Here is a 52,146-nt window from a genome sequence, read left to right on the forward strand (position 1 = left end):
TCCTCCCGCGGCCAGGGCGAGGCTGGCGTCGGGCCAGCGCGGGCCGGGCGGGGCGTCGGGCCGGCCCAGGGGCGGACCCGGGCGCGGGGCGCGGGGCACGCTGCGGGGGGCGCCCTCCGCGGCCGGGGCGCCCGGGCTGCGCTTTCCCTCCGGCCCCCCCGGTTTCCTCCGCGCGGCGGCGGCGGCTTCCTCTCGGGGAAACTACGCGGCTCCTTCCCGGGGCTCCTCGCCCCGCCCCGGTCTCCGCCCCCTCCCGTGGCCGGGGAGCCGGTGCCGGCCGCGCGCGGAGGTGCCAGGGGGCCGCCGAGCCGCGGGCACCCCTCGTGGGCCATGTGACGCGCCCCCGCGCCCGCCGCGCGCCATGCTCCTGCCGGGCCCCGCGCGCCCGCCGCCCGCGCAGCATCCCGGGCCCCGCGCGCAGGTGGAGCGGCCGGCGCGGCTCCTGCGCCTGCTGTGCGCGGTGCTCGTCTGCTCCCGGGAGGTCGCCGCGCTCTCGGACTTCTCGGGTAAGAAGCGCCCGCCCTCGCCGTGCGCCCCGCGCCCCGGCGCCGCCAGGTGAGCCCTCGGCCGGGGCGGCCGCCCGAGGGGTTCGGCAGGGTTGGCGGAAGGGGGTGCGCTCGCTCCCAGTGCTGTTAGCATGTAGGTGGCTGCGTGTGCGGGGTGGCGGGGGCGCCCCCCCCGAGATGGAAAGGGGGTAACAGACTTGGAGTTTGTCGCCTCGCTGTTGACTTCAGTTTCCCGGCATCAGCGACTCCGCTGGTGGACGCGCGTGGGCCCCAGGCTCCTTGAGCTGAGCCACCCCAGCCGCCCAGCGCAGTGAAATCCACGTGCTGTTGGCCCAGGGGGTGCCCTTGGTTTCCACCCACACCCTCCAGGCGTGCCCCGGCCAGTCTCCAGGGGCGCAGGTATGGAGACTAGCCCCGGGACACCCGACCTGAAGTCTGGGAAGCCTGGGGGGAGGGCAGGTCGGGTGGAGAGGTGAGAAGCTTACAGAACAGAGGAGACTTGGGGGGGGGGCGCATGACTGCCTCCAAAAGGCACCAGCACCCCCCCTCCAGTCCCAGCCTACTTAAAAAATAAGGACTCCCTCCAAAGGTGAGGCTTTTCCTTTGGGGGACTGGGACCGGGGCTCCTGCAGCCGCTCTCAGGTGTCCTGGCTCGTAGGTGGGGCAACGGGCAGTGAGAGCAGTTTCCCTGGGTGGACGAGGGCTACCCAGCCGCCTGCCTACGGCCGCCGGCTGCCCTTGCCTGGAGCAACCGGCCTCCTCCCGGTTGTCACCCCCGACCGGGTCTCCCTCTGGGAGCCTCCACCCTCTCCCAGCTCAGGAAGCAGCTCCGAGCCCCTCTCCCCCTTCCCAGCATCTCCTGCGAGCCCAGGTCCTGCGTGTCCCCAGAGGGCCCTGGCCACAGGGTCTTTTGCAATAAAACCGCAGTCCCCGGGACTTCTACGCAGGAGACCAGAACGTGGCAGGGAGCGCTCGGAAACCAGAAGCGGAGCTGGGTTTCTGGTTTACTTACAGAGCAGGTCATTGTTAGCCGGGAGCCTCAGGTCAGAGGTTCTTTTCTCTGCATATTTAATATCAAGGCAGTGTTTCCACCTAGCAGAGGAAGCCAAGATATGCCTATTTGGCAAGCAAACCGCAGCCCTTAAAACCGAGCGCCGCGGGGTCAGGGCGCTGAGGCAAATGTGCTAGGGAAATGCTTTTCGAGCGCTATTGACTTTTTTCGGAGGAATAGAACTTTCTCGGCTGCTGGAAAAGTTCTGTATTTGCTGATCTGAGCTCTGGAGAGCAGGCTCTGACTTCAGCCACCTCCGAGCTCTGAATATTGTAAGGAAAGAACTGAAAGCTGACATCGCTGCAACTGAACAAATACCGCTTTAGGTAAACTGCAGCGCAACCAATGGGTTGAGCAGACCTGTGGCCGTCTGTGGTCACCACCCAAGCGTGGAGGGGTCCGTGTGCAGCCACGGTTACGGGCGGTGAACCCGCGCGGGGAACAGGGAGGCCGTATCCCGAGGGAAAGGCAGGCTTTGACACACCTCTTTCTGGACGACCTATGTGAGAGGAGGAATTTCCTTCTGCTTTGGGTGGGAACCTGACGTCCAGGGTTTGACGCTCCTGGAGCCAGCAGTGGGTGGTATTTCCAGATTCATCCATCGGCCTTGCTCTCTAGGGATCTGAGGTCCAGGGAGAAAGTGTCAGGTGTCAGGGGCCCTTTTGTGGAGAAAAAAAGAAAATTAACATCCTCCCAAACCACAGACACACTCCGCTTTAAGTCTCAATCCTACAGGGCGTGGCAAAACGTTAGGAAAGGCTGAGGGAGCCGGCGCCCCGGCTCAGCGGCCGAGCCTTGACCTCGAGCCAGGAGGCCGGGGTTGCAGGCTCCGTCCCCAGCAGGGGGCGTGCAGGAGGCAGCCCCTCGATGTCCCTCTCTCTCCCTCCCCCTTACTCTCTCTCTAAAAATCTATTTTAAAAAAGCTTTTAAAAGGAAAGGCTTAGGGAGAACGTGAAGTCTTCCAGAGTAGATTCACGGGACTTGAAACCTAACGAATCTTCAGAGACCTCCTAAGCTGCACGTGATATTCAGCGTTGAGGAAGATCCCTGAGCTCCAGCGATGACAGTGAGCGTTCAGATGAACGTTTTAATCAGAGCAGTGGGTCCGGATCACGGAAGCCCACCCCCCACTCCAGTGGCCTCAGAGCCCGATGCCTGCTCCCCTGGGGACAGGCCGTCCTGTTCCTTTTTGCGAACTTGGAGAGATGAGTAGAAAGCAGAAGCCTGTAAGGAAACAGCGACCCCTCCCCCCGGGAGACGCAGCTATGGGCCGGCGCCGGGGAGCCGCACCGGGCAATGCAGACAGTAGTTTTTCTTTTTTTAAAAATATATCTTTATTGATTTCAGAGAGAGGAAAGGAGAGGGAGAGAGAGAGATAGAAACATCAATGATGAGAGTCATTGATTGAGCCCGCAACCCGGGCATGTGCCCTGACCAGGAATCGAACCCGATCGCCTGGATCCCAGGTCCACGCTCCACCGCTGAGCCACGCCCGGCCGGGCGGACGGTAGTTTTTCTAAACACAGGAATATAAAAACTGAAATTGGGGGAGCCTGGGACCCCTTTCACCCTGCAAAGAAGGGGCTGGGGGAAGGATGGTGTATCCGCGTGGAAGAAGGTGCCAGATGTCGGGTCCCAGCCGTTGTCCACACAGGGGACCAAGCAGAGAGTTTGGGGAAGTCACTTAAGCCTTTCTCTTCTTTGTGACTCACCCTGCAGCCTTGTCCTGCGGCTGTCAGCTGGTGCAGGTTTCCTGGGTCATTGATTTTTATTTTTTTGCCCTGGGGATTCCAGCATCAGATCTCACCCTTAATTAGCCAGAGGCTGCATCGAGGGCCCCCCCCCCCCCCCCCCCCCGTGTGCTCGTGACTCCGGCTAATCACCTCCGAGCTCGCTGGGAAACAGCCCCCCCAGGCGCCTTCTCCCTCAGCCCTGAAGATACGGAGGCGCTGCCAGCGGCCGCTGGAAGGCTGTCCATCATCACCCATTAAAGCCATATCCCAGGGAGGCCCGAGCTGTGCCTGCAGAAGGAACGCCTCTGGTCCCTAATTCCACACTCGGACGCGCTTGGCATTCACCCATCTTCCTCTGCGGGATGGATTTCTGTTCTTTCTGACGGCATCCCAAAATCGGGGATTTGGCCTGAGAGACCCAAATTGATCATTGATTAAAAAAAAAGAAAAAATACAGAAGTCGTTCCAGCTGGTGTGGCCCAATGGTTAGAGCATCCGCCTGAGGACCGAAGGGTGGAGGGTTTTCAATTCCCAGTCAAGGGCATGGACCTGGGGTGCGGGTTCAGTCCCCGGTCGGGGCGCCTACGGGAGGCAACCGATCAATGTGCCTCTCACATCGATGTCTCCCCCCCCCCTTTCCCTCCCTTCCACTCTCTGAAAATCAAGGGGAAAATATCCTCTGGTAGGATTAACAACAGCAGAAAGTAATACAGAAGCATAGTGTCAGCAGCATCTTCGCTCAGAGGACAAGGCTGGGGTAGGGCTGAGGGGAGGAAGGTCCCATTTAGGTTTTAGCCGTAAAAAGCAAGGGCCCTCTATGTTTTGCCAGCGCTAAGGGCAGTGCTCCGGCTGCCCTTGTTTTACATCCATCGTCTCTGCTGAGGCAGGCGGGGTCCCCTCTCCCCGCTCCCCCTTCTTTCTTCTCACAGAAGTCCTAGGTGATGGATGGGCTGTGCCGAGGGTGGGGGTGGGAAGGAAAGGGTGGGAAGTTGTTCTAGTTCCCACGTGGATGCCTCAAAAACTCCTGACTTCGGACAAAGCAGTCAGGCGGTGTGTTTACACATTTGGCTTTTTCCTGGGGTGCAGGCCGTGAGTGTGGGAAGAAGAGGGGAGGAGATGATGGGAACCTTCCCTGGACCCCACGTCCCCAGACCTCTCAGAAGGGTCACCGCGTGGTGGCAGGGGGTCTCTCAGCTGGTGCCCCCTCCCTGCCGTCAGCGGCCCCTGCAGGAAGTGATCAGATCACTCACAGTCCAGCAAATAAACCCGACCCCAGCTCCTTGTTTCCTTGGCTGAGAATTTCAGAATGTAGACAAATGGCAATTCAGCCGATCTTTGGGGCTGAGGGGTGGGAACTAGGTCCTGATGGAGGGGACAGAATTGCCCGTTTAAGCAGCAGGTCTCAGCCCTGGGTGCACATTAGAATCACCAGTGTCTAAACCAGAGTGTGGGGGCTCAAGCAGCACCCCAGGGCTTCTGATGCAATTGGTCTGGGGAAAGCCAGGCACTGATCTCTTTTTCAAAGCTCCCCAGGTGCCCTCGCTGGCCCTGCTCAGTGGTTAGAGCATTGGCCCATGCATTGAAGGGTTGCAGGTTCGATTACCGGTCAAGGGCACATACCTGGGTTGCAGGTTGGATCCCCGGCCCCAGTGGGGGCACACATGGGAGGCAACCAATCAATCAATCAATCATCAATCTCTCTCTCTCTCTCTCTCTTCCCCTCTCTCTAAAATCAATTTAAAAAAATCTATACTCTTATCATTCAAGCTAAGTAATGGACCTGGGGGGTAGGGGTGAGGGGACTCTGAAATTTTATACCAGGTCACTATTTTAATGATGCTGATGTGTTTGTACCTTTCTGGAAGGAAATAGCTTTCCTTAATAACGTAAATCCTAGACTCACTGAGATTTTAGTACTTGAAGGAGAACCTCAGATGGGAAGGGTGGCCAACCACGTGGCTCAGTCTGTGCTTTCTGAGCATCTCCTGTCCCCTGGAGGTCCCTGATTCGGCTCCCGTGTCTGCACCATCTCAGTTAAAACTCTGGTCTGGCATAGACAGGAACCTCTCTACTTGGCCTCTCTCAGCACAAGTAGGAGAAGTTGGTGAGTTAAAAACACTATCAGTGTATGAAACACGTAAAACATTCTGTACCAGACACTGTTCCAAGAACTTCCTGTTACTAGCTCATTTAATCCTCACGACCCTACGAAGGGGATACTATTGTGATACTTTGAAGAAACTGAGGCAAAGAGAGGTTAAGTAACTTTTGGAGATTTGAACCCAGGCAGATTCTCTAATGCTAACATGAATAAATTACAAGTAGTTTAAAGCAGTGCCAGTTCTGTAATGTTTATGTCGTAATCTGCTAGACCCACTTTTACCCCCAGGACTTTCTGGTATTGTCCACGCCACATCTTGTCTACAGACAGCACCGTGTAGCCCCAAAGAACTGATTACAGAGCAGGATCTGTGGTCTATTCTGGAAATTTGGTGGAACTTATTTCTGAAATTACTTCTCCAACGAAACACCTACAGCTACTGAGTAAAATATAACAAACGCCCTTTAAATGCATAAATGAGTTACTACACATAAGGACCATCCAAGGAACACACATGAAGAGGGATCGGAGAACTGGAGAAGTCAGCAGCACCGACCCTGTGGCTACACTGGGGCCTTTTGTTGGTCTTGACAACCAGGATTCAACAGGTGCATGAGGGCAGAGACAAGGCATTAGACCAGGGTAAGGGGAGGCGTTGGGATAAAGATCTCCACATAAAGCCGGGACCTGCAGGGATGAAACATTCATAAGAAGCTGGATGAGAAACAAGTCAGCCTTCTTGCAAAGAAAGATGACAAGGAAACTTCTCAGCCTGGGCTCAGGGTTGGAGGAAAAAATAACCTCCCTTGAGAATATGTAACCACAGGCCTGCCTTTGCAATAGTCTGGGTTTTGAATTCACATTACCTTCACCAGGAAACCCAAGCTGAGAAACTAACCAAGTTATCCCAGGATGGTTGTGCCGCAGGGTACTTGGCAAAGCCAAAGCCAAACACACAAATACTCCCTGCATAGAAACATCACCAACACAAACCCACAAGATTCTTAGAGATGAAATCCTATTGATAGAATCACACAATCCAGTACAACATTATATGAGCAATAGTCCTCAGTAAAAACAACGGAGTTCTTAAATAATGGAGGAAATTAAAAACATGAAAAAGGAATGAAAGGCTATAGAGTGGGCATATTTGTAAAACAACCAAATATATCTACTAACTATACTAATACTACTGCATTAATGAAAACTATATTCATTGAAGTTAAAAGCTTAATGGATAGATTAGACTTAGCTGAAGAGAGAAATGGTGAACTGGAAAATAAAGCTGGAGAAATTATCCAGAATGCAGCAAAGGAGGTAAAGACATGAAAAAAAGAGTTTATAAGACATGGGGGATGGAGTGAAGGTTCAGCATACATCAGAATCATAGAAAAAGAGATTAGGGACCGGCCAGGCGTGGCTCAACGGTTGAGCATTGACCTAGGATCCAGGCAATCAGGGTTCGATTCCCGGTCAGGGCACATGCCCGGGTTGTGGGCTCAATCAATGACTCTCTCATCATTGATGTTTCTATCTCTCTCTCTGCCTCTCCTTTCCTCTCTCTGAAATCAATAAATATATATTAAAAAAAAAAAAAGAAAGAAAGATTAGGGAAAATAAAGGAGAGACAACACTCAAAGCAATAATATCTTGGAATCAGTTTTCAAGAATTAATGAAATATTTAGACTCAAGCATCCCAAGCAAGTAAAATAAAAATAAATTTACACCTATAATATTGAAACTGTAAAATACTAAAAACAAAGTGATAGTCTTCAAACAATTAAAGAGAGAAAAAAATATTATTTATAAAGTCTTTGCAACAGCTATGAGAGCCAGAAGCCAATGAAATGTTTTCCAGGTTCTGGAAAACAACAACTATCAATGCAGAACTGTATACCTAACTAAACTATCTTCGAGAGTGTGGAATAGATGTGTTCACCACTGATAAATCCTTCCTGAAAGAACTACTAGAGGATGTACTTCATGAGGAAGGACACTGAGATACAAAGTAAAGAAATGGTACAACTTCTAATGTACTTCACCCACATCCTTGGTTTCTGCCTACGGAGAGTGTGCCTTCTCCCCGTCTTGAGACATGTCGCTAAGATATCTAGTTTCTTTGGCAGCTAAAGTCAAGAGATAGTTTGTTGACTCTGTTGAGCTCTTCTGCTGACTGATGAGCTCCAGCCAGAGGTACCCAAGTCCCTTCCCCAGGTGGGCACCAGTTCCAAGGTGATTACACAGTGGGGATTCTGTATGAAAGAACAGGAAATGTTAAGCCTTTTAGGCATCAGAGGCTGTGCTACATATGATCCAAGGCTACTCAAAGAGCCAGTCCTGTCCCGGGAAGACTTCCTTCTCAGTGGGTTTGTGGCCACATAGATAACAAGAGTTGGAGGGATGACTGAAAGACTTGGCAGGTCACATTCTCCGAATAGTATCCAAACCACAGAGCTTGGAATCGAGGGATTGGGAGTGTGTCTGTAGACCCACCAGTCACCCTGCCCATGCCTGGACTTTACATTTCCATACCTGCATTTCTGGATACCCGAATCATCACGTGCACACTCAGGACCCTGACAGTGAATTTATCTAGGGAATGAAACAGTGCTTGAGATTTGTTTTATGCCGAGAGCCAAGTTTTCTTTCTTTTTTTAATCCTCACTGGAGGATACCCTCTCCATTGCTCTTCAGAGAGTGGAAGGGGGAGAGAGAAAGAAACATCAATGTGAGAGAGACACATCAATTGGGGCCAGGGATCGAGCCTGAACTGGGGCACGTGCCCTTGACCAGAATCGAACCTCGGACCCTTCAGTCTGCAGGCCGATGCTGTAACCACTGAGCAGACAGGCCAGGGCTGAGAGCCAAGTTCTCCACACACGGAGGACCAGGCAACATTGAGATTCAAAACGCAGGCCACTGAATCTGAAATGTATGTTTGCAAACCGTCTGATTTCACGTCGGCCTCAGATGTCCCCTGAATACAAATCGCCTCATTTGGGGCTGGAAGCGCAGGGAGGAAGAAACCTAAGAGTGATCTCCAGAGCCAATCTTTAATTCGGATGACTATAATAGAATGAAATCCCGTTTCAAGTCTGTCAGCATTCCTTTGATGATTACAAATGAGTCCCTCCCCCCGGCAATGTGGGGGCATAATCGGGATAAAATAACCCTTTTTGTCTGCCGGGGCCTGTGAGATGCGTGCTCGGGGCAGCCTTCGGAGTAGCGTTTCAGTCTGAGTCGAGCATGACGCTCCCCGGCCCTTCTTTCTTCCTCTCGACTCGGAAGATTTTTCTCTCTTTTCATGTTAAGCGGCTTCCGACGCTCTCAGGCTTAGGAATCATAAATCATCATGCTGTAGAGTCTGGAACAAGAGAGACCGCGGCCCCCGAGGTCCCCCCACCCCGTCCGGCAGGAGACAGGTGGGGATGAGAAAGCAGGATCTTATCTGGAGGCCAATTTGTACAGCTTTTGAGGGCTACGCTTCAAGGAATCACACAGTTCTCTTTTTCTATTAAAAAAAAACAAAACAACAAAAAACACTGGACCCAAGTTCAGGCCGACACACCTCTTTTTGTCAATACGACTGTGAAGTTAAGGGACGGTCATTTTAAAACACCTGCCGCTATTCTCTGAGGCCCGAAGGACTAGACACGCCCTCGAGAGCCAACAAGGCCAGGTGCTCTGTGGGCAGGGAGGCAGGGCGCCCACAGCCGGGGCAGAAGGGGGCCTGCGGCCGGGGCCGGGGGACCCGCTGTGGGAAGGGCTGGAGCACACTGCAGAGCCCCAGAGCACACCTGGCGTCAGTTTTACCTCTTTCAAGTCCGGGTTCAAGTGGGGAGATCCCTCTCTTCTGATTTACTTTTTTTTTTTTGAGGTAGGTGCCCCAGGAATTTTTCCCCAGGATTATTTTTAAAATAGTTTTATGGCTCCCTAAAGCCATAAAGCTAGGTTTTGAGGTAAAAGGTCTGCCTTTGTCAGACTTCTGCGTCTCCCTCTGGCTGTTCAAGGCAGGGGAAGGTGGCCGACTTGCCCCCCAAATGCCACATGGTCCTTACGGTACACGGCTGCCTTCACCCGATGAAAACTGAGCTTGTCCACATTTAGCCTGAACCACTGACTCTCAGTCCGGGGAGATTTGTTACCCCAAGGATGTTTGGCAATGTCTGCAGGCAGTTTTATTTGTCACAACTAAGGGGTGCTGCTGGCCCCCAGGGATGCCGCTCAACGCCCCACGATGCCCAGGACAGTGCCCACAACGAGGAGTGATCCGCCGTCCCCCTGGGGTCCAGAAAACCAGTCTAGACGGGCCAGCTGGGCGTATTTCATTTTCTCCACATTTGGAATCTGAAGTAGGTGGGAAACTTTTTTAGAAACCAAAGTTGAGTTTGGCAAACCCTGGAGATGTCTCCACGGCTCTTCTCCAGGCCAGCTTGGCTCCTGCGGCCACAGGGAAGGTCCCATCCTTCAGACCGCGGCAGCGGGAATCCAGCCGCGAAGCGGGAACCCAGCCACGGTTCCCCTGCACAGTCTCGCCCGGGGCTCTGACCCAGACCCTCCCCCCGGGAACGGGCCCGTGTCTGGGGCCCGTTGCCCTCCTCACGTCAGACTCAGATCTTTGCCATCAGGAACGTCAAACTAGAACACCCCTGCGGAGAGGCACTCGGGCTTGAAGTCGGTGTGAGGACGGACCCGTTTCCAACGCCTCTGGTTATCTCACAGCCTCCGCAGAACAATCGCGGGTGGGGGGCAGTTATTTTGAGTCTTACAAGGGAGAGGGGAAGTCAGTGCCTCCCACAGCCTCAGCCCACTTTCCTGCTCTGCCCCTGCTCCCATCCCTCCTGCACCCCCTTTCTGCCACCCCCCACCTCTGCGCACAGTGTGTGGGCGGCTCACACACACACACACTGACATTTTTGTGAAACATGCTCACCTCTCTGTGCTCACGTGACACCCTCTACAGAGACGTGTTCAAAGAGAGCTAATTGGCCCGGTTGGCGTGGCTCAGCGGTTGAGCGTCGACCTGTGAACCAAGAGGCCACCTGTTCGATTCCCGGTCAGGGCACGTGCGCGGGGTTGTGGGCTCGATCTCCAGTAGGGGGCGTGCAGGAGGCAGCCGATCGATGTTTCTCTCTCATTAATGTTTCTGTCTCCCTCTCTCTAAAATCAATTAATATATATTTAAAAAGAGAGCGAGAGAGCGAATTGTGGGGATGAATCTGCATCGCGTGTTTTCCACGTGGCCCTGTCCACCTCTCTGTGCTGAATGTCACACACCTACCAGGGCACATCTGCAGCTTCTGTGGTTGTAGGGCCAAGCACCTCTGGAAGGGGACTCACCTGTCTGAAATGACGCCTGCCGCCGCTGCTCAGAGGCCACGAGGCCAAAGGACAGCTGCTCGCTGGCAGAGCCTGCCGTCCCGTCACCCCTTTCACACAGGTCACAACTCTAATGAAAATAGTTCTCTACTCTGCCGGGCACGGAGAAGACGTGGGATTGTTTCCCAGAGCGCGCAGGGCTCCGGCAGGAATGGGCGTGTGGTGTTTGCTCAGTTCCGTGACTCAGTCCGTCTGAATCCGAGCATTTGAAGGGCTTTGTCCAAAAAAAGAGGTCCATTGTGTGGCTGTTGGCGCAGAAGGAAGCAGCAGGCCTGTCAGAGCCGTGGTTCAGATGTACCGCTAAAGTGGGTGCTGGGGGAATGCTCTCGGGGCGGGAGCGGGGGGGGGGGGGTTGGCTCCTCCTCTCTTGCCTGCCCGTTTTGGTCGATGGAACTTGAGTTTTCAGGATCTGTTCATATTAAGAAATCAGAACATCTTCCCTTTGTGCCTTTTTATAAGCATTATGTTTCTAAGCAAAGACCAGTATGTTGGTTTTTTTAAGAAAATATGTTTTTATTGATTTCAGAGAGAGGAAGGGAGAGGGAGAGAGTTAGAAACACCAATGATGAGAGAGTCATTGATCGGCTGCCTCCTGCACGCCCCCGACTGGAGGTCGAGCCCACAACCTGGGCAAGTGCCCTGACCGGGAATCGAACTGTGGCCTCCTGGTTCATAGGTTGACACTCAACCACTGAGCCACGCCGGCCGGGTGATCAGACCATGGACGAGAAGATCCGTCTCTGGAAACAGAACACAGATTGACCCCCCTGGGCTCTCCAGGACCTCAGGTTACTGTGAGGAAGGCCTGACCAAAGGGAATGTCTTAATTAAGTTGCTCTTGCGTGTGTAGCTCTCACACACACACAGCAAGCGCCCCTTCATCTTTAGAAGGCAGTCAGATGGTGACATGCAAATCGAACCCAAACTGCAGACTTCTGTGGGAATTGGGGAGCCTTCCAGAATGTGATGTGCCACTCACTGCCTTGGGGTCTTTGATGAGCATCTCCTCTGTACCATTTGTCTCCATCACCCATATGTTCTTTTTCCCTGGGAAGGCAAATGATCAGGTGGAATATACAGAGGATGATATGTTCACTGAGAGTTTTACTTAAGAATATCAAATGGCCTGGCCGGCGTGGCTCAGTGGGTGAGTGTCAGCCTATGAACCAGGAGATCGTGGTTCGATTCCCAGTCAGGGCACAGGCCCGGGTTGTGGGCTCAACCCCAGCAGGGGGCGTGCAGGAGGCAGCTGATCAGTGACTCTCATCACTGATGTTTCTCTCTCTCTCCCCTGTCCTCTCTCTGAAATCAATAAAAACACACACACACACACATATATATATATATCTTTAAAGAATATCAGATGTTTGTGATTCAGCCTCACGGATTGGGTTAAAATGCCAGCATTGAGCCCTGGCCAGTTTAGCTCAGTGGTTAGAGCGTCGGCCTGTGTACTGAAGGGCCCGGGTTCATGTCTGGTCAAGGGCACGTGACTCGGTTGCAGGATTAATCCCTGGCCCCCGGTCGAGGCATGTGTGGGAGGCGACCAATTGATGTCTCTCTCTCCCCCCGCCCCCCACGCGCTCAGAAAAAGCAATGGAAAAATATTCTCTGGTGAAGATTAAAAAAAAAAAAGTAAAAAAATAAGTAAGTGGCAGTGTTGAGTGTGAGGATGTAAATTAATATAATTGCAATTATTTGAGCAAGCCGTGAGGAATGGACGTTCCCAGCAGCAGCTGCCCTCCCGTGGGCTGCGGGGATGGAGGGTTTGCTGGGATCGCGGAAGCCTGAGGACCCCAGGGGGAAGCTGAGCAGTTCCCATCGCGGGCATTCGGGGCCCAGCCTGGTGCCACCGAGCACTAAATTCTTCCCTGATTGGATCCTAATGTAGTTATCACCAGGGAAGCGAGTCACAGAAGGACAGCATGCAGACTGCAGAACGGAGCTGTCGGTCGGAATATAGTGCAGCCCACGTGAATTTCCACAGTAAATGTTACTTAACCCAAAGTACGAACATGGCAACGTTGGCCAGTCTTTTTTAAAATTAATGAGATGGTTTATGTTCTTTTTTGCTTATGGATACTTGGAAATCGGTGTGCAGTTTACACCTACGGCACATCCCAGTGTAGACGGGCCACGTCTCAGGTGCCCAGTGGCCACCTGCGGGCGGGGCGGCCGTTCTGAGCAGCGCAGTTTCAGAAGGCCGGGCAGGGTCTAGAAGTCTGGAGCTGGACAGGGGTTGGGGTCTGGGACCCGGGCGGGGCCTCAGATGAGGGCACCTTCTTCCCACAGATCCCTGACAAGCCTGTCTCATGAAGGGACCAGTGGCAGGTGCCTCGGTTTCCCTCGGGAGCGTGGGCAGCCTGCCTCCCTGCTCCTTGGATTGGTGTCCTCCTGCCCCCTCCAGCCCCTGTGCCGAGGACCCTCCTGGACTTCAGTCCTCGCGAAGGGAGAGGGCTGCAGGGAGCCACCCAGCCTGTGACAGAACCTGCCGCTGGGGCACGGAGAGGATTTCAGGTTGCCATCCTGCGCAGACCCGCCGCAGGGCACTGGGGCCCAGGGAGGCAAGCCGCTGAGCCGGCGCCCACGTCCTGGGCTTGTTCTGCCTCAGGGGCAGCTCTTGGTGAGCCTGTCCGACAGCCGAGAGAGCCCAGGCTGCCCCCAGCTTGTTGGTGACGGGGCCAAGACTGGGCGCAGAGCAGTGCTCCTCGTGAGTGGCTGTGCTGCCCGGGATCAGCTCTGGAAGGGAGGAGGCAGGCCCGTCCGGTGTGGCTCAGTGGTTGAGTGTTGACCTATGAACCGGGAGGTCGCGGTTTGATTCCGGGTTTCAGGCTCAGTCCCCAGTAGGGGGCCTGCAGGAGGCACCCAGTCAATGAGTCTCTCTCGTCACTGTTGTTTTTCTCTCTCTCTCTGAAACCAATAAAAACGTGTCTATATACGAAGAGGAGAGGGAAGGGCCCGGAAAGCCCTCAGCCCCAAGCTTCCCTTCTCCCGACAAAACCAGGGCGGCCCCGGCTGTTCTTATCCCGCTGGGCTCGCGCCGTGATCTCCCCGGGACGCTGTCCTGATACAAGAGGCCTGAGCCCCGCCCGGCTGATAGACTTGGAATCTGGGTGGCGCCCGGGTGCTGACACCTGACAGTGTCCGAGGAGACTCTCCCGGGAAGCAGGCGGAGATCTGCTGGGAAAACCGCACCCTTCAAAATCCATCTGCGTACTTAGTAAATATCTGTCGTTATTTTTCCAGACACAGAACATTTGCAAGAATGGTACAAAGACTTCTTTTACACCCTCTCCCGGATTCCCCAAATGTTTGTTTTATTGCCTCAGCTCCATTTTTCTCTGAGTTGCAGACAAACTGTCCTTCCCTCCCGAACATGAAGAAACAACAGTCTGACAGCCGAGAACAGCGGCCACAGTCCGCACAGGACCCGGCTCCGAGCTGTTCTCCGACCCACAGGCCACGTTGGGCTCAGTGACACCCCACGGAGCCCAAGAAAATCCGGGCTCCTGCCTTGTTTTCTTTTAACCCTCACCGGAGGATATTTTTCCATTGTTTTTCAGAGAGAGAGGAAGGGGGTGGAGAGAGAGAGAGACATTGATTGGTTGCCTCCCACACGCACCCAGACTCGGGCTGGGGACAAGCCGGGAACCGACACACGGGCCCTTGACCAGGAATCAAACCCAAGACCCTTCAGTCCGAAGGCGGACACTCTAGCCACGGAGCCAAACCGGCCAGGGCCCCCGCCTTGTTTTCAGTGGGCCCGTCTCTAGTCCCCGCCAGACCCAGACCAGCTCCCAGTGTCTGTCTCCGCGACACGGGCCTTTTGAGATGACCCGACGGTTGCTGTGCAGACCGTCCCGCAGCTCGGGTTTGCCTGGTGTTTCTTCATGGTTCTGTTCGCACACGTTTGCCCAGGGGCGGCCCGGGCAGGATGCTCTGCGCCCCGGGCATCACTCCAGGAGCCGGGGGGACTGTGAGGTCGCTTCACCCCATGACTCTGAAGCGAGCGATGTTTGGGGAAGGGGGGCCCCCGCAGGCCTCTTAGATTACAGATGCCACTGTGAGCCACAGGCGCGCAGATGCATCGGTCATTTTATTATTACTACTCTGTTGTTCCTCACCTGAGGATATTTCCCCCCATTGATTTTTAGAGAGAGTGGAAGAGAGAGAGAGACATCCGTTGGTTTTCTCTTGCACGTGCCCCAACCAGGGGTGGGATCAAACCCGCAACCCAGGTACATGCCCTTGACGGGGACTTGAACCCAAGACCCTCCGGCGTGCAGGCCGACGCTCTAAGCACTGAGCCACACGTGCCGGACTAATTGGTAATTTTAGTTAGCAACTTACCTAGAGAAGTCGTAAGGGTCTTGAACTCAGGATGCGCAAGTCTTCAGGCAGAAGAGGGAAGCAGGGGCAGGTTCCGGAACCTGGAGCTTGGCCAGGGGACCCAGCCTGGAGGAGGCACGGCCTGTGCGGCTCCCGGAATCCAGGTGAGCGTTTGGGCCGGAAGGAGCCGCAGGTTAGGGAGCCGCGTGGGCAGGAAGCAGGGTCACCTGCGGCTCCCTGCGGGCTCCCAGCTGCCTGCAGGGTGGGGTGCTCACAAGTTTGCTCTTCAGTCCTCCATCCGGAACGAGCAACGCGCCCCTTCTAGGCTCTGGCCCACCTGCAGCCCGTCTGCCTTTATTGGGGGGAGATTGCTGACTCTCAGACGAGCCCCAGAACAGTGTCCGTTAAGATGTAACTCAGGCCTGGCCGGCGTGGCTCAGCAATTGAGCGTCGACCTATGAACCAGGAGGTCAGGGTTCGATTCCCGGTCAGGGCACAGGCCCGGGTTGTGGGTTCGATCCCCAGTGGGGGGCGTGCAGGAGGCAGCCGATCAGTGACTCTCTCATCATTGATGTTTCTCTCTCTCCCTCTCCCTTCCTCTCTCTGAAATCAATAAAAACATTTTTTTAAGAAAGATGTAACTCAGCCTGTTGTTCCCTGTTGTTTATCTCAGATCGGATGAGAGTCTGACCATTTCAAAAACACTAGGACTTCGCTGGGCTGCCGGCTCAGAAGACCTTTTGGCTCCGCAGATTAAACCTATTAGGTGTTTTTATAAGTTATCAGAACTTGGTTTTCTTCCTGTGTGTCGGGAGCCGTGTGCTGGTTGAGGCCGAGAGGGGCCGGTGTTCGTCTCTGCCCACCTGGCGTGCGGGCCTCCCAAGGCCCCTGAGCGGCGCAGGGCGGAGAGCAGTTTCCGATCCCTCTGCCGGCAGGATCCCCGCCCACGGTTGTCTTTGGCTTGTTCTCAGAACGTGTCATTTTCTGTTCTTTGTCCCTTCCCCCGACTTCACCTGTTTCCCTTCACCTGGGCTCCTGGAGAAATGTCACCTTGTCGTGGAGATTGTGGCCACAACAAACTTAAGTTCCCCAAACTCAGGATGTCTCTCGTCGGTCTCTTCCTCACACCATTGAATGAAACAACCTCCCTGTGCCCAGGGACCCCCCACCCAGCCTCGCTGTGCCCAGGGACCCCCCACCCAGTCTCCTTGTGCCCAGGGACCCCCCACCCAGTCTCCTTGTGCCCAGAGACTCCCTACCGAGCCTCCTTGTGCCCAGGGGCCCCCCACCCAGTCTCCTTGTGCCCAGGGACCCCCCACCCAGTCTCCTTGTGCCCAGGGACCCCCACCCAGCCTCCCTGTGCCCAGGGACCCCCCACCCAGCCTCCTTGTGCCCAGGGACCCAGACAGTGCCTCAGCACCGGACATTGAGCACAACAAAATCACCAACACAAAGCACAGAAATGTGAAAAACATGGTGCCATGAAACCGACCACAGAAAGGACACATGGCAGCGTGAGCCGGGGCAAGAGGCAGCTGTCACCCCGCTCACCCCAGCGGGGACCCCGGGCACCCTGGCGGCTCCGGTGTTCCGGCTCCGTGCACCTGCGGGAATGGCCAGGCGAGCCCGGCTCAGCTTCATGTCGGGGGTTACAAATAAACATTAGCAAGTAGGCAAATTTGCAAATACGGGCTCTTTGAATAATGACTTTCGGCCCTAGGTACCCACACACCAGGGCCCGACTGTCCTCACTTAACCTCCCAGAAGAGGGCCCGGAGCCAGGAGCCCGAAGAGGCCCCTGGGCGGTGGGGAATCAAGGAGCCGTAACTGGGCTCGGAGTGAGAGACGGAAGCACTCAGTTGTCACCAGGTGGTGTCTGTAAAATTAGGCAGCAGATGGAGAAGAAGCGGAGGGGAGGGCAGTCGGAGGCACAGCTGTGGCAGGAGGGGGCCGTGGGAGAGTAAACGGGAGCCCACGGGAGGCGTGGGCCCTGCGCCATCGGTGAGGCCGAGCCTGCGGGAGGTTCCCCCAGGCCCCGGGGCGAGCGTGCGGGGCTCAGTTAAGGAGGAATACGAGCTGGGGGCCGGCGGCCTAATTGCCCTGTGGGGGCCCGTATTTCTTACCTTTGCCCAGCCCCCCTGCTCCTGGGAAGCACAAAGGAAGAAATGCTGTCAGTTTCCTGAATTTAAGGCGAAACCAAAGCCGGGGTTCGCTCAGATCCTCCCGTCCTGAGCCCTCCACGGACCGCGAGGCGGTGGTAACAGGTGCCGCCCGAGCCCAGCTTGTTTCCAAGCGCGGCCTCCCCGGGATTCACTGTTTGCACTTGTTTCAAGTTTTAGAAATTTCCCTGCTCCTGGTTTTGTTAGCTGCTCAGGGAATCCAGTCATGGTGACAGCTTTTTTGTTGTTGGTAATCCTCACCTGAGGATATTTTCCCATTGATTTTTAGAGAGAATGGAAGGGCAGGAGGGAGGTGGGAAGAGAGAAACATGGATGTGAGAGAGACGCATCGATGGGTTGCCTGACGGAGGCCAGGGATCCAACCTGCCACCCAGATACGTGCCCTTGACCGGAAATCGAACCCTTGACCCTTTGGCGTGCAGGCCGATGCTCTAACCACTGAACCACACTGGCCAGGGTCCAAATATCTCGTTGAGGTTTGGAGTGCTATTCTCCAAACATCACCCCTAAAGTTAAAAAAAAAAAATAGTTTCGCTATTATGAGCAGAGAAACCACTATGTAATTTTCCAAATTACCGAATAACGTGCCCGGAGTCTTCATTCCTGCCGGGAACGTATCGCGTGGACCTCAGGCGGCCCACACACCTCAGAGGGGGCAGGTGCGGACCGGCCGCCTGGCGTTGAGAAGCACCTTCCCGCCCCGTGCCCGGTGCCCGCCTCCTGGTTGGTCAGCTTCCCTGAGTGCTTCTGAGAGCCTTTTGTTGTGCCCGGGGCGGGAGCCACCAGCTCTGCCGCCTCCAAGCAGAAAAGCCCAAGTGTAGATTTCATATCTAAGCTCTAAGTGCTGGTAAAAAGTCGCATTAAGTTATCGAATGCTCCTCGCCCACACCCTGAGGTTTGGGGGTTACTCTTCCCCCCAGAGAGAGGAGAACGGGATCCGTTCAGACGCTCGGGGCAAGTGGGATTGATCCAGTTACTTCTAAATGAACCTCACCCAGACGGGGTTCCCTGAGTGGCCGTGCGGGCTTGGTACCTGGCTACCCAACGAGGTGTTTGCTCACTTCTGTAGGATTTGAAACCTTTGGTTGAAGGAGCTCCTATCAGACGTGTGCAAAATAAAATAGCGAGTGTAACCCTGCTACTGTCATTCGGCTCCAACACAGCATGTTAGGGTAGTTTTAATCTATCGATCTGTACCGGTCTCTCTCTATATATGTGTATATACATATGTGTTTTTTTGTTATTGTTAATTCTTACCTGACTACAGTTTTTCTATTGATTTTTAGAGAGAGTGGAAAGAAGGGGGGGGAGAGAGAAACATTGACGTGAGAGAGACATCGATTGGTTGCCTTCCCCACGCGCCCTGTCTGGGGCTGGGGATTGACCCTACAACCCAGGTACATGCCCTTGACCGGGAATTGAACCCGAGATCCTTTGGTGCACAGGCCGCCACTCTAACCACTGAACCACACCGGCCAGGGCTACCTATATGTGTCTTTGTATGTGACGTAAATGAAGGAGTAAGTCTTCTCCGTGGGGTGTTTAAGCATCACTCTACTATGGCCACAGAAATTCTGCTTGGAGAGGCATCGGAAATGAAAGGACTTACTGCACTCGCAGGTCCTTGACGGGGGAGAGGACCCTGGGCAGTGCCAGTGTTGGGGGTCAGGTGTCGTACACAGCAAAGGGCAGGAAAGGTTTTATTGGTGCCTTTGAAGGCCACTGGGTCACAATCAGGGGGGCCCAAGAAAGGGACCTCGTAGCAGGGACCAGCCTCATCACCCTGGCGCTCCTGGTCACGGCTCACAGCCTGCTGGTGGGGATGCTGAGGCATCAGGAAAACAGGAAGCCTTTAAATGGACAGTGGAGCCCGGCCGGCGTGGCTCAGCGGTTGAGCGTCAACCCATGAACCAAGAGGTCACTGGTTCAATTCCCAGTCAGGGCACATGCCCGGGGTTGTGGGATCGATCCCCAGTAAGGGACGTGCAGGAGGCTGTCGATCGATGTTTCTATCCGTCTCCCTCTCTCTCTAAAATCAATAATACATATATATATATATATATATATATATTTTTTTATTTTTTTTTTTAAAGGACATTGTGGTCACAGAGAGCTCTGTGAGCCCCGGGAGGGGGGGCATGGGGGGCAGTCGGGAGGGTTAACCAGGATCTCCTACTCACCACCCGTTCTGCTCTGCTCTTGCTCGGCAGCCTTCCTCACACTCGCCCACTCGTTCGTTTGAAAACTGTTCCTGTCCTTCTACTGCGCGTCAGACTCTCCCTAGGAGCTGGGGATAGAGCAAGAAAGGGGAGAAACCGACACCGTGTCTTACGTGGTGAAACAGCAGAACGGGGGGGGGGGGGGTGGACGGGAGATGAGCTGGGAAGGGGAGTGTCAGAAGCCAGCAAACTTACCCAGATCGGCCCTGGCTGGACTTTTCAGGGAGCATCATGCTCATAGCTGTAAAAGTGGCCTCCATGCGCCCCCAAACCTGGGGACAAGTGATCAATGGCATCATCACCGTCATGAAGATGAGCCCTATTTGGGGGTAATTTTATAGGATATGAAAGCAAACTTCATCGACTGTTTCACCAGGTGACTTTGTCCTAAGGCCAAACCAAGGCTAAGCTGGGAGGCGGTGATTTGGCTGCTCCTGGTCCTTGCCCTCTTTGGGGCTCCCTTGTTCCAAAGCTGGGACTCCCACCACTTTTCCTTCTCATCTGCTCCTGCTCTCCTGGGGGTGAACTTGGCGCGCCCGGCCATGGTACCAGGTGCCCTACTTAAGTTGCTTCTTATTACCTGCCCATTGAGCCTGTAAAGCAGGCCTGAGGCTCCCATTTCACAGATGAGGAAACTGAGGTCTAAAGAGGTTTTACTCAACGTGCCCAAACAGGCATCTGATCTGAGGGATCCCAAAGCCTGAATTCCCTTCATCATAGCCTGTGGCCACCACCCCCGTGCTTGGGCACTTTTTATCCTGGGCCAGCACTCTCTGGGGAACCACACCAGCCTGCCCAGGGCCCCATCCCTCTCCCACACTCATTGGTGTGCAGGAACTTGCCTGCCCATGGGCGTCCCATCGGGGCCCACCAATCTCCACCTTCCCTTTTGCTAATGTAGTTTTTTAAAGTCAGTGGTGAAGAGAGAGGCTAATTAACGAGACCCTAATCCCTTTTATCTCCTTAGTAATTTAACCCACTTCAATTACAGCTTGTCAGTAGTGATGTCTTAAAGAAATGATTCCCCCAAGGAGGACTGAAGGTCTCATGCGATGATGCCAACAACACCATCATAAACTAGTAAGATGTGTTTGGTGGAAGTCTTCAGTACATCTCAAAGTCCTGCCAGCTTTCTACTTAACACAGGTACCTGTTGACAGGTGCTGTAGTAGTCAGGGTCGGCTGGCTGCTGAAGCCAACAACTCCCAAATCTTGGAGGAATAACAGAATGAAGGATTATTTCTTGCTTGTGCTGCGGTCTGGCATCATTAGAAGACGTGCTGGGCTCTGTGTTGTCACTCAGGGGCCCAGGTTCCTTCTATCTTGTGCCTCTGTCATCTTCTGTGTCCTCAGAGTCTGTCCTTGCCCCTTGTATCTTCCACACGTGGCAGCAGACGGAGAGAGAGGGAGGGGAGTGTCACCGGGGCTCTTAAGGGCCAGACCTGCGAGTGCCCCCTTTCCACTAGCCAGACTTTCCACTGGCCAATATATTGCAAGGGAGACTGAGCTACATGCTCCTCCATGGGCTCCATAAGAAAGTACATTGTCTGCCTCACTGAGACTCTCAAGTCACTTCTGTCCTCTGGTGGGTTTTGGGACCAGGATCTGAGCTCATCACTGAAGAGTGGTAATCGCTCCCCTTGGTCGTCCCCCCTCACTGTGATTCTCTCGAGTATCTGAGAAACAGGCTGCTGGCTGTCATTCTCATCATAGTCAACCTCCAGGTTCAGATTTTCGTGCCAAACGTGGCACAGCACTAGAGAAAGGGCTTAAACTGAGGTCTAAGCGCACTTTCGATGCTCCTGGGTGTGGGGTCCCCAGCCACGAGCCCTTTATCCACTGTGGGGCTGGTCCCGACCCCCAGCAACGCTGACTCACTGCTCTTGGCGTGGGCTGCCCCCTCCCCGGGCTCTTGCCAGTTCTCTAAACACAAAAGAAAAAACCCTTTTCTGGAAAAGAACCTCAAACATGTAGCAACACCTTTGAGTATTTGTGAGTAAAAGGTTGGAGTCTCTTATCTGAAGCATTAACTGGGGCGCGGGGGGGGGGGGGGCAGCGCCACTTTATTTTTTTTTAAAGGGGGGGAGGCAAGGACAATAGAATTGAATTCCATTCTCTTCCCAGAAGTCAGGTTGTGAAACTGGCCCCTGGTGATTAGGGGACGTGAGCAGCCCATCTGGGGCCAGCGACTGCCACCCCCCAGAGCTGGGCCGTGGTTCCCAGAGGATGCCCTGCCCTTGTCATTTCTCCTGCACAGTGAAACATGGGGACACCGCTTCTGAGAGGCAAGGGTCACGGGCACACACCTGAATCCCGTGTGGCCCTTGGTCTCCACCCCTCCGCCCTGTCCCTCCCCCGCCTCCCGGGAGGATTCTGCAGCCCCTTGGGGTCCGACCTGCCTTCTGAATCTCCCAGTCAGAGCAGCTCCCGGTGTTGACCGAATTCATGGAATCAGGGCAGGTTCCCAGGAATGACGTGTGAGAGAGTGTGTCCCAGAGCACCCTTCCTCCCCTGCAGGTCGGTCATTTACAGCCCGGCCATGCTCTGGCCACTGGCTTCTTTTAGAAGAAATGGGGTTTCCTGGTAAATGTGACGGGATGATGCCAAGCATGACTTTCCGTCTTTCTGAGGACAGAAGGGAGCTGCTGCCACTCCCAGGGGTTCATTTCCCGAGAAGGCTTCACCCACCTTTACAAAAAAGGAAAACCTGAAAGCCTTTATTTAGGCTCCTCTAACGTTTGCCCAACCTGAGCCTTTCGGGACAGTCCCTGGAGGAAAGTCCTAGCCGTGCTGTGGCCGTGGAAGCCTCTGCTGACGCATAGTGGGGGGATTCACCGGGGAAGAGAGACGTAGTGAGGGGCTCCCAGGAGAGAGTATCTTGGAGTTAAACACCAGCCGCACCAGGCCCCTAAGCCGGGAAGCTGATGAGTCTCTGCCCCCCCCCCCCGCAATTTGACACAATCAACAGCGTTTCCAGGCCATTCCAGGCTCAAGGGCCGATTTCTTAGCAGAACAAGCTGTTCTGCCTTCTCCTGGGAAGCAAATATTTGCCCACAAATACGGAGCTAGTATGGAAACTCTGGCCAAGAGCACTGAGAATATTAGAAATACAGCATTTCCCACCAACCCAACGCGACGGGACATTTGGTCCAGAGAGAACCGTTAGCAAACAGCTGTGTTTGTAGCCATTCTTTGAAAAGGACCTGGTTTGAACTTGCCAAGAAACCAACGTGTGCGGAAGCTAAGTGCTCGGGTCTGAATGTTTGTGCCCCTCTCCCCACCGAATTCATGTTTTAAACTTCCAACCCCCAAGGTGATGGTGTTGGGAGGTGGGGCCTTTGGGGTGTGATCAGGTCCGAGGGTGGAGCCGTCACGAATGAGAATCACTACTCCCCTCAGTGTCTCAGAAAAGAGTTTCTTAGCTCCGTCCACCACCTGAGGGTGCAGCAGGAAGGGGCCAGCTCTGAACCGGGGGCCTGGCCGGTACTTCACGCTGCTGATGGGTTGATCTTGGACTCCCAGCCTCCAGGGCTGTGAGAATGAATTTCTGTTGTTGACAAGCCACCCAATCTGTCGTGTTTTGTCAGAGCGGCCGGAATGGACTCAGACACTAAGTAACGTGTTCATTACACCCACTCGTTGGAAGGAGCACACGTGCTCTTCGGGGAAGCTGGACAGCATTAGACGAGCCAGTCAGCTGCCATCTGCCCCCTTGTCCGAGGCCAACTTGGGCAGCAGGCTCTCACCTTCATCCCGGGAGACGCCCGCTCCCGAGGTTATCTTTCCTCTCGGGGAGCTCATTTCCAGTAAGCCCCCTCCACCCTCCCCTAATGCCTCCTCCGTGGCTTCCTCTTGGACATTTCCATCATCTGCAGTGTGCTCGCCTCGAAATCCCTCGGGGCACCACCTCCCACCGCTGCAGCTCGCCACGGCGGCCTGCTGGTCTCCCCAGGCCTCAGTTCCCTCGGGCCTCTCCTGTGCTCATCTCCTGCCCCACGGTTAGCTTGCAGCCCGCAGTCCGCGGTTCAGACTCTGTCCTGCTAATTAATAGCCACTTTCACATGTGTTCAACCTCAACCGCAGTAATAAACACGATTTGCATATGGCCTAGGGTGGCGTATTTATATGCACACCCGTAGGTACATGCATCGGCCTCTCCCAACATGAGCCCAATTATTTAAAAACCTCCCCCTGGACATCAGTTCTTATAAATACAGCCCAAGTCCTTCCCTTATGTTCTCCAGGTTGTTGCAAGAGTCGTCTGTATAAACTGTAATAGTTTCCTCTGGCCAGTGTCACAAATTATCATCCATTCAGCATCTTAAAACAGCACAGTTGATTCCCTCACAGTTCCGGAAACCAGAAGCCTAAAGCCGAGGTGTTGACTGGACTGGCTCCCTCGGAGGCTGCGGGCACAGTCTCTTCCCTCGTCTTCCCCGGCGTCTAGAAACTGCCTCGGCTCGCGGCTGCATCACTTCAACCTCCGGTTCCATTGCCCGACTTGGACCTTCTTGCTTCCCTCTCATGAGGACCCTTGTCATTCTCTTGGGCCCCCTCAGATCATCCAGTATCACCCCCCCCATCTCCAGATCTTGACGTCATAAGGTGTGAAGTCACTTTTATAGCTAAGGGAACATAGTCACAGGCTCTGGGATTGGCACCTGTGGACATCCCGGCGGGGCCGCTATTCTCTCTACCACACGAGCCATCTTTGATTTCCTCGGGCTCCACTCTCTTTTCCACCTTTTCCAAGCAGGCCTCTGTCCCCACCCTCATCCCAACGCCTCTCAGAACGGTCCTGGATCCTCCGGGTTGCGGAAAACACGTCTCGTTCCCACTGTCCTTCCTGACCTCGTACAGCGCGGGCTCGGTGGCCGGTCAGAGCGAGGGGCAGGGGCACCTGTGGGGACAGAGGTGGGAGTGCGGCAGTGAAAGAGCCGAGGCCTGGGCTCCGCCTGGCCCAGCATCTTCAGAGGGCTCTGGGTGGCATGTGGGTCTGCTGGACACCAGGCCGTCCCGGTCCCTTCCACTGTGACTTCCAGGGAAACCCAGGCGGCTGGACTGGGCACCTTTGCCCAGAATTGTGGTTCCGGGAGGATTTTGAAACCTGACCGGGATTGACTTGGGCTCTGCTGTCCGTGTGGGAATCAGGCGGTTCTGAAACCGCCTCCCCTCCTCCCCCTCGGGGGCCCAGGGCTGCCAAGCGGCTCCCACACACCTCCCCAGAAAGTCCCTGGCTCCCCTCCCGGCCACCTTGCCGTTGACCTCCTGAGGTGTGAGAAGGAGGAAAGGAATCTGAGTTCCGACTGAGCCTTCCTTCCTCCTTTCTGAGAAGCAGCCCGGGCGCCCACGCCTGCCAGGCCGTCCGTCCTCAGGGCCCAGGCCGTCTGTCCTCGGGGCCCAGGCCGTCCGTCCCGGGAGCCCTCGGGGCCCGACCAGCCTGCTGGAGACGCTGGAAGAGCAGCCGGGCCCGGCTTGGAGCTAGTGTCAGATGCCAAGGCTGTGTGACAGGGGACCAGATAGCAGAAGTTCCTTTTCTCCCAGAACAGAAGCTTCTGGTCTGAAATCAGGGCGTTGACAGGGCCGCGCTGTCCCTGAGGTGCCAGGGGAGGGTCCTTCCTGGCTGCCCCAGCTGTCAGGCTGCCAGCCATCCGCTCGACCTCGGCTCACAGAGGCGCCGCTCCCGTCTCCACTCGCCGTCTTTCCTCGGCGTCTCCTCTCTTCTCAGAAGGCGGCCGGTCATGTTGCATCGAAGGCCCACCCGACCCGCCTGACCCCATTTTAACTAATCACATCTGCACTGACCCTATTTCCAAACAGGACCACATTCCGAGGTCCCCAGTGAACATGAATTTGGGGGACACTATTTGATCATAAAAGAGCCCCCCATATTTCTTGTCCCCTCCGTTCAGAGCAGGCCCTCACCCCAGGTTGGGGCCTCTGCCTGCTTTTCCTCTCCAGGGCTGAGGCAGGCCCAGGAGCTGTTTCCTAAAATGAAATGCACCCCCAGCTAGTGGAACATCAGATACGCTGAGTTCCCTCGGGACAGGCACCTACACCCCAGGGGACACCTGCTCAGAGCTTCCCTGCCTCAGAGAGATGCTTCAGGTTGTCTCGGCTCCTGGCCAACCCCTTAGTGCTTCCTGAAGGGTAGGAGCCCTCAACCCTCCCTACAGGCCGTTGAGGACCAATGTGCCGGCCCCGACAGGAAAGGTGACATTCGTTCCTTCAGCCGAGCTCCATGCCTCGTTCGGTGTCTTCCTGACCGACCAGCCCCTTCCCGGGAGGCCAGGCCCCCCTCTTCGAGCCTGGAAGCAGTGGCGAGTCCTGGGCCTCCGTAACCGGGCTGACATTTTCCAGGTTACCTGACCAAGCTCCTGCAGAACCACACCGCCTATGCCTGCGACGGGGACCGGCTGAACCTGCAGTGCCCTCGGCATTCCACCATCAGCGTGCAGTCCGCATTCTACGGGCAGGGCTACCGGGCCTGTAGCACCCAGCAGCCCGGCTCCCAGGGGGACGACAGCCTCGCCTGCGTGGCGCCCACCACCTTCCAGGTACTGCGCTTCGTAGATGCTGGGGATGGTCACGTGGCTCTGTCTCTGTCTCTTTTCTTTCTGTCTCTCTTCTCTCTCTGTCTCTGTCTCTCTGTCTGTCTCTGTCCCAAGGCCCCGAGAGGAGAAGCCTTTCCCATTTCTCACACTGTTCGTTGCTTTCATTGCAAGCGTCATAGAACCTGGGTAGCCCTGTGATGGAAAAAGACACCAGCTGAGTAGCCAAAACAGTGTGTTTGCACGAACCTCCTGCCCGTGGCATCCACGTCAGCTCTGGGAGACAGCAGTCACCCCCCTTGTGCCCCGCTCCCCACCTGGCATCTCTCTGGGAGCTCCATTCCTCACCAGCTGCCCCGGCCACCTGTCCCTGGCACCCTGGCTGACTGCCGCCCTCCTGGGCACGTGCCGACAGGGCAAGCACTGTGCCTACTTTGTAAACGTAGGAACTTCTGTCACCTGAGCTCCAAAGCATGGCCACCACCCTCCCCCCAGCATGCGGGGGACGATGCTCCCCCGACGGGCCAGGTGAGCACTTGCAGGCAGCTCTGAGGCTGGCAGGAGGGCGTGGCTGCCGGAGCGTCCTGAGCTGCGCCTTCACTCCGAGAGCGGGGTCCCTGGACCCCGTGTCCCTGCACTGCGCTTGGGAGTGGGGGCAGGTGCTTCCGCAGAGGGAGCCATCCCAGCCGGGACTCCGTGTCAACAGGACGTCCCTCTGCTTTTTCCACTGTAACAGTGTAGAAACGGCCCTGCCTTCAGTCTTGCTCGGTGGTTGACATGTGAAGAGCCCCTGAGAGCTGAGTCACCGGAGCCCTCAGCCATGACGATATGCGCTGTCAGCTGTGGTCCTTGGGGTCCCTCTGGGCACTTTCCCTGGTGTCACACACACTTGCTGGGGCCCTGAGGTGACGGGCGAGGCCTGCTAGGCCAGCATCCTCCGCAGAGCTGCCGTGAGAGCGTGGCCACTCAGACGTGCTCGTGAGCCTGGGCCACATCGGCCCAACAGTGACAGGCGGATTCTCAGGAAGCATGTCTGGTGTCCTCTGTCATGGGCGGGATCGGGGCAGGGAAGTGGGAGACCAGCCGCGAGATGCCGGGCCTTCCTGTGACCTGGCCCACAGGCTCCGTGAGCGTCCACAGAGCAGCGAGACGCCTGGGAAAGTTGGGAGAGGTTTGAAGGACGGCTTTCAGCCACGCGCTTGGCAGTGCAGAGCCCAAGTATCCCCTAGACAGCCACTCCTCGGGGAGAGGCGGGTCCATGCCCCTGTGGGTGGCAGGGTAGCTACCTGCTTTTCCATTTTCACCTGTTGGCCTGGGTCTGGGGTTGGGTCTCTCAGGGCCCCCAGATGCTGAGCTCTGTCCTGTGTCTCTAAGGAGGGGAGCTATGACCAGGATTCCTGGTCCCCATAGAGCTCTCTCAGGCTTAAAGCCAGGGGACCGTTCTGGAGGGGGACCTCGAGTCCCTTCCAGTCCACGCTCTGGTCCCGCTCACGTCCCCGGAGCCTGCACAGTGCAGCACTGTGGCCCGTCTGTGAGCAGCGGTTCCCGTCGAGGTGAACGGGGGCTGGTGTTCTGAGGGCCTGGGCGTGGCCGCCGCTGCTTCTGGGAGGGACAGGGAGCCAGGGCCCTGCCTGGTCGCCGAGCATGTGCGATCCTCCTAGGCAGCCGCGGGAGGTTTGCGGTGCGGCCCCAGGCATGGCCGCGGAGTTCCCTCCCTCTCGGGGCCCAGCGGCCCGGGCGTGGGTCTCGGCCGCCTCGAGGTTCACTAGCCTGTCCCTTTTCTACTCTCCTTCCAGAAGGTGTTGGACGAGTGCCAGAACCAGCGGGCCTGCCACCTCCTGGTCAACAGCCGTGTGTTTGGACCTGACCTTTGTCCAGGGAGCAGTAAATACCTCCTGGTGTCCTTTAAGTGCCAGCCTAGTAAGTAACTGCAGAGGGGACAGTGAGTGGAGTGTGGTTCCCTGTGTCCCCCTGGAAATACTAGTGAATGGGACGTGGCCCCTCCTTCCGGGCTTTTCTGTTTGTGTGGATTTGTGTGTGTGCGAGCGTGTGTGCGTGAGTGAGTGTGTTCTGACAGTGCCCGCGTTTCGGGAAGCCTTCCTGCTGTGTAGAACTCAGTGGTCCTGAGTATCGGACGCTAAAGGTATCGGGCAAATGCAAGTCCGGCTCCAAAGCCAGCTGAGGGCGGCCCGTGCTTCCCAGGGGCCCGAGCCCAGTGTGTCAGGTCCCCGTGACCCGCTGCCTCCCACTCCCACAAGCAGCAGGTGCTCCTGACGCTGGGTGTCTTCCCAGGGGACCCCGCTACAGAACCTCTTTTTCTCTGACTCCTGCCCTTTCCTCCATTGACCGTCACCGTTTCTGACACACGGCAGCTTTGGGATCAGCTCATTACAGGCCCAAAGGAGCCGTTCCTCAGCGAGCAGGGCCCCCTTCCCGGGGCCTGGGTCCCCCCGAGAGACGCCGCAGGCAGGAGCAGCATGAAAAACCCTTGGAAAACCTGTGGGAAAGAAAGTAGGGTTTCTCGGGAGGTGTGACGGAGCTGAGCACTGTAGGGGGAGGTCTGCGGGGCACAGAAAGATCACTTTCAGAGGCCGCGGCCGAGGGAGCGGGGCTGGAGGGAGCACGCACGCTGAGCCCCCGGCCCTGATGGCCAGGGAAGGGGTGGGCTCTCTCTGGGGCAGCATCTAAGCAGGGAGATGCTCAGGTGGGGTTGGCGCCCCCGGCTGCCCGTGTGTAATAGGTGAGGGGCAGAGCCTGTGTCCTAGGCCATCCTAGCTGCTCCGCACGCTGGGTGGCATTTATTCCCTCACTGCTGGAGGCTGGGAAGGTGCCCGCAGATCCTGTGTCTCCCACGGACTCCCTTCCTCGTACATGGCTGTCATTTTGCTATAAACTCGCCTGGCAGAAGGGACAGAGAGCTCTCTGGGGCTTCTTACAGGGGCACTAATCCCATTCATGGGGCTCCACCCTCACGACCTACTCCTCTCCCAAAGGCCCACCTCCTGATACCATCACGTTGGGCATTAAGATTTCAAAATACCGCCCGGCCGGGCGTGGCTCAGCGGTTAAGCGTTGACCTAGGATCCAGGCGACCAGGGTTCGATTCCCGGTCAGGGCACATGCCCGGGTTGCGGGCTGCAGCCGATCAATGACTCTCTCATCATTGATGTTTCTAGCTCGCTCTCTCCCTCTCCTTTCCTCTCTCTGAAATCAATAAAGATATATTTAAAAAAAAAAAAGATTTCAAAATACAAATTTTAGGGGGGCACAAACATCCCTGGGTACCCTGGCACTGAGGTGGAGTGACAGCTCCTTTTGCTGCTGGGAAGTAGAGCTGGAGGTGAGCTTGTCCCCAGCCGCTCCTGCCTCTTCTGCAGCCGGCTCACCCGAGGCTCTTCCCCTCCACTGTCCCAGCTCCAGCTCCTGACTGACACGATTGTCTAAAGGCCCCGTGGTGCACCCAGGGTGCGTGGAGACGGCTCTTGTCCAGAGAGCCAGTTCTGCACTGTCTCTGCCCTGCCTGGGTGCTGGGGGTAGTCACACCTGGGAAACCATCAAATGCTACCAGTCAGGGCCTGTGTGCAGGTCTGATTTCAGGGGAGCTATGTTACCAGCCGTCCTCGCTAGCACCTCCTTCCCTGAGTGTGCCGCCTGCCTCCCCTCCTCCCTAAATCTCATCTCTTCAGAGAAGTTTGGTTTCGGTGAGGCTTTGGATGTAGGCAGCTCTGGGTTCATACCCCCGTCTGCTGTGTAGACTGCTGCGTGGCCTTGGACGGTGAAGGGAACCTGTCTCAGGCTCCATAACTCAAGTGTAAAAATGGAAATAAAGCACTTCCCGCATTAGGCTGTTGTGAAGACTAAAAATACAGTGTGTGTAGCATGCTTATCACAGGACCTGTCGTGGAGCTGAGCTCAGCCATTGGTAGTTATTATTCCAATAGGCGGGTTAGAGTAATTCTTACTAAAGTGTGAATGGCTGAAAGGCAGTGATATACCGATGGTTGGGAGGGTGGGCTACGTCTGCCCTGGGGTCAGGCAACAGCAGGTGCACTGTCTGTAGAGAATTTTAAAACACTCTAAAAGTGGCTAAAATATCTATCTGTGGGGTAATCTCGCCACGCGCTGACAGCTGTGAACAGGCCCGTAGTGACATAGCCCCACCATGCAGGTCCTGCTGCTGTGCGTCGCTCAAGTACGCGTCACGCCCGCTGTCCCCTAACCCGTAGAATCCGCACGGAAACTTCGTTGCTATTGTCCTGTAGGCAGAGGCGAGGCTCTGCCTCCTCCCGGCCCCCGTCGCTCTCCCTGTCCAAACCCTCCGTGGCCAGCGGCGCCCCCCTGGAAGGCTGCCCACACCTGGTCTAACCCGAGACCCTCGAGCGCTCCCCCAGCTCCGAGACAGGTTCTTGTTCTCTAAGAAAAGCGGCACCTTTGTCAGTGGCCCCATTGTCTTTAGAACCCAGAAGTGTCACCGTTAGGCGACCGTGAGTTAGCACATTCCCAAGGAACCGAGTGACTCAACATGACACGACAGTCACCCCAGGCCTGTCACGGGACGCTCACAGCCCCTCCGTTCCAGGAGGTGATTTGCCCGTAATCTGGGGGCCCGTCGCTGGAGGCCGGCCACGCGGGTGTTGTGTTACCCGGAGAGGCCGGCTGGCTTCAGGGACTGGGCCTTAACACTTCAGGGTGGCTAATCGATGCGCTCGTTGCATGCCTTAAAAAAAGAAAACTCTCACAATTTACAAAATCCCGAAAGAGAAAGAAGGAAGGAAGGGCGAGGGAGAAAGAAACCATTCCCGTGAAAGGGTCTCCAGTTTCCGAGATAAGCCCTGGTTTTGGCCCCGCCGCCCCTGCCCTCCTCTTTGGCGAGCTCTGCCCCTGGGAGGCATTCTTCACATTTTTGGGTGTTCTCCCGGTGGGGAGGGTGCTGGGCTCCTTCGGTGTGTCTCCCCAAGCCCTGCGCTCAGCATCAGAGCCATCGCTCAGGCTGGGCCTTTCAAGTCAGGCAGGATTTCGGGGCTTGGTGGGATTTGGAGTTTGCTCATGAAAAGCGCGGAGGGGCGCCCACCCCGCAGACTCCCGAGCCAGCCTCCGGTGTCATGGTTATTTAGAAAAAGTAAACAAAACTCCTCTTGGCTCTGAGTTTAACCTGTTACGTTAAGATTCCAGTTCGTGGGTAAAGGGCATTAACATTTGCTTAGTCACCCCTACCTTTGCCCTCCCCTGCTGGATCCCACGCGTGTCCAGACGCAGCGAGGAGGGGGCTTGTGAGCACCTGGACCCTGCTTTCTGCTCCCCACCTTTTGTCCGTGTCCAGGGCTCCCATCGTCCGTGTAAAAGAGCGCTGAGCCCGTGGGAATCCGGAGACCCTAACGCGTCCTCCTCGGGCAGCCGCCCCCAAGTTTGGGCTCACTGCCACTTTTCTGTTTGGGGAAGAAAGGCAGGGAAATTGACAAGTTATAGGAAGGTGGAGTTTGTGTTTGGAAATCATTTGCTTTTGTGTTTTCAGTTTGGGGCTTAAGCTTCATCGATTCCAGGACACGAAGGTCCCACGGCCACTGTGGCCCCAGTGTGGCCGCTCACGCCCTCTGCAAGGCTTCCGGGGGGCAGTCAAGTAGGTCTGATTGCAGCCCGGAGTAAGGAGAACATTCTCCACTTGGACCCAATAAAATACACAACCAAAAAAAAAAATTCTTAAAACAATTTCTAGGCTGTTCTTTACGTCTTAAAATCACTGGTCACAGCACACTAGGCTGATTTCATGACCCGTTAAGGGGCCTCGGACGAGACCTGCACAGCTTTGCTCTGAGTGTGTTGGGGGCCCAGGGTCCGCCCGCGCCGGCCCTGGGCGGTGCTCACCGTGGGAGCTGACGTTGCCGCCGGTTTTGTCTCTGCTCCAGATGAACTGAAAAACAAAACCGTGTGCGAGGACCAGGAGCTGAAACTGCACTGCCACGAGTCCAAGTTTCTCAACATCTACTCCGCCACCTACGGCAGGAGGGCCTGGGATGGGGACCTGTGCGCCTCGGAGGCACCGCGGCTGCCCCCCTTCGGTAGGTGTCTCCACGCGGCCGTCGTCGGGGCTGCTGCCCCGTGGGGAGGGTTCCTTGGTGTGGCCTGTACTGGGTCAGAGGGAGAGTCGAGGACAAGGAGGAACCAGCCCCACGGGGGGCCTCCTGCTGGCCCACATCCCTACATCCACCCGCCTTCCAGTCGTTCCACACTGAGCAGTTCCTGAGCCCCTGCTGCATACAAGGCCCTGTCCTAGGCACCGGGACCAACACGGAGTCCACACGGAGCTGACCTCCCAGCAGCAGACAGGGAGGCTGTGAGAAAGCAGATAATATGCAGGCAAATGTGTTCTCTTTCAGGTGCAGATAAGCACTCAGGGGAACAGCTCATGGGGGAGGTGGTAGGGGAGGTAGGGAAGGTGGGGGCGGCCGCAGAGAGGCGCAGGGTTATGGAGTGATGGGCATGCTGAGCAGAGGAGAAGCTGCAGATACCTGGGGAAGGTGTCCAGGTAGAGGCGGAGCCAGGGAGGGCCCTGCGGCTGTGTTCAGGGTGAGGAAGGGCCCAGCCAGTCGGGTCCTCCTTAGAAGTCTGCAAATTGGAGCTAAGAGATGGTGGCCTAGATTCAGACCTGAGAGCCCCACCTATGACCTCACCCTCTATATTATCAGTCAGCGTTCCCCAGGGAAACAGAACCCATAGAGAGATGGAAAGAGAGATCAGTCTTAAGGAATTGGCTCACATGCAGTGTGAGGGCTGCAAGTCTGAAATCTGCAGGGGAGCCTGCAGTCCAGAAACCCAGGTAAGAGTTGATGTTCAGCTTCGAGTCTGACTCTGCAGGACAGTGGGCTGGAAGCCCCACGCCGAATTTCTGTTTGCCGCCTCGAGAAAAATTTCTTTTTGGAAAACTTCAGTCTTTGCTCTTAAGGCCTTCAACTGATTGGTTGAGGCCCACCCACATGATGGAGGGTAAGCTGCTTTACTCAAAGTCTACTGATTTAATGGTAGTCATACATTTTTTTTAAAGAATAGTTTATTGACTTTTATTATTATTATTATTTTAGAGAAAGTGGAAGGGACGAAGGGAGGGAGACAGAGAGAGAGAAGCATCGATGTGAGAGAGACACATTGATTGGTTGCCTCCTGCAGGCGCCCCAACGTTGGCCAGGGATTGAACTTGCAACCCAGGTACACGCCCTTGACCAGGAATCGAACTCGAGATCCTTCGGTCCGTGGGCTGATGCTCCAACCACTGAGCAACACTGGCCAAGGCAGTAGTCACATCTTTAAAATACCTTTGCAACAAATCTAGACTGGTGTTTGACCAAACAACTGGGCCCCGGAGCCTAACTAAAAATAACCATCACACACCCTGATCTGTGGTGGTGACACAGCCTGGTCTCTACCTGCATCTTACCGGAGAGAATAGGTCCCACCGTAGAACAGCCCAAGGCCTTGCGCTGTGTTCATCAACATCAAAAACGAGCTGCGTAAAGCGTTACATTGCTACAGTTTTTTCACGGATCACAAGTGAAATGAAACATTAATTTTTAAAAGACACTCACGTATAAATAATATCTTGGGTCTGAGAAGAAGAACCTAAAATGACCTCACCTCACAGGTGGGCTCCCACCCGAGGCCCGTGAGAAGACAGAAAGGGGTTCCCAAGGGGCAGGTGCCACCAAGGCCCTGAGCCAGTGTCCGGGAAGGACGGCCTCTGTCACGATCACACAGGATCTTTTGAAGGCGAACCACACACAAAGGCAGGCCGGGTGGGGGGGGCACCCAGCCTCTCTGCATTAGGTCTGGGGGAGAGGCCTCCGCTCGGCTGGCCCGGCTGCCAGGAGGGGCAGAGACGACCAGCACACCCTCGGCCCCGTGCCCCGCCGGGGACCTGTGAGTTCCGAAACTCCCTTCTCCCTCGTGTGTGTTCAGACGTCACAGCCCCTCCTCCCTCGTTCCTCTTACTGCGTCAGGACAAGGGACCACTGCCTGGTCATTGCAGGCGTCTCCCTGCTCCAGGTTGGCCTCTGTCCCCAGGGTGGCGGAGGAGCATCTGCTCACAGCCGTCCCGAACACCTGCAGGGACTCTGGTCTCCTCAGCTGGGTGAAGCTCCCTTGGGGATCTGACCTCTTTCTGGAAAAGGGACCCCACCTCTTCCTGTTGGGACGAGGCGCCTTCCGCGGGCCTGCAGAGTCTAGCGCAGCCCGTGGGTTTTGTCGGGCAGCAAGGAGCGGCTGCTTCAGCGATCGCCGAGCAGACGGGTCGGGCGGTGGGCAGGCCACCCGCAGGCTGCGCGGTTCACGGTCAGCACCGGCGCCCCACGTCCCTGGGAAGCCGGACGGGGTTCGTTTTAGAGGGAAAGGTAATCAGCCGAAGAAAACGCTAGACACCGGGCTAAAGGACAGGTCTCCGGAGAGTTCGAGGGGCCCTCAGGTCAGCAGCTGCTCTGACGCCACGTGGAACCCTGTGGACATGGGAAAGGCCGGTGGCCTGCGAGTGGAAGACGGTGCCCCTCGCTTAGCTGTTCAGTTGTCAAAGCTTGAGCCCTGGCGGAGTCTCAGCGGGAAAAGGCTGCTCGTCCTTCCCCAGGCCCCTCACCCCGCCCGGCACAACCCAGTGCTCTGTCCATCACCCAGGAACCCGCGAGGCTCGGGATCAGGCTCTTCACTGCGTTCACGGGCCACCGGCACCCTGGGGCCCTGAGCTGTGCGGCGGAAAGAGGCTCAAAGGGAACAAGGGAGACCTTGCGGGTCCCCAGTTCACCTCCTCGTCTTGAGGGTCCCAGTTCACCTCCTCGTCTTGAGGGTCCTAGTTCATCTCATCGTCTTGAGGGTCCCCAGTTCATCTCTTCGCCTTGAGGGTCCCCAGTTCATCTCACCGTCTTGAGGGTCCCCAGTTCATCTCATCGCCTTGAGGGTCCCAGTTCATCTCATCGTCTTGAGGGTCCCAGTTCACCTCCTCGTCTTGAGGGTCCTAGTTCATCTCATCGTCTTGAGGGTCCCCAGTTCATCTCTTCGCCTTGAGGGTCCCCAGTTCATCTCACCGTCTTGAGGGTCCCCAGTTCATCTCATCGCCTTGAGGGTCCCAGTTCATCTCATCGTCTTGAGGGTCCCAGTTCACCTCACCCTCCAGTGTATCTCACATGAAAGAGCCTCCGCTCTGCCCTCGCCTCTCAGGTTAGCTAAAGGGCAGAACTGGGCTGTGCTCGCCGATACGCTTTCTCGATCTAACTGCTAAGAAATTGGTGACTTCTCAGCCCAGGTAACTGTGCATGAAGGTTTTAAACGGCACTTGGCAGGCTCACCCCACAAAATCATCAGCTCATCCCTCTCGTATAAATGCATTTTCATTTCTCCCACCTGACAAAGCGTGCTCTTGACCGCTCTCTCCCACCGGTCACCCATCCGCGCCCTCTGCAAGTCCAGTGGGCTCTGCCCCCACCAAGTGTCTCAAATCCAACCACTTTGCTCCCAGCCTACTCCAGGGATCTTTCACCCGGCCCATCCTGGCCTCCTCCTGGCTGGTCTTTGGTCTCCCCTCTTCCCAGTTTCCTCTGAGCCTTAGTCCTTTCTTCACTTAGCAGCCAATGAGATTTTATTTAAATTAAGTCAATCACATCACCCAAAGCTCTCCACTTTGCCCCTTGTATTAAAATAAATCCAGTCCCAGCTATGGCCTGGCCTCTCTCATCCCTTCGCTACCTCTGGAGCAGTCCACACTCATCCATACCCCAGGACCTTTGCACAAGCCCTCCTTTTGGCCTGGAATGTTCTCTGCACATGTCTTTGCATGGCCAGCTCCAAACTCCATCTCGTCATTTGGGCATCAACCCAGATGTCGTCTCAGAGGGGTTTCCCAGGGCACCCTGCCAGCACAGCACCTCGAGCCTGCAGTGTCTCGAGCTGTGCCCAGTGCGACTGTCTTGATAGCATGGAAGGCGTCACCTCTGTGCCCGTGGCTTAGCTCCCCAGGAGAAGGCAAGCGCTCGGAGATGGTATCTGTGCCTCTCCTGCGGGCTTCCCAGCAGCGAGAGCAGTGCCTGGCGCGGCGCGGGTGCCCGTGTGCGTGCTGGGATGCATGAATGAGTCCGGGCCCTCCCGAGTGCGGCGCCCGCCTGGGCTGCTGCGGCGGATGGTTGCCGGCCCGGAGTGTGGCCTGGTGTCGTCACAGCTCCCAACCTCTCACGAGATGCTGGAAATCCATTTCTGTTTTCTTTTCATGTGAAATGTTCCAACTTTCAAAACACTGTGTGAGCCAAACAAAACATGCCCACAGGCCACATCCGGGCCACAGCTGCCAGTGTGTGATCGCCGCTCACAGTTCCCAGTGACTCAGCCCGTGGCTCTGGAGAAGGGGACAGGACTGCCTGCCTATTCCCACCCCAGAAGCACAACCTTGTGGGATGATGCCTAAGGGCCGAGGCCTCGGGAGGGTCATGTGCTCTTTGCTTTTTGCGTAGATGCTAAAGGCCGGTGCTGCCCACGGGCTTGAGGGCCTGGGTGCCCCCTGGGAGCACACACGGTGGAAACCAGCTGGGCCTCAGGGGTCAGGCAGCTCCGCTGAGCGGCTCTGGCCCTCGGACACCGGGCGAGCATGCCCAGGCCTCTCTAAAGGACGGTTGTTATGGTCTCACAAGCACCATGTCAACATGTCACAGAAACAGGAGAAAGGCTCAGTCACAAAGTTTACCCACCCAGTGAAAAGGTTTTTGTTTTTTGTTAAACCCCATCGGAGGCTATTTTTTCCATTGATTTTCAGAGAGAATGGAAGAGGGGATAGAGAGAGAGAGAAACATCCATGTGAGAGAGACACATTGATCGGTTGCCTCCCACATGCGCCCCGACCAGGGCCAGGGATCAAATCTGCAACCCAGGTACGTGCCCTTGACCACGAATCGATCCTGTGACCCTCCGGTGCATGGGCCAGTGCTCTAACCACTGGGCAAACCGCCAGGGCCAGAACAGCATCTTTTTCCCCCTCTATGTCTTTTATTAATTTCAGAGAGAGGAAGGGAGAGGGAGAGAGAAACATCAATGATGAGAGAGCGTCACTGATCGGCTGCCTCCTGCATGCTCCCTGCTGGGGATCGAGCCCGCAACCCGGGCACGTGCCCCGACTGGAAATCGAGCTGTGATCTCCTGGATCCTCGGTCGATGCTCGGTCACTGAGCCACGCCAGCCTGGCTGGAGCAGCATCTTAACACAGAGGGAGGGAACCTCCCTGCAGACCTGCCATGAACCGGAAAGCAGGGCCTCAGAAGGGTCCCCCGCGGGGCGTCCACTGTGACACACCATTTCCTGATGCAGTTACGTTTTCTGGGTGTACCCCCAGGATTCTGCTATTTCCTTAATCAGACAATGAGAAAACCACCTAATGGTCTCCAAGGCGGAGCGAAGGCCATCCCAAGGCCAAGTGTGGGCAGGCCCAGACTTTTCAGTCGAAGATCAAGGTGCCAGGGGCTCCCACTGCCAAACAGCCACTGAAAAGCAGCCAGCCTCATTATCTGAGTAAACACGGGTTATAAAGAGCGATTAACTCCAGTTTCAGTGTTAAACAGTAGCCAAAAACCCAAAAATTAAATGGTGGAACATCTTGTTATCACACGTATTGGGGTGGAAGGTAGTTGGCCAGGAAGAGCGAACGCAAACAAAGTCAGGCTGGGGGGGAAACAGCCACTTTAAGATTATATATCCTACGCGCGTTCCCAGCTCAGCATCGGCCAGGGTGTGGTCAGACCTGAGTCAGACCCCAATTACCTCGGGCGTCTTTCTGAAAACTCACTGTGGTCCTTTCACTCTCAGCAGGATAAATTCCTTCGCTCCCAGGGTGACCAGGGTGCCCCCGTAAGTCACACTGCCCCCGGACCTCCTGGGCAGAAAGGGCTGGGGTCTTATCAGAGGGAGTCTTCTGTTTTCCTTCCTCTGTTAGCCTTTAAGGACGTAGCCAGGCAGGCGTCCTAAGGAAATGCCGTATTCCTGGGGCATGCTTATGCAATTCCAGCAGGAACAGGAAGCGCTATAGCTTTTCTGGGGAACAGTTTTTTCTGGGGATCGTGTGTCAAAGCCTCCCAATTCTGAATAGCCTTTGACAAAGCTATCAGCTGCCCAGGATTCCTGTGGAAACCATTGTGTGCAAATGTTTAACTCTAAGGATGCGCGACATAGAATCGTTTATAATATTTAAAAAATGGAAATCAGCCCGGCCGGGCGTGGCTCAGCGGTTGAGCGTCGACCTGGGATCCAGGCGATCGGGGTTCGATTCCTGGTCAAGGCACATGCCCGGGTTGCGGGCTCGATCAATGACTCTCTCATCATTGATGTTTCTATCTCTCTCTCCCTCTCCTTTCCTCTCTCTGAAATCAATAAAGATATAAAAAAATAAAATAAAAAAAAAGGAAATCATTTGAATGTCTACAGTAGGGTATTATAAGTAGAGCTGGCCCATCCATACAATGGAAAACTACACAGCTCTTTAAAATGACGTTTGTGGCCCAGCCGGTGTGGCTCAGTGGTTGGGGCTGTGGGCTGGATCCCGGGGAGGGGTGGCGTGCCGGAGGCAGCCGATCAGTGACTCTCTCTCATCACTGATGCTTCTATTTCTCTCTCCCTCTCCCTTCTTCTCTCTAAAAAAATCAATAAAAACCCTAAAAATAAATACATAAAATGATGTTTATGTTAAAATTTTCACAAATATATCAATGAACAGAAAAAGAGTCGCATGCAAAGTGCCATGCACGTAACAGCACTGAGGGGAAGGGTGTTTACACATAGAAAAGTGACCAGGAGGATGTTCTTTAAAGGCTGTTTTTTCTCGATGGTGGGATTTACTGGGAATTTTAATCTTCCTAGTCTGGGCTTATCTGTGCTTCTCAAGTTTTCAACCACAAACGTACTTACTTTGTCACAAAAAGAACAGTAAGTTATGTTTTAAAATATCAGGCTTTAAAAAATAATTTTATAATTCAGACTTTTTACATTCAGACTTTATGCACTTACGTATATAACATGTATGTTCCTTTGCAAGGTCTCCAGCACTCCTCCGTTCCCTGCCCCGCAAGCCCTCGGCTCCTCCCAGTTGCATGATCAAAACTGCTCCCGAACTGGACTCCCTGCCTTTGGCTCCCTTTCTCTCCCAAGGGACCCTGGACACTGTCCCCAGAGGACGCTCGCATCAGGCCTTTTTTAAGGTTCCCTGTTGCTGGCAGAAGGAGGTCGAGCGTCTTCGGCTAAGCACCCAGAGGCCATCTCTGTCTAGCCCCTGTTCACCTTCAGGCTTGTTCGCGGTGGCTTCCCTGCCACACGTGCTGCTCCAGCTCAGGCTCAGCCCGGGACTCCCCCGAAGTGCTCCTGGCCCACCTGCCTGGCTTCAGACCTTCCCTCTTGCCTGCTCGGCCCACTCCCTCCCCCCTCTCCCACGGTCAAGCCCTTCTCCCCGTGGCCCATCCCCGCCGCTCCAGCCCACGGCGCTCGCTCCCACCTCCTGCCCCAGCCCCTCGTCTGGGCCACTCCCTGTCTCACGTAATTAGACTTCGGGTCGCGCGTGGGCCTGTCTCTCCGGCTCCATTACAGGTTTGGGATGCGAGGCGGGCTCTTCCTGCCCTGCTTTTCTGACAGCGCCCAGCTCAGTGATCATCCTCGGTGTAGGTTCTATTAATATTTACTGGTACGAAACAAACACAGAAGCGTGTCGCCGTGTTTGTTTATTTCATTCACCCATTCATCATCGTTATTACTGGATTTCTGCCGGGGGCCAGGCTGTGGGAATTAGAAAATGAACAAAACAGAAAGCGTCCCACCCTCGCGGAGCTTATGTCCACGGAGGGGAAACAGTCTCAGTAGAAACGAGTAAAATAGTTTGAAGAGCGAGCGGTAAGGGTCGTGAAGACGTAAGAACCTTCGTTCAATGCTGTGCATGTTTTGCCTGCTTTCTGTGCAGAGCCAGTTGCACAATTGGTGGGACCTGGTGCGAAATGGAGACGTAGGCCCTCGTTCAAACGATGTGAGAATTTCGGGGTGGCCACAGCAGGGCATGGAGGCCGGGGCAGGCCCTCCCGCTCTGCCCGCGAGACCAGTGGCTTCCGTGGGATTCCGCCCACGTTGGGGGCTTTCCTGAGGCAGAAAGTCATCAGAGCAGCCGTCCCCGTGAGACGCGAACCCAGCTCGGTGCGTTTGCCTCCAGGAGGCAGCCCAGGCGGCGTGGTGGCTGCCTGCGGGACGCACCTGAGCTGTCCCTGCTGTCCCCTCCCTTTCAGACTGCCTGTCTCACTCCGCGGTGCACGTGCTGGCCCGGAGGTGCTACGGGAGGCAGAGATGCAGGATCCTGGTCAACAACCTCCACTTCGGGAGCCCCTGCCTGCCTGGGGTGAAAAAGTACCTCACGGTCACCTATGCCTGCGGTGAGAATGTGCCCTCAGCGAGGGCGGCTGCTGGGGGGGGGCTGGCCACCGGCCTCGTGACCCAGCTCCTGAGATGTCACGCCACATAGTCCAGAGCCCCTCTCTGCCCTTCATTGCTGTTTAGGACACTCACATCAGATAAGCAGCAGAATTTTCTCTCGTCCAGCTCTGTGTGAAAGCTCCTTTAGCCATCAGAGGGGCAGCAGACAGGAAGGCCAGGGGAGGAACAGAGGGTGGCGCTGATGTCGCCGAGAAGAGCGATTCGCGTCCGGGCTCCGAGGAGGCCCCGGCATTTATGGGGATGCCCGGCGAGGTCACAGAGGCACCGCCGTGTGCCCCGCCTGCTTTTAGGCCCCAAACCACTAACTCTGCGCTGCCAGCAGCCGCCTGCCCACGTTCCCACAGCGAGGGGCCCGCAGGTCCAGAGCTGGCCCTGAAACACTGAACTGTGACGTGACCCGGTTGCCCGAGCGTCTTCAAATAACAGCACGCAGTGCCTGGCTCAGATTCCAGTTTTATGAAACGACTTAAAAGGAAATCGGCCGTGCCCTGGCCGGTTCGGCCCGGCGGTTACAGCATCGGCCTGCGGACTGAAGGGTCCCGGACTTGATTCCGGCCAAGGGCACGCGCCTCAGTTGCAGGCTCGATCCCCGGCCCGGCCAGGGTGCATGTGGGCGGCAGCCAATCGATGCTCCTCTCTCTCCCCCTCCCTTCTTTCTCTGAAAAGCAGTGGGAAGAATATCCTCAGGTGAGGGGGAAAAGAGGGAAATCAGCAGTTAATTATTCTCTGGGGGTAAGGTGGGTCTCCAGTTTGAATCCTACCACATGGATGACACCGGGCACTGTCACATAGACCCCAATACCTGTGCTCATGGAAACCTTCCCCCAGATCCCCTGGGCTGTTTTGGTGCCAGTTTTATTGAGATATAATTTACAGATGGTGCAATTCACCTGTTAAGCAAACAAGTTGATGGCTTTAGTACATGGTCACAGAGAAAACCCTGTGCCCTCCAGCGGGCAGCTCCCAGCCCGCGCCTGCCCCCACCCTAAGCACCCAGCGGCCTGCGGCCTGTCCTTACGGATTTGCCTCCTCGGGACAGTTTATGTAAACGGAGTTGAACCACATATGGACGTGGCTCTGTGACTGGCGTCTTCACCTGGCATGTGGTACACGTGTGGGAACGTCAGTCCTTGTCGCGACCGAGTAATATTCCGCCACATCCCCAGCCTGTGTGCCCCGAGCTGACGGTGTCCTCGGCAGTGTCAACGCTGTAATAGGTACAGTGACATGACTATATGGCCGTATCCCCAAAATCCTAGCCCCAGACGTGGGTTCCGGGAAACACGGTTCACGCTCCCCGCCCCCCGGGAACAGACGCCTACAGAGATGACACCTCTAATGACCTCTGAGTGGCCGGCACTTTAAAAATACTCCCCCTGCCGATGGCCCTTCGCTGTGAGACCCGAGTCATTACGAGTGGCTTGCAGCGTCTGCACACGTCGTAGGTTACTAAGTGGGCGTGAAATAGTCCACAGTTTTAGAGAATTCTCCCAGCCGATGTGGAGTTGATCGGAAGATTCCAGAGGAGGTCAGTAATGAATTTTCAGGCGAATCTGTCTTGTTAGGACTCTGGACGTGAGCACGGGAACTAATTGGAGCTGGTTTAAGCCAAAAGGGGTTGGAGTGGGAGGCGTCGGGCGTCTAGAGGACCATCCTCAGAGGCCAGGGCCCGAAGCAGGGGCCTCAGGGTAGGGCTGGCCCAGGAAACCAGGAGATGCAGCCACCTCCCGGGTCTGTCTCTGCGGCTCACAGCACCTCTGCTCCTGATTCCCGGCTCTCCCTCTCCTCTCCTCTGTCTCTCTGTCTCTCTGTCTCTCTGTCTCTCTCTCTCTCTCTCCCTCTCCTACTGCAGGCGGCCTCAGAGCCCGGGCTGCATGGCACACAGCCACCCCCACAGCCGCAGGTGGTTTTTATGTTACGGTCCCAACAGTATGAAGACTTGCAGTCTGACGTCTTAATTCCAAATCTCTAACAGGAGGATAGCTAATTGACTGGGCCGGGATCGGTCAGCCCTGGCCGCAGACCCCGTAACAGGATTATCAGCATGACCACCAGAGAGGGTCCAGCTAACCCCACCGAGTCAAGATGCTCTTACATAAGAGGGTCAGAGAAGATGGACCCCATAGGTGTCTGTTCCCATACCTGCCTCTCGTCACAGCCTCGCCTCGGGCTTAGCTGTTCTACCCAGCGATCTTGCTGTGCCAACCCAGGGGACACCCCGCCTGTGAGCAGAGGGGAGGGTCCATCGGGGACAAGTGATGGATGTCAAGCAGGTCTTGCTGTGGGTACCTCATTTCTATAGAAATACATGGTCCCATCTCCCAAATGGCCAGGTGGGCGGGGCTGGGTGGGGCAGGGCCGGGCTGCCTGACCACAGCTGGTCCTTGTCGCACAGCCGGCCAGAGGATTCTAGAGGCTGAGCACCAGAAGGGCAGAGGCCATGGAACCACCACCCTGTGGGTCATAAAAGGGATTGGAGAGCATGGCAGCCTCGGGCCTGACTCATGCCCGCGTTTATCAAGCGCCAGCTCTGAGCCAGGCATGGGGGTGGGAAATTCTGATGACCAATATGACCCTGTTCTCACAGCCTGTAGGACAGAATGTAGTGAATCCCCGGCTCTGGGGACTCAGGAGACCCGGAGGGCTTCCCAGGGGAGGTGATGTCTGAGTCGAGGGAGGTGACGGGTGTGTAGGAGTCAGCCCAGTGCCGGGGGAGGAGGGAAAGGCAGGCCGAAGGCCCTGCACAGGGAGAGGCTGGGAGGAGAGAGCGGGGCAGGACTGGAGGGGCCTGGCTGGATGGTTAGGGCTTGGCTTCCTCAAGGGCCATGGAGAGAGAGCCACTGAAAGATTTTCTCAGGGGATGCAATCAATTTGCATTTTTAAGAAGAGCACGCCTCCTATTTTATAGAGCTTCCTTTAATCCTGGCTCCCTCCCTCGGCTTCCAGGCCGGATGGAAACTCCAGCATCATCCTGTGCCCTCAGGGGAATGATTCAGGCTCTGGGCCTTTTGCTTTTCTGACCTTTGGCACATCTGGCCGACGTCAAACCTCTCTGGGCACGGAGCCCTTGGTCACTGGTGGGCTGGTAGGTGCATCGCTCAAGGCCTCCACGCACCGCTAACTGGGTCCTCTCTGTCCCTCCGAGTCTGACTCTTAACCACACTTCTGGACACACCGGGCTTTAGATTTTCCTCTTAAGAGGACAGGAGGCCTGGAGAACTCAGCCAGCTTCCCCTCACCTCTGTGGGTGGCTTCTCTCCGTGTCCACAGCCATGGGTCCCGCAGAGTCACCAGCCTGGCGGCACAGCAGCATCCTCCCCCTCGCACCCCCAGCCCCTGGGCACAGACATCCTGTGGGCCTCGGCCCGGCCAGGCAGCTCCCGGGAACACAGGCCAGGGCGACAGGTCCCGGACTGGGGGACGGGAGAAAGTTCACGTGCAGAGTCAACAATGTCACGGAAGCATAATTTACACACTTTAAGATTCACCCACTTCAAGTAAAAACAATGTATCGGTTTCTAGCGCGACCCTCACCTCGCTGCAACTTTAAAACGTCGCCACGATCCCCAGAAGCTCCTCGTGCCCACGGTGGTCGGTCCCCTTTCCCAGCCCGGTCCTGGGTAACCCCGAGTCTACCCCCTGTCTCTGCGACTTCACCATTTCTGGCGATTTCGTGTTAACCCTTTCCGGTCATATGTCTGCTCTCAGCCACCACAGCAAGGAACCGTAGGAATCAACTCTATTCATTCATGTATCAGTTCATAATTTCTCTTGCTTATCCTTCCTAATCTTGCATGTTATGTATCACTGCTCTTTCAATGGAAATTAATTCCGACCAGTACGACACCCATGTCCAAATTTAATACGACCGCAAAGGGTTGGTGGAATCTGACAACACCTGGTCTTTTTTGTGCGGCTTCTTTACTGAGTGTCCTGTGTCTGAGGTTTGTCCACGTTGTAGCATAAGTCATATTCTACAGACAGAGATACTGTATTTTGTTTGTTTATTCTCCAGGTGTTTTTTTTTTTTAATACTGCAGAATAGTCCTAAAATGACCTTCCTGGTGTTTCTGACGATCACGCAGGTGCCACTGGTGTGTGTGTGAGTGTATTTGACAAGCAGTGATTAATGTACTGGTTTTCATTTAAAAAAATTTTTTTTTAATGTTTTTATCGATTTCAGAGATGAAGGGAGAGAGAGAGGTAAGGGGGGGACGTCAATGATGGGAGAGTCATTGATCGGCTGCCTCCTGCGCGGCCCCTGCTGGGGATCGAGCCCTCAACCCGGGCCTGTGCCCTGACCGGGAATCGAGTGGTAATCTCCTAGTTCATGGGTCGACACTCAACCACTGAGCCATGCCCGCCGGGCAAATGTACTGATTTTCAAATTGATTTTTTAATCTTATCTAATTGCATTTAAAGTATGTAGTAAATGTACAAAATCTTTAAAACATTTCTTTTTGGATTTTAGTTCCCAAGAACATACTCACAGCGATCGACCCGGCCGTTGCAGACCTGAAACCTTCCTTGAAGCCGGACAGTGGCTATGGTAATTTTCATGGCTAACTGCCAGCATCTAAGTAAAGTGACCGGCCATGTGGCCGAGGGAAAGGGTGTCACAGGTGCCATGACGAGTGGCTGCAAACAGGGCCAGTGTTTCATTTTGTTTTTAAATTATGCGTAGAATAAGCCCTCCCTCCATTCCACTCTTATTTCCTAAAAGAAAAATCCAGTGGACAAACACATCTGCACAGAACTAGACGCGGGAATTCGACAATGAGCTTGCTGGAAAGGTGACCCGCTGGGCACCCGGCTGCCACCTTCCTCCGTAGCCCTCACTGGACTCTTGCACGTAGTGGGGTGAACACTGGGGCCTCCCTGTCAAACCCAGGATGGAATTCTGAGCCTTGGGGCTCCTGATGAAAACTATCGAGCATCTAAGACATTGGGCTTTGGCTGGTGAAAGTTTTGTTTTGTGTTTCTTTTATAACATATAGGAGGTCTTTCCCCCCTAAATACATAAAGTATCCCCGATGTGGAAAACACAGGAAACCGCCAAGCAATGGGAGTGACCCCCAGCCTCAAAGCTTAGAGATCATATCCTCAGTGTCCTCCAGCTCCCCCCAGGCTGTCCGTCCCCCAGCCCACTGTCCCCTCTAATCCCGTGACCGTCCGGGTCCCCCCACAGCAGAGGCCTCCAAGCTCCGTGCCCCCCTTCCTCAGAGACCCCAGGGGTCTCCAGAGCCCCACAGCTGGCCCATCCAGAGCTCCCAAGCCATCCCTGAAGTTTAACCAGGCACCTGAAACCAGGCTGCCCTACATTTTACTGTCATTAAAAAAAAAAAAAGTAACCCACCCTGGCTGTTGTTGCTCAGTGGTTAGAGCATCGGCCTGGGCACCGAAGGGTCAAGGGTTCAATTCCTGGTCAAGGGCAGGTACCTGGGTTACGGGTTCGATCACTGGCCCTGGTCAGGGCGTGTGCTGGAGGCAACCAATCGACGTGTCTCACACATGGATGTTTCTCTCTCTCTCCCTCCCTCCCTTCCACTCTCTCTAAAAATCAGTGGAAAAAATACCCTCAGGTGGGGATTCACAACAAAACATAAGAAAATGAAGGAACCCTGCAGTCCCTCCACAGCCCGAGGCTGGTCTTATCTGCTCTCAGTAGGACACTATCAGGCATGAGGGGCGCCAAGGCCCCTGGGGTGGGAAAATAAACGCTCCCTCCTGCAGTGGAGCTGTGAGCGGCACCTGGAGTTGGACCCAGCATGGTTCAGAATTTCTAAACCCCTTTATCGTTTAATGTACTCAGGGACTCCTGACCCAGGGCTCTTCCTGGCTTCATCTCTGATGCCTTTTTGTTGTTGTTGTTAATTCTCACCTGAGGATATTTTTTCCCCCATTGATTTTTAGAGAGAGTGGAAGGGAGTGAGATGGGGGGGGGGCAGAGAGAGAAACATCAATTGGTTGCCTCCCGAATGCGCCCCAACCGGGGCCGGGGATCAAACCTGCAACCCAGGTATGTGCCCTTGACTGGGAATCGAACCCAAGACCCTTTGGTATGCGGGCCGACGCTCTAACCACTGAGCGTGCTGGCCAGGGCGGTCTTTGATGTCTATGACTTTTTATTTATTATGGTTGCATACAGTGAACAACTGGGATTAATCGGTCCTGCATTTTTTTATTTTATTTATTTATTTTTTATAACAGGTGTAAACTTTGACCCAAGCGAGTCGAGGGTTCTGAGGAAAGACGGGGTTCTGGTCAGCAGCTCTCTGGCAGCCTTTGCTTACATTAGAGGTAGGTCGGTGGATTGAAGCTTCCTAGGAGGGCGGTGGATTCACTGACTCTTACTAGCAAACGCACTGCTTCATTGCAACATTCAGCTAAAGAAAAATGGCTCCAGGTTTGACACGGCAACCGTAGTCTCCTGAGATCTGGAAGCAGAGGCCCGAGTTCAGGTTCAGCTCCAGCCGAGCTGCCAGCAAGAGAACGGCCTGGGGAGGCAGCCGACAGACGGCGTCGCTCTGTATAGGAGCCGGGCTCGGGGGGTGTTTTCTGCTTTGAAAACTAGGATCCAGAGGAAAGCATTTCCCAGCCCGAACACTGGGAAGGGCCTCGGATTAGTGAATTCCACCCTCGGCTGGAAGAAAACTGAGCCAAAAGATCACTTAGTCAACAAGCAGGTCGTGCCCTGTGCAGACAGAGTCCCTCCTGAGTCACCAGAGTTACTTCCTGCGGTTGCCAAGGTTTCGCTGGATAATCTTCCCCTCGAGGACCAATGGGGCGCGGCCCTCGCACTGGCAGAGCCAGGCTGGCGCTCTGCGAGGGCCAGGCCCCGTCTGCCCTCCCCCGGCCGCAGTTTGGAACGGTGACGGATCTGCTGCGAGTTTTAGCAGCACCTGACTGCGCCCCGGGAGCCAGGCCCCCTGGGGCCTTCTGCAAAGTGCACGTTAATATAGCGCCGCGGGGTCTCCACTCGGGGCCTGCGGGCGCGGCTGTTCCAGGTGAGCCTCCCAGGAAAACAGCAGCGGCCTTGCTGCCCTTGGCCGCCCCGCTGTCCCCCTGCGCCATGTCCCTCCTGAGTCCTGCGTGGTCATCGGTTTCCTCTGAGAAACTTCTCTCTTCTAACCACGCGCCCTTTCCCATTTCTTGGTGTTCCCACTAACTGTCCAAGACGCAAGGATTTTTATGGTCAGAAATATCGTCCCCCCGTTTTCAAAGTCCCTGGACAGCCCCTTGGAGGAAATCATCCTGAAAACCCTTCCAGCGGAAAATGAGGATTCCAGGGTCAGGGCTTGATTTCTGGCCTAGGACAGGAGGGCGACCATCTATAGAGCAGGGCGGTGATGGGACCCGGTGTGCATTTTATTTTTTAATTTAAAACATTTTTTTTAATCGTCACCCGAGGATATTTTTTCCATTGCTTTTCAGAGAGAGAGGCGGGGGGGGGGGGAGAGAGAAACATCGACTGGTTGCCTCCCACACGCATTCCAGCCGGGGCCGGGGATCGAGCCTGCAGCAGAGCTACATGCCCTTGGCTGGACTCGAACCCGGGACCCTTTAGTCCGAGGGCCGGTGCTCTAACCACTGAATCACCCCGACTAGGGCCCGGGTGTGCGTTTTGAACAGACGGAGATGGCCAGAGTGGGCGTGGTGACGAAAGGGGCCAGAAAGGAGGGAGAGAGCAGCCGGCGGGGGAGCCGCGGGGGCCGGGCTCACTCCCCGCTTCTCAGAGCCACTCCCTAGATCAAGGGCACCTGTGGAAGCGGGACAGCCGCTCGCCAGGAGGTGTTCGCAGCACGCATGCTCGCGACTGATGCCCGCCAGGAATACGCAGAGGCTTTTATTCCTTACACGGGAGCAAGCTCAGGCTGCCCAACGGAGAAAACGGGGCACGAGACACCAGCCAGCGTTTTGGGAAGAGGGGAGACGTGGCCTCTGAAGGGAGCTCGGGAATCGGGGACGGGACACGCCGACCAAGACCACAGCGACCATAAAGTGCTCCAGTCAACACAGTGCAAGAGTATACGCGATATAACAAACACACACACACCCGTAGGCTACGCCCTTCATCACGGGCTCAGGAAAACAAAGGTGCCGTAAACGATACAAAACGCGAGCAGCGTAGTCCCGACCGCGGCAGTCAGGCGGGGGTCACCTTGATGGGGCAGCGGGGGGCCCAAGGAGGCCCCAGGTCGGACGCAGGGTTGGCAAGGCCCTGGCGTCCGTGCCTCGGGTCTTAGCACCGTCCTGTGTGTCCTCGTTTAATGCCCCAGGTGCTGGCCTCCCAGCCCTCATTCCCCCGCCACGCCCAGGAGTGAAACAGCCCTTCCCTCCCTCACGGGACAAACCTCCAAACTCCCTTGTCACTCAGAGAAAATGCAGTTACGAACACTGCAGACACAGTCTCTGCCCCCCCGGCCAACGTCACATCGGAGCTGAGACCTCTGCGTCCTGACGAGGGTGACAAGGCTGCTGGTGGGCGCCGTGGTGACAGGGAGCAACGCACCTGAGCCTGGGACTCCGGGTGGCTTGAGCCAGAGGGAAGGGAGCCCAGTGGGGAGGTTTCGGGTTTCAAGACGATAACACGCCCCACGTAGAGCTTCCCTGGTAGATCCCGGCGCCCGGATCCTTCGACCGACCGCGAAACTTACCCTCAAGTTTTCCGACTCCAGCCCGGGCCTCGGGGGAAGCAGGAGGCGGCGCAGAGCGGCCTCCATCGCTCGCTGTGCCCACGGCGTGTCCACGCAGCCGAGCCGAGCCGAGGAAGTGTCCGTGGTTCCAAATGCTCACTGCGGGCAGCTGACCGCTCAGGATCTGGGCTCCAGCCCTGGCCCCGCCTAACGAGGCCGACTGGCCGAGAGAAGGCTTCCTTCCCTCCCAGGCCTCAGCTTCAGCCCGGAGGTCAGGGGTCAGCCGCCACGGCCCACGGCAGCCTCGCGAATAAAGCTTTATTAGAACACGGGGCACCTGTGGTGCTTGTGTGCCCAGCCAGAGCTGAGTGAAGCACAGGTTACGTGGCCGGCAAAGCCCTAAGTATCCACGATGCCCCCTTCCCCGGAAAAGCCTGCAACGCCTGGACTGTACAGGAGGGAGCTCGCTGGGTCGTATTCCCAAAGTGGGGTGCTGAGCCCGCAAGGGGGACACAACTGGAAAACGGGAAGTCGCAGCCCTTTCTGCGCAGGGTTAACGTGAGGCTTATATGTACCTGAGGATTCACAGGGTACACAGGACAAATTAGCATTATTTCTATTTCTGTTATTATTGGACAATCATTTGGATGTAGCAAAAGCTACCTGAATTATTTATATTTACTTTTCAATCTAGAACAAAGTAAGCTTCGCTTACATGGTACTTACATTCATAAACTTTATGTATAAATTAATTTTTCATAGTTTACAGCTGCTAATAGCTAACGGTTTATTGAGCATTTACGATGTGTCACAGGAATTAATTCATCTCATCAGAACGACTCTGTACTAGGAAGGTGCTGTTAGCCCCACTGTAGGGGAAGGAAACAGAGAGGTCACGTAACTTTCCAGGAGTCACACAGCTAACGAGGCGCAGATCTGAGTGTGAACGCAGGGGCCCACCTTCTGCTCTGTGTCCTGTGACATACATACATGTGTTGACTGTATGTGCTCCAAAAGTTTTTTTTTAAATCTGTGGGGGGTCTGTGATCGGTGAAGTGGGGGTGTCTCCGTGGTGCTGTCCAGGCCCGGCACTGCCTCGGCCTGCAGCCTGGGGAGACCGTCGTGTCCCTGGGACTTTGGCGAGGACCGACCGCTGTCCCAGCTCCTGACCTGTCTCTTCCCCGCCCACAGCCCACCCCGAGAGAGCGGCCCTGCTGTTCGTGTCCAGCGTCTGCGTCGGCCTGGCCCTCACGCTGTGCGCCTTGGTGGCCAGAGTGTCCTGCACCAAAGACCTGCGGGAGCTGCAGCTGGGGAGGGAGCGCCTGGTGGCCGGGAGCGAGGAGGCCGAGGAGGACAGCAAGGACGCCGAGCTGGGGGAGGACTCCTCCGGCTCCTCCTTCCCTGCGGAGCCCGCGGGGTTTGGCAGGACTCCGTACCCCGCCTACTCGTCCGCCGAGGCCGCGGAGCTGGCGGAGAGGATTGAGCGCAGGGAGCAGATCATCCGGGAGATATGGATGAACAGCGGCCTGGACGCCTCGGTGCCCCGCAGCTCGGGCCCCTTCTTCTGAGCCGCCCTCGGCTCCTGCCTCACTCGTACCTTCTGTGAAGGAGAATGTCCTGTCGTCCGAACCTGGGGAAGCCAAAAAGTGACAAAAGGGACGTTTCAAAGTGTTTACACACATTTCCAAATAAAGTAGGAGGACTAAGCCTGTCTTCTGTGTTTGTTCAGACCCCTGTCCACGCGTCGACGTGGTTCCCGCTCACGCTGACGGAGCGCAGATGGTGCCCCACGGTGCTCCCCGCTTTCCCGCGGCAGCCTCAGGGCGAGGGCGGCTCCGTCCTGCAGACGAGCAAACAGGCATCGCTGTTGTCCAATAAAAAAACTGCACAGTACGCAGGACGGCAGGTGCTCGCTGCTGGTGCGTTTTGATCACTAACGTTATTATTATTTTAATCCTCTCCTGGGGATATTTTTTCCGTTGCTTTTCAGAGAGAGTGGGAGGGAGGGAGGGAGAAACATCGATGAGAGAGACACGTGGATTGACTGCCTCCCCCACCAGCCCTGCCAGGGCCGGGCACCAAGCCTGCACCCGAGGTGCGTGCCCTTGACTGAAATCAAACCTGGGACCCAGCCGTCCTCTGGCCGACGCTCTAACCACTGAGCGACTGGCCAGGGCCAGTAACACTGTTTGAAGAGAGCAGGGGGCGGCCACATTCTTCTTAAATGGCGACGCGGTAAGAATGTCAGGCATCTGCGTCGACTGCTCGACTCTGCGCTTGCAGCTCAAAGGCAGCCGTAGCTGATCCACAATGAGAGTGACTGTGTTCCAATAAAACTTTATTGACACACATTGACACCTGGATTCATTTTTACGTCACATTTTATTCTCAAGCTTAAAATATTTACTGTCTTTCCCTTGACAGAAGAAGTCAGCAAACTCCTACTTTAGACGTTAAAATTTCAGGGCTTCTGATGGTAAAGGGATCGGCCGGATTACCCAGCAGTTCTGTGCACAGGGATCAGGTGGAGTTACCTTCAAATCACTGGGGAAACCCCCCCACAAAAAAACAGGTCCTGTCACACGGGGGGAGGGCCAGGCGAGGGAGCAAGAGCAAAAGGAGTCACGGAAAACTGAGGTTCCTGATGGGAGCCTGGCTCCCCCTGGTGAGCAGGAGGCCCGGGCTGTGGGCCCAGAGCGTAAGAAGGATGGCGCTATATGGCGACTCCTCTGTCCGCTCAGATGCGCGCTCCCTGCCTTATCTCCATATCATGTCAACCCTGCAAGGTGTGCAGATGAAGAAGCGGAGCTGACAGGCGCAGTATGGGGCCCAGGTCCCACCATGGAAAGTGCCGGCGCTGACTTACTGGGAGGCGATCGGGAAATACTAGCTGCCTCCCCAGGAGCCTGAGCAGTGGCCAATACGGAGAAGGGGTGTCTCTCTCAGTACCCCAGGTCCCGAGGGCGAGTGCAGAGGAGCTTGGGTGTG

The 52,146-nt window shown here is 55.8% G+C and overlaps 1 protein-coding gene across 1 annotated transcript; it reads left to right on the forward strand.

The window, feature by feature from the left end:
* The first annotated feature begins 314 nt into the window (after positions 1–314).
* EVA1C (eva-1 homolog C) lies at positions 315–51,128 on the forward strand. Its single transcript, XM_081139420.1, is given in 9 exon segments — positions 315–537; positions 539–555; positions 25,860–26,056; positions 27,847–27,970; positions 31,954–32,106; positions 40,318–40,461; positions 44,994–45,071; positions 46,733–46,822; positions 50,350–51,128. Coding segments are annotated over 9 exon segments (1,356 nt in total). The 5' UTR covers positions 315–361; the 3' UTR covers positions 50,727–51,128.
* The last annotated feature ends 1,018 nt before the right edge of the window (positions 51,129–52,146 follow it).

The sequence above is a fragment of the Miniopterus schreibersii genome (genome assembly GCF_964146895.1).
Source record: "Miniopterus schreibersii genome assembly, chromosome: 5".
NCBI classification, from domain to species: Eukaryota; Metazoa; Chordata; class Mammalia; order Chiroptera; family Miniopteridae; genus Miniopterus; species Miniopterus schreibersii.